Source organism: Salvelinus namaycush, chromosome 5 (genome assembly GCF_016432855.1).
Source record: "Salvelinus namaycush isolate Seneca chromosome 5, SaNama_1.0, whole genome shotgun sequence".
Taxonomy (NCBI): Eukaryota; Metazoa; Chordata; class Actinopteri; order Salmoniformes; family Salmonidae; genus Salvelinus; species Salvelinus namaycush.
The window spans coordinates 46613320-46685408 of NC_052311.1; the positions used below are offsets into that span (position 1 = coordinate 46613320).

Consider the following 72089-nt stretch of genomic DNA (forward strand, 5'->3'; position numbering starts at 1 on the left):
ATCCACTGCCTGATTACAACAAAATAACATCACAGGCGGTAATTCACCCCAAATACACTTACAAAATACCTGAAGTACACATCGGGGCACGTATTCACAAAACATAGATGAGTAGGAGTGCTGATCTAGGATCAGTTTTGCCTTTTAAACCATAATGAATAAGACTCCTACTCTGAGACGCTTTGTGAATATGGGCCCTGTGGAATTGCTACTGGGTTAGAACTGTTATATAGAAATGTAGGAGAGTGACATACAAGATGTCTATTCAGAAATGATTTACCAGCCATGCTTTGTATCTGATATCTTTTCCAGGCTCTGGCTGAGCGGTCAATCCCTCTCCCCACGTTTGTCGCTCCTCCCCCTGTGAGAACTGCCACAATTGTGTAAACGGAATAAAACTGTTATTTTCACTGTGATGTGCAATATTTTATGTCATAAATGTTTTCATATTTTATATTCTTAATATTATTTTATCACTAATGTGAAAAGCTCTTATGTATGTGAGGTTGATTTAATATGGGGATATGTTGCTCTCTGTAACTGCAGAACTGACTATGGTGGTTCTTAATCAAAATTGTGTTTCTGCTTCAACCAAATTGAATATACATGTCTATCCGAACGCCAATCTCTGTGATCAGCAAACTTTGTACTGATATTTATTTTCAATAAATCTTATAAAAATGACAGTGTCTATTGTATAGATACACTGAGTGTACAAAACATAATGAACACCTGCTCTTTCCATGACATAGACTGACCAGGTCAATCCAGGTGAAAGCTATGATCCTTTATTGATAACACTTGTTTAATCCACTTAAATCAGTGTAGATGAAGGAGAGGAGACTGGTTTAAAGAAGGATTTTTAAGCCTTGAGACAAGGGTTGTGTCTGTGTGCCTTTCAAAGGGTGAATGGCAAAACAAAAGCTTTAAGTGCCTTTGAACGGTGTATGGTAGTAGGAGACAGGCACACTGGTTTGTATCAAGAACTGCAACGCTGCTAGGGTTTTAACTCAACAGTGCCCCATGTGTTTCAAGAATGGTCCACCACCTAAAGGACATCCAGCCGACTTGACACAACTGTGGGAAGCATTGGAGTCAACATGAGCCAGCATGAGTAGAGTTACTTTATTAATCTCAATTTGGGAAATTGTTATATCACAGCATGCATGCATCATCAATGACAGAACCTGCAACCATGACCAACACATGATCAAAAATAGAAACACATTAAGACAAAGGCACATGAACCAACGATAGTATCCCTAAAAGAATAGTCTGATTCAAATTCTGTTTTCTATCCTACTCTGGGAAAACCAGCAACAACATTTCCGATAGAAAGACTGCATAAGAAAGTTATTCCATTACACTCATTAAAAAGCCTCTTAACCTCTGGAACATCTGGGCAGGATGAACCTGCTACTGAAGCTGCTCCTGTGTAGCAATAGAGTGCTGTGGAGTGGGTGTTTGTCATTGTCCATGAACATGTGTTTTTACTTGCAGCCTTTTTAAGAACATGTCTTGCATTGATTCCAGGCTGCAGCCAATTGTAGCACTGGCTTTGTTACTTATTTTGTCAAGATTGTTTAAGTCTTCCTTAGCTAAATTCCCTTTTCAGCAAACAATGGGATGGGTCACTACACTCGCCACAACACTGCTATAGAACATATGAAGCATTTTGTCACATACATTAAAAGATATAAGCTTCCTTAGGGCTTTTTAGTAGACACTGAGGATTCTCCTTCCAGTTCAGTTTGTTGTCCACTATTACACCCAAGTACTTATAAGAGTCAACAGGGCCAATCTCTTCACAATTAATAGAAATGGGATTAAAAACATCTTTCTTTTTCCTAAAATCTACCATTGGCTCCTTGGTCTTCAGTGCATTCAAGTCCAAGTAATTGGCCTCACACCATTTCACAAAGGACTCCGTTATATCCCTATGATGAGCATCGCCTCCCCCACATGACACAGTTTACTATAGCAAAGTCATCAGAGAATTTCTGTAAGTGGCTCAGTTCGTTGTGTGTGAAGTCATTTGTCTAAAGAGTAAACATGAGTTGAGGCGGCAGCCCATCTAGAACCTTTGCAATTTGACCACCGCCCAAAAACTGGTGTTGAAGATGCTCTGCTCGGTCTCCTCCACAGAGTATATGAGCACCTGGAGAAGCCCGGCTGTGTGGTGAGAACAATGTTCTTCGACTTCTCCAGTGCTTTCAATACCATACAACCCCACCTGCTGGCCCAAAAGCTAAAGGACATTCACATAAATCCACATACAATCAAATGGATTCTGAACTACCTGACCAATTGACGACAGTTTGTAAGACCGAACCAGGCAGTATCAGATCGGATATGTATATGTACGGGAGCAGTCACCTTTTTTAAGGATATTAAAAACAGCTCAGAGGTTTTCATGACTTGTGATGTCAAAGCCACTGGTCTAAATTATTTCATTGCAGTACCTCCTGATTTCTTTGAGATGGGCACCATGCAGGTTGTTCTCCATTTAGTAGGAATATCTGATAGTATTAGGGACAGGTTGAAAATATACTGCAGTTTGAACGCCAGTTGATTAGCACATACGTTGAGTACTCTGGCTTTAATAACCCCATCAGACCCTGCTGACTTACGGGGATTGATCCTCTTCAACTGCTTCACCTCTTGTTCCTCCGAGATGATCATGGGCTCAGTGCTTCCCAGATCAGAATCCAGCACCCCCCCTATCTGCTGTTGCTCTACTGAAAAATCATTCTCATCAAATCTGGTTAAAAACTGGTTAAACTCTGTGGCTCTGTCTCTTCCCTCATCACTCTGTAGTTGTCCCCTGGTGCTGTACTCTGTTATCTTCTTCACACCATCCCAGACATCCTTCATGTTATTCGCTTGCAGCTTGCGTTCTAGCTTCAGTTTGTATTCTTGTTTGCCTTTCCCGATCAGACCTTTAATTTCCTTCTGTACTACTTTCAACTCATCCCTATTTCCAGTTTCATCCCTGTGGAACGCATTCGACACCTCGGAGAGTCCATGCCCCGACGAATTGAGGCTGTTCTGAGGGAAAAAGGGGTGCACCTCAATATTAGGAAGGTGTTATTAATGTTTTGTACGTTCAGTCCGATGTGATTGCAATGCCGTTCAGTCAGTTACACAATATCCATTTTTTTTTCAACACTTTTTAAGCAACTCATGACAATTGATATTTTAAGAAATTCCTTTTTGCAACCATTTTACAAGTTACATAACTTGGGGGATTATTACAGTTCATATAACCACTCTGTTCTGGTTTTAAAGATGCGCCTATTTTAGTGTCTTCAAGGGTTACTTATGGTTGTGCCCCTGGTACATATAAACATGGTCATCTCTGACAACCACTTTCAAATCCATTTCTATCTTCTGCTCTTTGAAAAGAGCTTCCTAAGTTCAACAATGAACATGGTGAAATGTTTGGACGCCTGTCAAGCTGTTGTAACTTAGTAAAAAGTCAAATTATACCTTGTAATAGAGTTACAAGATAAGATAAATGTACATTGGATCTTTATATTCTCAATATCATCACAAATTGCTGATACATTTGAGCCCACAAATTAAATGTTTTCTGGAAGTTGTTTTATTATTTTGCCACATATGACAGCATTCAGCTATCGAGCAATACTCATTAAATGTCTGTCTTTCTCTCATTTCTTTTTACCCTCTCTCTTTCTGTCCAGTGTTGTGGTGTGTGTTGGTAGTGGCTGAGGAGTGGACCGTGACCATTCCTAATCAGATATCTGGCCTGACGGGGTCTTGTATCCTCATCCCCTGTTCCTTCACACACCCCAACTCTTACATCCCCACTAATGTCACCTGGTACCAGTATTCCAAGCTGCCTGGTAAATATCCAGTCATCTTCAGCCACACCAAACCAGTGGATATCATAGAGCTCTACAGTGGTAGAACTGAACTGGTGGGAAGGGCCTCTGATGGAGACTGCTGCCTGATGATCAATGGAATGATATTAGAACATAACGGAGAGGACATTTACCCCTGGGTTGATGAGGTCAACAAGTCTGTCTTTGCCTTCTTTCAGTGGAGGTTCCAGGTAATGAATTATGCAAAACCTGACAAAGGGCTCTTGAAAATGGATTGAGATTTTTTTAATTAACCAAATATTATAAAAACACGAATCCAAAAGAAAATGTGTCTTAATGTAGTTTTTGTTGGTTACATTATGTAGATGTTAGCAGACTGCTGCGAGGAATGACCGATAACACAATGAGTGAACCCATTGTTAGTGTCTTAGACTTAGTGTCTCTTGTTATATCCAGATACAGCACCAAGGCCACAGCTGTCACTCAGTGAAGAGCAGAAGGAGGGGGGCAACATCACTGTTTCCTGTACTGTCCTCCACACCTGCCCCTCCTCCCCTCCCTCTCTTTCGGGGACCAGAGGGAGGTGGTCCAGGGGTACCACACCGAGGAGAAACAGGGTCGATTGCGCGTCCTTTCCACCATCTCGTTTGTGGCCCGAGCAGAGGATCATGAGAAAGTGGTGGTGTGTAACGTGACACATCCAGGAGGCCAGACAGCTGCAGGGGAGGTGGTGCTCGAACGTGAGCTGTGAGTTTCAGCTAGAGTCGATCTACTCTACTCTTACTGTTCAATTTGTTTCTATTCACTGTGTATCTTATCATTTAAATTGTAGCATTACATCAACTAACAGAGGTCTTTGAGTGAGGTTCTAGATCTGCACAGCAGATGTTGCGGTATCACAGTAGGAGCTTTGCTTTTTAGGCTGGGAACATTCTGTGATACAACTTGGGACATAGGAACATCAGATTTGAAAATTAGGAGCAATTCCCCCATCAATAACGAACGATGAACTCCATTTAAAGGCTCACTGTGATATTTCCAGCATCTCTCCTTTGTACCTCTTCTCTCTCAGATGCCCCCAGGTCTGTGAGTGTCTCAGGGGGAAACACTGTGGTCCAGGTTGGCACTAACCTGTCCCTGTTCTGTGTGAGTGATGCCAACCCCCCTGCCAGCTCCTACCTGTGGTACTTTCTGAGAGATGGCCTGGTCATGCCAATGAACCACAGCACAGAGACCGCTGCGGTCACAGACCTGCACCCAGACGAGAATGCGTTCCACTGCACAGCTATCAACCCTCTGGGGAGGGCCAAGCCCTCCTCTAGTTTTGTGGTCACTGCAGAGTGTGAGTTTCAGGTTGATCTGAGGTTTACTGAATGGATATGTGGATTTAGTGTCTTGAAATCAAATCTATTCCAATGGAAAAAATGGATTAAAAAGAGAAAATGTGTTTGTCCAGAATTATTCCACCACTACAAATTGCAGACCATGGAGGGGAGCGCATTGACTACTACTGCCAAAATATGGACTGAGATTTTGTTTAATATGAAGTAGGCCTAAATGTGAACTTTTATTCATAGTTAATGGAATTAAGACTGAACATATTTTCATTCTCCAGACAAGCCATCTATATTGGCAAACTCCAGCTGCTCCTACCACACTGGCCAAGTCATCTGCAGGTTTCAGGCCCGAGTTTGACCAAGGGCCACAGTGCTGTGGATGGTGGATGGATGACCCCTGTTTCCTGGCTCTGACTCAACCACCTCCCCCCAGAACCACATGGTGATGGATATCTGGGCTGCAGAGGGCACCTATGAAAATGTGTCTGTCACCTGTCTGGTCAACAACACACATGGCCATGATAAGCTTCTCCTGAGTGTATTTGTGAAAGGTATTATGGAAATATCCTCAGTGGTAGATGAGGGTCTCCTTTTGTAATGATCATTATTAATTGAATATGTAGTATGAATTATGTTCAATTAAAGAAATCAGAGATTGTACACTCATTTGTGACATTTATGCTTTCCACAACACTTTTTCTATTCAACATAAATGTACTTGAAGATTATGTCACTGTGAGAGCTATTGGATACATTTTTAACATGCCTGTATTTTCCTCAATGTTTTGTCTTCACCAGCACCACACACTAATGTGTCCATCAGCCTGCTCCCAGCCCGGCCTCTGGTGGGAGAAAGGTCACTCTGTCCTGTCTGGGTCACGGTCACCTCCCAGTCAGCTCTTACAGGTGGTACCGTGTGTTCGGGGAGCAGTCAGTCCTGCTTAGAGAGGATTCTGGGAGTTTGAGTCTCTCTGTGACCAGAGACGTGGGGCAGTTCCGCTGTTCTGCTCTGAACGAGATGGGAGAGTGGAGTTCAGACACCACGGCTCTGAACGTTGAGTGTATGTATCATTATGCCATATACATTTTTGTAACCATTTTATAAACCATGTTATATATGGACGTTTTCCATAGTCATTTTGTCATTTTCTCTTTCCATTTATCTTCCTCTCTTTTAGATGCACCGGCTATATACCTCCCATCTCCTTCTGTTCTGTGAATGATGGGTAGGTGAGGTGTGAGTGTGTGGTGGACTCTCACCCTGTGGCGAAGATCATTTGGACACCATGGAGCATCCAGGACAATCAGACTCACAACATCACTGACCTGCTCAACTGGAGGATCCTGAGGTCCATTCTCATTGGGCCCAAGGGTGATGACATGGGTGACGTCCTCTGCAATTCAACCAATGAGCATTCGTGGTAAGTTTGGCCTTATCTGAGTGAAGGACATAGGGTAATTGGCAAACTGTTAAAGAAATCAATATCTAAAGGACAGTATTTATAGTGAAATGTGCCATCTTTATCCAGCAGAAGTTATACCACATTCACTACAACGTAGTGAAGAGAGTCAGATAAATTCCAAGAGTGAAAATGAAGCTGGAGTGTTATCGTATCGTATTGCTACTGTAGCGTCTGGCTTGCCCTAATGTACCTTCGGAGCTTGAATGAATCCAGACGATATTTCATGTGAATGTAGAACGTTGGAAAGCTCCAAGTAGTAAGACTGATGGTCCCTTTGTGGATTTTTCAATAGCAGGTGAAATGTCTGCCCAGCAGTCCCTGTTCTATGTAGGAGTTGGGGAAGCCCTGTTGCTGGTGCTCTCCTTTGCCGCCTTTTTATTTTGGAGATTTTACTCCACCAAGAGGTGAGCACGATGATAAAACACCATAAGTTACTGATCTTATAAACACTTCCGGCTTCATAACCAATATTGCACACCACACTGAGTATACCAAACATTAGGAACACCTTCGTAATATTCCCTTTTGCCCTCAAGAACAGCCTCAATTGGTCGGGGCATGGACTCTACAAGGTGTCGAAAGCGTTCTACAGGGATGCTGGCGCATATTGACTCCAATGCTTCCCTTAGTTGAGTCAAGTTGGCTGGATGTCCTTTGGGTGGTGGACCATTTTGGATGCACACGGGAAACTGTTGAGCGTGAAAAACCCAGCAGCGTTGCAGTTCTTGACACAATATACTACCATATCCCGTTCAAAGGCACTGTGATAAGGTGCGTCTAGGTGATAGGTGTAGGAGTCAGGCGCAGGAGAGCAGGGATGTCTGAGAAGCGTGTTTTAATAAGACAGTCCACCAACACTGGAATGGCACAATCGAAAAGGACAACGCCCTCGTAACAGAGAACCCGTGCAAACGCACGGAGGAACAAACACAGTTCCGACACTACACTTACGTAACCGTGAAAACAAATAACGGTAAATCCAACCGAGCACATCACAAAGAAAGACTAATCCCGCACAAACTAGGCAGGCAACAGGTTACAATTATACACACAGAAATTAACGCAAATGAAACCAGGTGTGAAAAAGAACCAAAGACAAAACAAACAGAAAAGGAAAAAGGGATCGGTGATGGCTAGTAGACCGACGACGCCGACCGCCGAGCGCCGCCCGAACAGGGAGAGGAGCCACCTTCGGTAGAAGTCGTGACAGGCACTTAAATATTTTGTCTTGCCCATTCACCCTCTGAATGGTACACATACACAATCCATGTCTCAATTGTCTCAAGGCTTAAAAACCCTTCTTTACTTGTCTCCTCCCCTTCGTCTACACTGATTGTGGATTTAACAAGTGACATCAGTAAGGGATCCTAGATTTCACCTGGTTAGTCCATGTCATGTGTTTCCCTGAAATACTTTATTTCGGGTATTTTGACATTTTATTGACAGTTGCATATCAGAATATGAGATGGTAATGTTTATTGGGGGATACAGGCGAGAGAGTTATTGGCGTAACGGGCGATCAAACCGTTGTGGTCCAAGGACAGCAGCACTACCGGTCTTTTCAAACAGCTTATACACTATACACGTATACACAGCTTATACACTTATACACATTTATCAGGTATCAAGGTAAGACCCAGGTGCAGACTGTGTCGAAGTAACAATGTTTATTACAGCAACAGAGGAAAAGGTACAGGACGGCAAGCAGGCTCAGGGTCAGGTCAGGCAGAGATCGGTAATCCAGAGGTGGGGCAAAGGTATAGGACGGCAGGCAGGGTCAGCAGAGAGGTCAGGCGGGTGGGTACAGGGTCAGGACAGGCAAGGGTCAAACAAGATGAACTGGCAACAGACAAAACAGGTATAAATACACGGGATAATGGGCGACACCTGGAGGGGGGTGGAGACAATCACAAAGACAGGTGAAACAGATCAGCGTGTGATAACATTTACATTTTAGTCATTTCACAGATTCTCTTATCCATAGCGTTTTAAAGTAGTGAGTGCATACATTTTCGTACTGGTCCCCCGTGAGCATCGAACCCACAACCCTGGCGTTGCAAGCTCCATACTCTACCAACTGAGCCACTCAGGACACTAAAAGGACATTATCATAATTTTCACACTATTATTCCAATCGCATAGTGTGGAAATATATATATATTAAACATAGGAAAATCACGTTTTGGACTCCACTACACATTAAACTATAATGTCAGCGATGTCATCTAATAACTGTGGTCTTACCTTCACAGAAGAGATTGCCGCGTTGCATTGGAGGAGGTTGAACTGAAGGGGGCACTGGAGGTGATACACCATGAGCCTACTGACTGCCCAGGTAATACACTCACTCTGATGGTGTCAGAAGAGGACCCTATAATGTGTGTGACACCGGGTACAGTGTTCAAAATGTTCAAAACGGCTGTCTCTGGGAGGATAATATGGGAGGAGGATAATATTTGGAGATGGGAGATATTAAAAGACACACTAGCACACAGACCAATAGATATGGAAAGATGTTTATTAGAACAAGAGGTCAGTGGGAATTGGACTCGAGAACATCTTTGAATGCTCATCGTCGAATCATTTCCTGTGTTTGTTTAGGCAGCCCAGAGGCCCCTTGTTCACTGGATTTGAGGTCTATGAGGCCTGGAGCTAAATAACTGGGAGACAGACACACAATCAGTTCTGTTTCACCCTCTGCGTTGGTACAGTTCACTGGTGTATATATTTACCATACATTTTTATCTCCTTGAATTCTGGTCATGAATGTTAATACTTAATTAAGCTCCTTGTTGACTGATCAAATCAGTTTGTCTGACTGCAAGTTATCTAATATGCATGCATGGAAATTGTGTGTAAATAATAATATTGTAATCACTTGGCAACAGATCATTTTGAATAAATGAAAAGTGATCATCAGTGCCTGTGATGTCATGATGACACTGCGTATGCATGTTGACATTGTGTGTGTCTGTGAGCAGGTGCATGTGAGTGCGTGTCAATGCGTGCGTGAGAGAGCAAGATGGAGAGAGGGAGTTCATTTAAGCCACGCGTGTGGGCACGTGTGGGCTCTCTCTAAGCGTGTATCTGCTCTCATGACCCTAACCCAGCCCACAGACAACAGTCGCCTCCTCCAACTGAAATAAAGTGTGAGCTTCAGCATGTTGCATTGACCACCCCCAGTACTGCAAGCCTCTGCACATCCACAGTTCTAGAACACCAGAGACAACGACAGAAAGGAGACCACGGCACACCGGTGGCGGCCTCACCCCCCCCCCCCCCCATCCACCACTATCAACCCAATTCCCCCTCCAACAGTCCCCATGGTCGCTCAATGGGAAAGAGCCACGTGCCTCTGCGCCCACCAGCTCAAGTGCATTTGTTCTCGCTGATGGTTGTTGTAAAGGATTTTGCCTCCATAGACAGAAAAGCGGAGCGGATAACTTTTTGGAATTCGGCCTAGGGGGTCCTCTTTGACTTTTTGCTCACTCCAGGCTTGCACTCTCTCTCTTTCTCTCTCAGTCTTTCCCTGCGGAAAGGTTGACACTTAAGAGGGTTTATTTATCCTGAAGAACTCAGGTAAGATGCATCCTGGTACTTTACTCCCGGTGCTGTTATGTTGTGTTGCCAGATTGGGCTGTTTGGACTGATTGGACTAATAAGCAAGCGTATACAGTAAATCTGTGTGGAGTAAAGCATTGTAGCCATATGGGGCACAGGTGGGCAAAGAGGGACACTTCTGTCCATGGAGAAAAATAGCAGAGCTACTGAATGTAAGCATATTTTTCTAAGACTAAGGAAGACTTGGTCTGAAGTGCAATTAAATGGTTAAGGGCTAATTACATTGAAATCCTTCAGTACTAATCAGAATGAGATAATGCTTGAGTCTCTAAAGCGAAATAAGTAAATCATTTTTCTTCAATCATTGTCATGTCATTTTATGTCAAAGTATGCATTAAAATAAATGCAATCACAACCAATTGAGCATTCCACAGATATTGACTTCAACGCTTGACCTCAAGTAACGTTCAATGCAAGCATGTTGAATGTAGCACATGTAATACATGGAATGGATGGCCAAGATGGATGCAAAAAGTACGAGGCATCCATTGGTCTCTGCAGTACATAGGGCCTTGGTGATTGGTCTGACTGTGTTGCAAATAGTACTCACTTTGCGTTGAACCACTGAACTGAATGTTTATTTTCTAGTTCCGCCTCGGGTGCAAGAACAATGAGTAAGACAGTTAGCTCTGTGTTTCCTCAACCCTAAAGGAATCTCTATGGACGTTTTATCATCTGGAAACAGGGAGGTGTTCCAGAGGTGTTATGACTGTTGGCTGGATGGTCATGAATCACTGTCTCAGGAAATTTTATATCCAGCTTTTATATCCATCATTTGTTGTTGGTTAGTTCTACATAAGCATTTTTTGGAGCCGCCTATCCTCCACTCTCACTTTGACATGTAACACTTCGATATTTCAGTATAACCACGCTTGTGGAGTGTTTGTGTATTTTTCTATGTGTTTGAGGTAACTGAGCTGACATCTCTACAATGCATGCGGGTAATGGATAGCGTAAGTGGATTGCACAGTGTTGACAGTGATACAGAAATTGAACATGTACAGTTCAAAATAGGGTCCATACGGTCTCTGTGCAACTACAGAGACACTTTGCCATCCCGTGCTATTGAATATGACACATGTTCACGTGTGTCTCTGCAAATAAGGAAGTGATACAGTGTTGTTTGTGCTGAGTGTGTGTCACGTCTCTGCACTGTTGCTGAGTGAAGCATTGCCTGCATTGTCTGGTTCTATGCACCATTGATGCGTCTGTCTAGGTCTGTGTGTTGTGTGTAGTGTGTGGGCACAATGTGTGGCATTGTGGGCTGCAGTACTGGGATCAGTTCTATTTCAGTTCAGTCAATCCAGGAAGTTAATTTTTTTTAAATAATGATAACGATAAGCAGCTATTTGTACTTCTGGACATGCAATTCACTTCCTGAATTCACTGAATTAAAATGGAATTGACCCCAACCCTGGCTGCCTGCAACTTTGTGTAGTAGGACCTTGAAGGCATCCGCAAAATATTGCATCGTCCAATAGCTGACTCTATTGCCTGTGCCCCATAGTTGACTGTGTTGCATGTGCCCCATGATTGACTGTGTTGCCTGTCCCGCATGGTTGACTGTGTTGCCTGTGCCGCATGGTTGACTGTGTTGCCTGTGCCACATGGTTGACTGTAATGCCTGTGCCGCATGGTTGACTGTGTTGCCTGTGCCACATGGTTGACTGTGTTGCCTGTGCCGCATGGTTGACTGTGTTGCCTGTGCCGCATGGTTGACTGTGTTGCCTGTGCCGCATGGTTGACTGTGTTGCCTGTGCCGCACGGGTGACTGTGTTCCCTGTGACGCATGGTTGACTGTGTTGCCTGTGCCGCATGGTTGACTGTGTTGCCTGTGCCGCACGGGTGACTGTGTTCCCTGTGCCGCACGGTTGACTGTGTTGCCTGTGCCGCATGGTTGACTGTGTTGCCTGTGCCGCATGGTTGACTGTGTTGCCTGTGCCGCATGGTTGACTGTGTTGCCTGTGCCGCATGGTTGACTGTGTTGCCTGTGCCGCATGGTTGACTGTGTTGCCTGTGCCGCATGGTTGACTGTGTTGCCTGTGCCGCATGGTTGACTGTGTTGCCTGTGCCGCACGGGTGACTGTGTTGCCTGTGCCGCATGGTTGACTGTGTTGCCTGTGCCGCATGGTTGACTGTGTTGCCTGTGCCACATGGTTGACTGTGTTGCCTGTGCCACATGGTTGACTGTGTTGCCTGTGCCGCATGGTTGACTGTGTTGCCTGTGCCGCATGGTTGACTGTGTTGCCTGTGCCGCATGGTTGACTGTGTTGCCTGTGCCGCACGGGTGACTGTGTTCCCTGTGACGCATGGTTGACTGTGTTGCCTGTGCCGCATGGTTGACTGTGTTGCCTGTGCCGCACGGGTGACTGTGTTCCCTGTGCCGCACGGTTGACTGTGTTGCCTGTGCCGCATGGTTGACTGTGTTGCCTGTGCCGCATGGTTGACTGTGTTGCCTGTGCCGCATGGTTGACTGTGTTGCCTGTGCCGCATGGTTGACTGTGTTGCCTGTGCCGCATGGTTGACTGTGTTGCCTGTGCCGCATGGTTGACTGTGTTGCCTGTGCCGCATGGTTGACTGTGTTGCCTGTGCCGCACGGGTGACTGTGTTCCCTGTGACGCATGGTTGACTGTGTTGCCTGGTTGACTGTGGTTGACTGTGTTGCCTGTGCCTAATGTTTCCCTGTATTGACTGTGCCATTGACCCTGTCCCTATGCCTTGCTGTGCGCTGCAGTGCGTAGAGCCTCGCCACCGTCCCAGTGTCACTCAGGATGCACAGCTTTATGGGAGGGGGCCTGTTCTGCGCCATAGTGGGGAACATCCTGCTGGTGGTCTCAACTGCGACAGACTACTGGATGCAGTACCGCCTGTCGGGCAGCTTCGCCCACCAGGGCCTGTGGAGGTATTGCATGTCGGGCAAGTGCTACATGCAGACAGACAGCATCGGTGAGTGTGGTACACTGGGGACCCATAGCACCACTGGGACTGCCTGTACGGCATCCATATTAGGAAGTCCCTCAGTTGTCAGACGAAACTCCCTTAGTTGAATCACTTCCTAATATGAATGCTGTATGCCTGTCTTACCCATGTTCAGGACTACCAAGGAGGACTGTAATGAAGGAGATGACTGAATGACTGAAATAGCAACATGTGTCATTAGACTCAGACTCAATAGAATCAATACGTTTTTTAGACTCAATATGTTTTACAGTTAACTATGGAGGCAAATCATGCACCTGTTGGCCCTAATTGGCTGGTACTAGTTTAGGTGAAAAATAATATTTGGAGCATTAGACTGAATGAATGGGTCAAGACACCGTTTTCACAGGCGTGTGGGCTTGCGACTTTCTCTAATCTTTGAAATTGTATCTGTCCTCTCTTTTTCTTGTTTTATTCCTCTCTCTCTCTATATATATATCCTTAGCCTACTGGAATGCCACCCGTGCCTTCATGATCCTGTCGGCCATGTCGTGCTTCGCCGGCATCATCGCAGGCATTCTCTCCTTTGCCCATTTCTCCGCCTTCGAGAGGTTCAACCGCTCCTTCGCTGCAGGGATCATGTTCTTCGTCTCCAGTGAGTCCCACTGGACATTGTGAAGCTAACAGAGCTAGACACAATACACAAATAGTCACAGCATCAATACACAAATGTAAATGAATCCAGGACAAATCATTTTGTCTCTGTTTACAGACCCGACCGCCATTTTACCTACAATTCTGTCTACTGTAAATTGGGAGTCCGAATTTGAATTTGTCCTGTATTAACTCTCCGCCAGCTCTATTTGTTCTGCTTGCAATGGCCATCTACACTGGAGTGACGGTGAACTTCCTGGGGAAGCGATTCGGTGACTGGCGCTTCTCTTGGTCCTACATACTGGGCTGGGTGGCACTGCTCATGACCTTCTTTGCAGGTAAAAAAAAAAAGACATAAATATGGATAGAGGTCACACTCGCCAGAAAGTCTGTTTTAGCATGGGCAGCACCATTAAAAGGAAGGATCATAGAATTCCATCCAGATCAGCAGGAGGGATCAGCCAAAGAATTATACTCCTGAGCAAATATTCCAACACTGCAGGTGGCAGTAAATCACCAACTTTGGCTGTATGGCTGTTTTGACAAAAAACACAATCCCGCACAGTAGGTGGCTGTATGCACCTTTTCCTTTTGTTTACAGACTGCGGATAAATGTATAGAAGAAGATAATATGCCAACTACTTTATTCTCTGTCCCCAACGCACTAGACGACCAGTTTTGCTAGCCTTTAGCCGTACCCTCATCCTACTCCTCCTCTGTTCCTCGGGTAATGTAGAGGTTAACCCAGGCCCAGCATGTCCCCAGGCACTCTCATTTGTTGACTTCTGTAATCGAAAAAGCCTTGGTTTCATGCATGTTAACATCAGAAGCCTCCTCCCTAAGTTTGTTTTACTCACTGATTTAGCACACTCCGCCAACCCTGATGTTCTTGCCATGTCTGAATCCAAAAATTCTGAGATTTCCATACCCAACTACAACATTTTCCGTCAAGATAGAACTTTCCAGGTCTATGTCCAAACAATTTCGAGCTTCTAATTTAAAAAATTAATCTCTCCAGAAATAAGTATCTCACTGTTGCCGTCAGTTATAGACCCTCCTCAGCTCCCAGCTGTGCCCTGGACACCATATGTGAATTGATTGCCCCCCATTTATATTCAGAGTTTGTTCTGTTAGGTGACCTAAACTGGGATATGCTTAACACCCCAGCAGTCCTACAATCTAAGCTAGATGCCCTCAATCTCACACAAATTACCAAGGAAACCACCAGGTATAACCCTAAATCCGTAAACATGAGCACCCTCATAGATATTATCCTGACCAACTTGCCCTCCAAATACACCTCTGCTGTTTTCAATCAGGATCTCAGCGATCACTGCCTCATTGCCTGCGTCCGCTATGGGTCTGCGGTCAAACGACCACACCTCATCACTGTCAAACGCTCCCTAAACCACTTCTGTGAGCAGGCCTTTCTAATCGACCTGGCCCGGGTATCCTGGAAGGATATTGACCTTATCCCGTCAGTCGAGGATGCCTGGTTGTTCTTTAAAAGTAATTTCATCACCATCTTAAATAAGCTTGCCCCTTTCAAAAAATGTAGAACTAAGAACAGATATAGCCCTTGGTTCACTTCAGACCTGACTGCCCTTGACCAGCACAAAAACATCCTGCGGCGTACTGCAATAGTATCGAATAGTTCCCGCGATATGCAACTTTTCAGGGAAGTCAGGAACCAATACACGCAGTCAGTCAGGAAAGCAAGGCTAGCTTTTTCAACCAGAAATTTGCATCCTGGGACACTGTAAAGTCCATGGAGAACAAGAGCACCCCCTCCCAGCTGCCCACTGCACTGAGGCTAGGAAACACGGTCACCACCAATAAATCCACGGTAATCGAAAATTTCAATAAGCATTTCTCTACGGCTGGCCATGCTTTCCTCCTTTCTACCCCAACCCTGGCCAACAGCGCCGCACCCGCTGCAGCTACTTGCCTGAGCCTCCCCAGCTTCTCCTTCACCCAAATCCGGATAGCAGATGTTCTGACTGAGCTGCAAAACCTGGACCCGTACAAATCGGCTGGGCTAGACAATCTGGACCCTCTCTTTCTAAAATGATCCGCCGCCATTGTTGCAACCCCTATTACCAGTCTGTTCAACCTCTCTTTCATATCATCCGAGATCCCTAAAGATTGGAAAGCTGCCGCGGTCATCTCCCTCTTTAAAGGGAGTGACACTAGACCCAAACTGTTATAGACCTATATCCATCCTGCCCTGCATTTCTAAAGTCTTCGAAAGCCAAGTTAACTTATTTCGGATCATTGGGACGCTAGCGTCCCACCTCGACAACATCCGGTGAAATTGCAGAGCGCGAAATTCAAAATTCAAAAGTAGTAATATTAAACATTCATAAAAATGCAAGTGTCATACACCATTCTATAGCTTAGAATCTTGGTAATTGAACCGCTTTGTCCGATTTACAATAGGCTTTGAAAGCATAGTATTTGATCGTTTGAGGACAGCGCCTCACCCACTTCCTGCATTAACATGAATTCATAACCTGCACAGGTGTCACAAAACTCAAAAATAGCGATAAAATATATCACTTACCTTTGAAGATCTTCATCTTTTTGCAATCCAAAGGGTCCCAGTTATACAATGAATGGTCGTTTTGTTCGATAAAGTCCTTCTTTATATCCCAAAAATGTCAGTTTATTTTGCGCGTTTGATTCAGAAATCCACCTGATCCAACTCGCCCAACATGCCTACAAAGGAATCTAAAAAGTTACCTGTAAACCTCGTCCGAACAATTCAAACAACTTTTCTAATCCAACCTCAGGTACCCTAATATGTAAATAATCTATCAAATTTAAGACGGAATATACAGTGTTCAATACCGGAGAAAAAGAATGAGGAGCGTGCACTCATTCACTCGCGCCAAAGACTAGAGTCTTTAGAGCATGAAACTATTTCTAAAGACTGTTGACATCTAGTGGAAGTCATAGGAACTGCAATCCTAATTATCAGACTTTCCCATAGAAAAGCATTGAAAAGTCCAATGACCTAAAAAAAAAATATCCTGGATGGATTGTCCTGGCCAAATCAGTTCTTTTATACCCACAGACAATATTTTAACAGTTTTAGAAACTTCAGAGTGTTGTCTATCCAATGCTACATATGCATATCCTAGCTTCTGGGCCTGAGTAACAGGCAGTTTACTTTGGGCACGTTTGTCATCCAAACTTCAAAATACTGGCCCCTAGCCCAAAGAAGTTAATAAACAGATCACTGACTATTTCGAATCCCACCGTACTTTCTCCGCTGTGCAATCCGGTTTCCGAGCTGGTTATGGGTGCACCTCAGGCACGCTCAAGGTACTAAACGATATCATATCCGCCATCGATAAAAGACAGTACTGTGCAGCCGTCTTCATCGACCTGGCCAAGGCTTTCGACTCTGTCAATCACCGTATTCTTATCGGCAGACTCAATAGCCTTGGCTTCTCAAATGACTGCCTCGCCTGGTTCACCAACTACTTCGCAGACAGACTTCAGTGTGCCAAATCGGAGGGCCTGTTGTCCGGACCTTTGGCAGTCTCTATGGGGTGTGGCACAGGGTTCAATTCTCGGGCCGACTCTTTTCTCTGTATATATCAACAATGTCGCTCTTGCTGCGGGTGATTCCCTGATCCACCTCTATGCAGACGACACCATTCTGTATACATCTGGCCCTTCTTCGGACACTGTGTTAACTTCTCTGGGATATGTGGGACGCTAACGTCCCACTTGGCCAAAAGCCAGTAAAAATGCAGAGCGCCAAATTCAAATAAATTACTATAAAAATCAAACTTTCATGAAATCACACATGAAAGATACCAAATTAAAGCTACACTTGTTGTGAATCCAGCCAACATGTCAGAATTCAAGATAAAATTCAGATAAAATGAATCACTAACCTTTGATGATCTTCATCAGATGACACTCATAGGACTTCATGTTACACAATACATGTATGTTTTGTTCGGTAAAGTTCATATTTCTATCCAAAAATCTGAGTTTAGGTGGGACGCTACTGTCTCACTTGGCCAAAAGCCAGAGAAAATGCAGAGCGCCAAATTCAAATAAATTACTATAAAAATCTAACTTTCATTAAATCACACATGAAAGATACCAAATTAAAGCTACACTGGTTGTGAATCCAACCAACATGTCAGAATTCAAATAGGCTTTTCGGCGAAAGCAAACGATGCTATTTTCTGAGGATAGCAACAGAGTAAACAAAGAGAGAAGCATATTTCAACCCATGCCTTACATTTGACGAGCTTTTGTTGTTGGCACTCCAATATTTCCCATAAACATCACAAATGGTCCTTTTGTTCGATTAATTTCGTCGATATATATATCCAAAATGTCCATTTATTTATCTCAAAAGTTACCTGTAAACTTTGTCAAAACATTTCAAACTACTTTTGTAATACAACTTTAGGTATTTTTTTACGTAAATAATCGATAAAATTGAAGACGGGATGATCTGTGTTCAATACAGGATTAAAACAAACTGTAGCTAGCTTTCTGGTCACACGCCTCTAACTAACAGTACACTTCCAGTGACCCTCGTTCAAGATGGCCGTACTTCTTCATTACACAAAGGAAAAAACCTCAACCAATTCCTAAAGACTGTTGACATCCAGTGGAAGCGGTAGGAACTGCAAGAAGGTCAATTAGAAATCTGTATTCCCAATGAAAACCCATTGAAAAGAGAGTGACCTCAAAAAAAAAAAAATCTGAATGGTTTGTCCTCGGGGTTTCGCCTGCTAAATAAGCTATGTTATACTCACAGACATGATTCAAACAGTTTTAGAAACTTCAGAGTGTTTTCTATCCAAATCTACTAAAAAATACATATCTTATCTTCTGGGGATGAGTAGCTGGCAGTTGAATTTGGGTATGCTTTTCATCCAAACGTGAAAATGCTGCCCCCTATCCTAGAGAAGTTAACTAACATCCAAACAAGCTTCAATGCCATACAACACTACTTCTGTGGCCTCCAACTGCTCTGAAACGTGAGTAAAACCAAATGCATGCTTTTCAACCGTTCGCTGCCCGCACCCGCCCGCCCATCTAGCATCACTACTCTGGACGGTTCTGACCTAGAATACGTGGACAACTACAAATACCTAGGTGTCTGGCTAGACTGTAAACTCTCCTTCAGACTCATATCAAACATCTCCAATCCAAAATCAAATCTGCTTTCTATTTCCAAACAAAGCCTCCTTCACTCACATCGCCAAACTTACCCTTGTAAAACTGACTGTCCTACCAATCCTCGACTTCGGCGATGTCATCTACAAAATAGCTTCCAATAGTCTACTCAGCAAACTGGATGCAGTCTATCACAGTGCCATCCGTTTTGTTACCAAAGCCCCTTATACCACCCACCACTGCGACCTGTATGCTCTAGTTGGCTGGCCCTCGCTACATATTCGTCGCCAGACCCACTGGCTCCAGGTCATCTATAAGTTTATGCTAGGTAAAGCTCCACCTTATCTCAGCTCACTGGTCACGATAACAACACCCACCCGTAGCACGTGCTCCAGCAGGTATATCTCACTGATCATCCCCAAAGCCAACACCTCCTTTGGCCGCCTTTCCTTCCAGTTCTCTGCTGCCAGTGACTGGAACGAATTGCAAAAATCGCTGAAGCTGGAGACTTACATTTCCCTCACTAACTTTAAACATCAGCTATCTGAGCAGCTAACCGATCGCTGCAGCTGTACATAGTCCATCTGTAAATAGACCACCCAATCTACCTACCTCATCCCCATATTGTTTTTATTTACTTTTCTGCTCTTTTGCACACCAGTTTCACTACTTGCACATCATCATCTGCTCTTCATCATCTGCTCATCTATCACTCCAGTGTTAATCTGCTAAATTGTAATTACTTTACTGCTATGGCCTATTTATTGTCTTACCTCCTCACGCCATTTGCATACACTGTATATAGACTTTCTTTTTTTCTATTGTGCTATTGACTGTACTCTTGTTTATTCCATGTGTAATTCTTTGCTGTTGTTTGTGTCACACTGCTTTGCTTTATCTTGGCCAGGTCGCAGTTGTAAATGAGAACTTGTTCTCAACTGGCTTACCTGGTTAAATAAAGGTTTAAAAAAAAATACTAAAATGGAGGAGCTGCCAATGCTGTCACAGAAGCGATCAATGGCAAATATAGGAGTGTGCCCTCTGTTCTCTGTGGATAAGCCAAACTAGAATCAAATGGCACATGTTCTTCTCATCTCCTAAGTCATTATTTGAAATCCAAAAATGCTAGTCGAATCGTCAAACCAAACTCTGCAGAATATCATCAATTGTTGTAGTTTTATTGATGAAACATGCAGACAATGCTGGTATTCATTGATAACAGGTAAGACCCTATTCTTTATCTATCTATATGGGAACTACCTCAAGTAGCATGGATGCTGGACAGTTGTTGATTTACAATTTTTTCTTTTGCAGGAATATTTTACATGTGTGCCTACAGAATGCATGAATGCAGGAGAGTGGTGGGCCCACGCTAAAAGAGAGAGGAAAGCCAGTGAAAAAAAATCGGGACATTTTGGCCCCGCAAATCCAACACGATGAAAGAATCAAGCTTACACCAATAGACATATCCCTGAAATATAGAAACTGTACTGGAAAATTGAGAACCAAAGATTAATACAAATGTTTGATTCTGCCTGAGCAGTTTACGTGTCATTTTAATAAAGCTATAACTCTCTTTAGCAGTAAAACATTTATACTCTTTGTTACATTCAGCCTTGAAACTCTTGAATACAGAAAGGTCTTTGCAACACAAATATGTTAGCAGATTCATGCCAATACAAATGGAGGTAGAAAATATTTAGCATTATGTGTCAATTAAAATGGGTAACACAGCACATACTCTAACCAAACAAGTTTATCTTTTTAAAGGATAACAACCAAGCTTTCACATAGTGTGCAATTCAAAAGGGTAACAGAAGCTACTGTGATGAAACACATGAATCATGTATGAAGTGCTCACTTTTGTAAATGGAATGTAAACATTTAAACATTTAAATATGAATGACTTTGGCAAAAAAGGTACAGTTCACAGAAATGTGTAAAACACAAACGACATATTATCTTGAAATATACTGCATATACGTAGCTAGGTCTCTCCACGAATAGAGTGCCTTTTGTAATTTCAATGGAATCTCATACATCTATGCTTTAACTAAGCCAAGCCTTTACATTTTTTTTTTTACACATTCTAATAGCAGTGTGTTTTCATTCAAGTAAGGTATTTGTTTTTCTCTGAAAATCCCCATTTGGCATGTCCAATATCCTCTTTGTTCACCTTCTACGAAATATATCTACTTAATTACAAGTCCTAGTTATTTTGTTACTTTAGGAAAGTAATGGCTGAAGATTTTTACTTATTTAATGATTCATTTACATTTGTCCCTCAGGTTTATGTTAACCCTGTAACATGAACTGAACTCACTTTTTAATATGGTAAAACTATTCGTTTTTAAATGATTGAATCAAAAGAAAAACGTACCATCTAGTAATATAGCCATATCATAGTGTAAAAGCAGGTGAGCTGGTTCTACTTTTTTAGGCCATTTGTTTTGTGCTGGAAAACTGAGCACGTCAAGCATAACCCATCAACCCTGTGTTACCCATAGATAGATAGGCTAGAAATGTTTTTAACAAGTTACTAGAAATGTTTTTGTTGAACTTGCATGCAATTGCCTCCCGCTGTTGCACACAACCTGCTTCCATTCCCCCTGTCACAAAGGGAGTTATGGCGGATTTAAGATAACATTGTTAACCCTATTACAGTCAATCCTGTCACTTTAATTTGAATTTGTATAGTTATTCTTCTTAATTGAACCTATTGAGATGGGAAAACATGTTTTTTTATGAAGTTGAACATTTGCTCTTTATGACAGAATTAAAACATTTGGGGAAATGAATAGTTCTTTTTGACAAAATTACACAAAAAGCACTTACTGGATGGAGTAAGGTGACAACATTTTCTACTCTTGGCCCATATCGGCTATTGTGCTTTCCTTTTGGACTGCAGCCTGACCCTGTCGCAGTCCCAGCATCTTGCAGATGGCCGTCTTGGTAGTGATGCGGAAAGCAGAGGAGGAGAAGTAGAAGATGATAGGGTCCAGGCAGGTGTTGAAGGCGCTGGGCAGCAGGGTGTAGTACCTCCACGAGGGGCTGGAGCCTGTGAAGAAACCCAGAACATGGGAGAAGTTGTAGGGAAAGACACACACAAGGAAGACGGCCAGAGTACCCAGCGCCATCCCGATGGCCTTCTGCTTCTGGCCAGGGCTGATCCTGGGGAGCATGTACAGGATCCAGATACAGCGGAGGTAGCAGAAGATGCAAACCATGAGAGGAACCAAGCAGAGCATGACGAAGAACTCCAGACGCACCGGGAGGAGGATGGCCAGCTGTTGTTCGGTGAAGTTCTCGTAGCAGACGGAGGTGTTGCTTGGGGAGAGGTCCGGGTGGTGCTGGATGATGAACACGATGCTGCAGTGGGCGGTGGAGAGAAGCCAGATGATTGTGCTGGCCACCACAGAATAGAAAGGTTTGTGAAGTTGGTGGTAGGTGACGGGATAGGCCACCGCCAGGTAACGGACCACACTGACAGCCATCAACAGGAGAGAACTGGTGTAGATAGTGGAGAAGAAGGTGTAGGAAGCAATGGAGCAGAGGAACTCGGGCAGTTTCCACAGCATGCCGGAGGCCGCCTCGTATATCTTGAGAGGCAGGAAGAGAAGAAAGAGGAGGTCGGACACAATCAGGTTGAGCAGGAGGATGTCTGTGGGAGTGGGCTTGTTGTGGATCTTGACGCTGAAGGCGTAGAGCGCCAGGATGTTGGCAGGCAGGCCCATCAGGAAGGTGATGATGTAGATGGATAGAATGACCTCACTTTTCACCCACACCATGGCTCTGAAGCTATAAGATAAACAAAACCAAAAAGAACACATTCAGGGTGCCCAATAATCATATTTTATAATCATACAGATGTAGCTGTTTTCAATGATCAATGTATTTTTGTTACAATATCTCAGCCAACTTCTTATTACCAATGAAGGAATCACAATATGCGTATAGCTACATCCTCCCCACAGTACACTTGCAGCTCAACAGTGAAAACCTTAAAGGGAGAAGGATAACACATTCTTAATTCCAAATGGTCATAACCTACCTGGCTGTAGATGTGTATTTATTTTTAATCGGGAATTAGAGAGCTCAGCCAAGTGTATTCAAGCTTCCCAAGGAGGTCGTTACTTTGGTCAAAACAGCAGAATGTTCTATTTCAATTTTCAATATAGCAGCCAAGCAGACCTGTTTGAGTGCACAGCAGTCTATTGAACAGTGCAAACATGAGGAGGTGCGAGTGCATGGTAACGATTAACTAAAATGCAAAACATTGCTGTGCTTACATCTGATATGACGTATGTGTAGGAGGGAGTGAAATACCAATGTCTAATTTCAATATCGATTTTGTAAATAGTGTGGAAACATACATTGCCTTCCCAAGAGAACAGTCATGTAAATGATAACAGAATCCTAACATTCATTTTTCCATGTGCCCAAGGTTGATGTAACATCATATGTGTATTAGCATTTTGCTAACACTTGACGAGTACTGTAGCAACAAACCACTAATTGTTACTGTATGTGTCCATGTGGTTGTGGCTCAGGGTTGGAATAATCTATTAGCATTTTGTTGTCACTTCATCAATAACTAACGTAAACTCACCCCATTCCGTACAAATTTGCGCAACCGCGACATTCAAACGAGGCTGCAAAGAAAACTTATGGGACTGTAGCGACTGTGTTGACTTCAAAATCTGGGGTGTGAACTACGTTTCTATTCAAGCGTTGATCTACATGGTAATGGCTCTATAGTATTGGAGAAAAGTTGAAAAAACTGACCCTCCGTTACATCGTGACGTGTCATGCCGTAACGTACAGCACTTATAAAGCAACTATTTCTGTCTTACAATCTCTCTCCACCAGGTGTAGCACTTCTCTCATCGTTTAAATACAAGAAATGGACAGAGGCGGGGGTAAGGGGGGGATACCTAGTCATTCTTTGCATCATCACTGCAAGCATCATGACTCTCAAAGCCGCTGTTTACTTCTGAAGATCACTTTAGCACCGCCCTAAAAACTTGATTCAAATTCGACACAAACCTTCAAATAGGTATGCAATGACACATTATATAAATATATAGATATATAGTGTTTTATTTACACTTTAGAGGCGATAAGGTGATAAGTTGGACAGATCGAGTGAAAAAAGCAGTATTGCCACACATGTCTCTCCTTCTCACTACCACGCATTAGTTTCGCTTCCCCACCCGCCATTTTTAAAAAGACCCGACGGAGCTCGTTGCCTTCTTGAATCATGCAGAAACGGGCAGCGTGGAGTTCATGTAATTGATTCTGTTGGAAAGTGGAGAAATTGTGCTTTACAAAGGTAATGACATTACAGTTGATCTGGAAGTGTTAGGTTTTTTGGGCGCTAAAATAAGGTCAATTGTACGGACCAAGACGATGTACAAAAGTGAGTGAGTTTACGTTACTGTATAATAACAAGTTACAAATAGTAATGTGCTGAAAAGCAATACTCTTTCAAAGAGAAAAGTTATGTAAAGATTGGCAGCTTTACAATGAACCTTTCAGGTTTTTATTTTACCCGTATTTTTCCAAGTATGTTGACTGAGAACACATTCTCATTTACAGCAACAACCTGGGGAATAGTTACAGGGGAGAGGAGGGGAATGAATGTGGATAATTAGGTGGCCATGATGGTATGCGGTCCAGATTGGGAATTTAGCCAGGACACCGGGGTTGGCACCCCTACTCTAATTATAAGTGCCATGGGCTCTTTGTGACCACTGAGAGCCAAGAGACCCGTTTGACATCCCATTCCAGTAGCATCTGGTCTCCATCCAGGGACCAACTAGGACCAACCCTGCTTAGCTTCATAGTTAAGTGAGCAGTGGGATGTAGGTTGGTATTCTATTGGCAGGTATGCTGCTGGCAGGTCTCTCTCTAGTCTACATCATTGTCTGTGAACTGGTGACTGTCTGCCCCGTAATATGGCATCCATATTAGGAAGTCTTCAATTGTCATTAAAAGCTCTGTCACTTGTCAGACAAACCTCCCTCAGTTGTGGGTGGGTTACTGTGTCCCTCTATGTCTCTAGTGTTGTTTTGAGCTGTCATGAAGACACCAGGGGAGCGGTTCCTTCGCTTCCCAGTCAGGATCCTCTTCATGGTGGCCTGGAACATGGAGGAGGAGAAGTAGAACGTCACAGGATCCAGGACGGTGTTGACCGTGGTCAGGAGCAGAGCGTAGAGCCGCCACTCCACGTTGTCTTGGATGATGAACCCCTGTACATGGGTGACGTTATAGGGCAGGAAGCAGACAACAAAAACAAGTAAGGTCCCCATAGCCATTCCGACGGCTCTCTTCCTTTTCTCTGCACAAAGGTTAGGGGTCCTATTGAGGATGAGGATGAAGTTCAGGTAGCAGAACACACAGACCAGCAGTGGCACGATGTATAGAACCACACACAGCTCCAAGCGCATGGGAAGCACCACCTTCAGCTGCTCCTGGGTGAAGTTGTCATAGCAGGCATAGAACTCAGATGAGGTCTGGTTCTCCACGATGTAGATGAAGCAGAGGTGGACCGAGCTGAAGACCCACACCACCAGGCTGCTCACCACTCCATACAAGGGCTTGCGGCGGAGCCTGTACTGGACAGGGAAGGCCACACACAGGTAGCGGTCAACACTGACCACCATCAGCAGGAGGGAGCTGGTGTAAATGGTGGAGAAGAAGACGAAAGAGGTAATGTTGCAGAGAGGCCTGGGGAGAGTCCATACCATGCCGGAGGCTGCCTCGTGCATCTTGAGGGGCAGGCAGAGCAGGAAGATAAGGTCGGACACAGTCAGGTTGAGCAGGAGGATGTCTGTAGGAGTGGGCTTTTTGCGGATCTTGACGCTGAAGGCGTAGAGTGCCAGGATGTTGCCAGGCAGGCCCATCAGGAAGGTGAGGATGTAGACAGACAGAATCAACCCACTCCTCACCACCATGGCTTCCAACTGAGGACGAGCAGAGAATGACAGCAACTATTATCTATATTTGATCATATAGCACACAGTTTTGGCTGAAAAATGGTCAACTCTAAATTAAGATCAACCATTATCTCAAATGATGATGTAATGGATGCAGCTTGCTGAAGAAATGTTGAAATGAAAATGAAACCATCCATGAAATCAGCTCCTATTCCATTTTTTATAGTTCAAACCCAAGCTCCGCCATGTCGAAACAAAAGCATCATGGTATAATGTAGATTGTTTAGATTGTTTTTTGAGATTGATTGTATCAGCTCCCATTATTAGGCTATTTAACTACATACATTGGCAGTGCGCTGTCAGGACCAAGGCTTAAATAACAATAATGAACAGCCATTGAAGTATTACTCACGCTATCAACAGTTCATCAAACAGAGGATATGGTGGATAGTCCAAGGCTGTCTGCTACACAGGCTTCACAGAAAGTTATTTGTGCAGATTAAAGTTACTTCTCTCCTCAGCTCGGTTGGGGAGGACTGTCCACCTCTTTCTAATTACATGCTCCTAATTTTACTTGAAAAAATGTTCTCTCTAGCTCATTTTATCAGAACAAGTAAGCAGCCAATGAATGGGTGGTTTGTATATAATGAGATAAGCAACGGTGTAATAAACCAAGTGTAACAGCCATCACTGGGCCTAAATCATTGAAGTTTTGCATAACTGTCACCATAAGGTGTCCCTTTGACTAGGGGGTTAATTAAGGTGCTACACTCTTAGAAAAAAGGGTTCCAAAAGGGTTCTTCAGCTGTCCCCATAGGGGAACCCTTTTTGGTTCCAGTTAGAACCCTTTTGTGTCACGCGGAGCGGAACAGGTGAACACAAGAGTAGACTCAGACGAGGAGACTGGGATGAGGTAACCAAGGTATTTATTAAAACACACGGGGAAGATTGAGGGCAGGCCAGGGGAAGCTCAGGCGGGTTGCAGTAAAACAGGTGTGGAGGCTGAGGCTGGAGCGAGACGTGTTGGGACAGGGTAAGCAGATCCGGAGGGGAATCCAAGGGAGCCGTAGAGTGGGGGATCCAGGACAGAGTAGCAGGACTAACGAGAAGTAGGACTGGAGACAGGGACCAGAGTCAGAGTGGGCAGAATTGTAGTAGAGAGGAAAACAGCGTCAGCAAGGGAAAACAGGCACAACAGGACAACAGGATCTAAAAAGGAACAAACGGCTAGAAACATAGACTGACTGAGCAGAGATTACGATCTGACAGCGTGGAAGTGGCAGGGCTGAGTATTTGTAGAGGTCTTGATTATGGAACAGGTTGCAGCTGGTGGGGATCTGCTCTGACTCCAGCACACCTGTCTCTGCCCACACAATCACACACACACACACAGAAAGGGAAAGAGCACTGGGGGAGTGGCGGCAGGTCAAGGAGACACCGGATGAGCAGTAGAGGGCGTGGCAGGAGCAGATGTAAAATTTGGGGTTCCAGGTAGAATCCTTTTGGGTTCTATATAGAACCCTCTGTAGAAAGGGTACTACCTGGAACCCAAAAGGGTTCTACCTGGAACCAAAAGGGTACTACCAGGAACCAAAACGGGTTCTTCAAAGGGTTATCATATGTTACTTTTGGGGATTGCTGTACCTTAGGGACTCTGACATGTCAGGTTGCCTTAAAGACAAAAAACATCAATGTCAATGAGCTTGAACATTATTATTTGTTTTATGTAAAATACAGATGCACAAATGACAGTACCTTAGAGGGATATCCAAAGTGGGGAGATTAGAGCTGGCCTTTGGTCTACAGATAATGTAGAAGGGAGACATCGTTCAAAATGACACACCTAATATGGTTTAATATGTGACAACATCATCAAGAACCATACAAACCTCTCTCTGCAACGTATTCTGTGTACAAACATTACAGCTCCCCACAGAAAGACACTTCCAACTGCCAGAGCAGTCAGCATCCATGGCAGAACTGTGTTCAAATAAAGACAGGCAGAGAGCGAGAGTGAGAGCAAGAGAGAGAGAGAGTGGGGACACATGGGGAGGCAGAGGAGGAAGAATGACTGTCACTGTGTGCCGATTATAATGATATCAGAAGATAAACCACCTGAAATTCTGTACTGAATGCTTACTTACACTGTCCAGCTGAGAATTGTGTGTCAAGGGGCAGCTGCTGGATGTCAGTGGCCAGTGAGTTACTGGCTACACAGGAGACATTTGGTCGTCTTTCCACAGGCCCAGTGACATCTGCTGACACCATATTTTCTCTGTATATGGTGATGGAAGTGAACGAGGATGGGAGAGTAGGCCCCGTGTGGCTCAGTTGGTAGAGCATGGCGCTTGCAACGCCAGGGTTGTGGGTTCGATTCCCACGGGGGGCCAGTACAAAAAAAAGTATGGATGTATGTACTTGTAAGTCGCTCTGGATAAGAGCGTCTGCTAAATGACTTAAATGTAAATGTAAATGAGAGTGCTTGATCGTCAGTTGACATCCAGAAACAGCCAGGCTAACTGATTTGATCCAATATTATTTTGGACAATGCAGGAGAATGAGGTGTCTCTGCTAAGTTTGGGATAGGACATTTTGCCCTGAGTTGAATTCATTTGGATGCTTTGGCCTCCCTGTCGTCTGATCCACACATACCTGCCTGGCTGGGGGTTGCTGTCAGCAACACACTCCAGGTTGACACTATGACCTTCACTGACTGGCTATTCATCCACCATCACCTTCACACCAACAGGGGCATCTGTTCATAAAGTAGACAAACATGTATTGCGACTATGTAGTCGTTTGTTCTGTAAAATTGTAGATTTATTTAAGTGATGGCCTGTGAATGGAATAATTACACAACTGAGAACAAACAAGAAAGACCAAAAACATACATGAGATGTTAAGAATGACTGGTTGACTCTCAGTTTGGACTGTAGCGAATTGAGCTGTGCATTTCATCTCTTTTTTATGTAGTTGGCACGTTCCTCTTCCTTGTATTGTCTCAGTAGACACCCACAGCCCTCCATTTTCCTCCATGGAAGTCACTGCTGTAGAATTTACAGGCAAACGGCTCCAGTGAAGGGATGGAGGAGAGGATGGGCAGGAATGCCAGACAGTACATTTGGCCTGGAATAAGGCTCCATCCACCAATGTTTTCGTCATGGATAACACAGGAGCTTTTCTATCTGCAAGTTCGAATAAATTATTATTAGCTGGAACCAAAGGCAAACAAGGCATTACCAGTTCCCGTGACTAATGGTTTAACCCTCTGTCTGCAATTCTCATTCAGTTTTAACATAGTGCTCCAACTACCGACCACTATCACTCCTGAATACAGATGTCAAAGTAATGAAGTGCTGTTCATCTGATCACAAGTTGTTTAACGACAACAAATATTCAATCTAATACACCTCTCCATGAGTGTGCTTACTTTCAATTGTAATCCTTACGATCTGATGATGGACATTTTGTGTAGCTGACTCATCAGGGTTGATCCACACGTAGAGCTGGAGGTTATTATCTGTCCATGTCACACTCTCAACCCTCAGTGTACAGTCACCCTCTGATGCATTGCCTGGCACTGATGTACGCCCTCTAAAACTGGTCTCCACACTGGTCGGTTCCTTGCCATCATAAACCTTGGGATAGAGAACGCTATGATACCGGTACCAGATGACCCTGTGGTGGGGGGCGGTGTGACAGGACACTTCTACACAACTACCATCTACTGCCTTCACAGTATTGGGCACCTTCACCATCCAACAGTGACCAAGTGAGACAAGTGTGCACCCTGAGGAAGAAGACCTAACAAGTCAGTTTACATTGTATCAGTTATCTTTCATTACTTTGCCAGCTGTATCAAGTGGAGTTGAAATAACCTTCCCCAATTTGAGGAACTGAAGAGTTGGTTGATCCACAGAAGTACAGTGCATTTGGAAAGAATTCAGACCCCTTTACTTTTTCCACATTTTGTTACGTTATAGCTGATTTTCTAAAATGGATTCAATCGTTTTTTCCCTCATCAATCTAAGCACAATACCCCACAATAACAAAGTACATTTTGGTTTTTAGTAATCTTTGCACATTTTTATTTATTTATTTTTATATTTTTAAAATATTTTTTTATTTAAATAACGGAAATATGAGATTTCCATAAGTAGTCAGACATTTTACTCAGTACTTTGTTGAAGTGGCGGCAGGTAGCTAAGTGGTTAGAGTGTTGGACTTGTAACCGAAAGGTTGCAAGATCGAATCCCTGAGCTGACAAGGTAAAAATCTGTTGTTCTTCCCCTGAACAAGGCAGTTGACCCACTGTTCTTAGACCATCATTGAAAATAAGAATTTGTTCTTAACTGACTTGCCTTGTTAAATAAAGGTTAAAAAAAGCACCTGTGGCAGTGATTACATCCTTCTTGGGCATGAGGCTACAAGCTTGGCACACCTGTATTTGGGGAGTTTCTCCCATTCTTCTCTGCAGATTCTCTGAAGCGCTGTCAGGTTGGATAGGGAGTGTTGCTGAGCAGCTGTGTTCAAGTCTGTGCTCTGGCTGGGTCACTCTTGGCTGTGTGCTTAGGGTCGTTGTCCTGTTGGAAGGTGAACCTTTGCACCTGTCTGAGGTCCTGAGCAGGTTTTCATCAAGGATCTTTCTGTTCTTTTCTCTGTTCATCTTTCCCTCGATCCTGACTAGTCTCCCAGTCACTGCCGCTGAAAAACATCCCCATAGCATGATGCTGCCACCACCATGCTTCACCGTAGGGATGGTGCCTGGTTTCCTCCAGATGTGAAGCTTTGCATTCAGGCCAAAGAGTTCAATCTTGGTTTAATCAGACCAGAGTATCTTTTTTCTCATGGTCTGAGAGTCCTTTAGGTGCCATTTGGCAAACTCCAAGCGGGCTGTCATGTGCTTTTACTGAGGAGTGGCATCCATCTGGCCACTCTACCATAAAGGCCTGATTGTTGGAGTGCTGCAGAGATGGTTGTCCTTCTGGAAGGTTCTCCCATCTACACAGAGGAACTCTGTAACTCTGTCAGAGTGACCATCGTCACCTCCCTGACCAAGGCCCTTCTCCACAGATTGCTGAGTTTGGCCAGTCGGCCAGCTCTAGGAAGCGTCTTGGTGGTTTCAAACTTTTTCCATTTAAGAATGATGGAGGCCACTGTGTTCTAGGGGACCTTCAACGCTGCAGACGTTTTTGGTACCCTTTCCCAGATCTGTGCCTCGACACAATCCTGTCTCGGAGCTCTACGGACAATTCCTTTAACCTCATGACTTGGTTTTTGCTCTGACATGCACTGTCAACTGTGGGACCTCATACAGACAGGTGTGCCTTTCCAAATCATGTCCAATCAATTGAATTTACCACAGGTGGACGCCAATCTAGTTGTAGAAACATCTCAAGGATGATCAATGGAAACAGGATGCACCTGAGCTCAATTTCAAGTCCCATAGGAAAGGGTCTGAATACTTATGTAAATAAAGTATTTCTGTTTTTTATTTTTAATACATTTGCAAAAATGTCTAAAAACCTGTTTTCGCTTTGTCATTATGGGGTATTGTGTGTTGATTGATGAGAAAAGAAAGATTATTTTAGAATAAGGCTGTAACGTAACAAAAAGGGGAAGGGCTCTGATACTTTCTGAATGCACTGTCTTTCCCAGTGCAACAGGAAGTGTTTCATTGCAGGCCAAATGTAACTACTGAAATGAAACTGCATCTAAACCAAATTAGCTGTATGTAGCCAGTCAGCACATCTCAAACATTCTGTGCCCAGAGGTTATACTGCATGTGGTTCTGTCCTTGTCTTTCTTTATACATGAAGCACTTTCACAATAATCAGAGTGACGGGATAACAAATAATTGGGTTCCATTATAAAAGCTTCATAAGTTTCTGTAACACCAGCTGGTCCAAAGCAAAATAAGTAGCATTTACTGTACACATACAGTATTTAACATATAGTGACATTTAACTTAAAGCTAGAAAACTGAAGTCAGATAATGCACATGTTGATGCAAAAATAAAATGTTACCATGCAAACAAAAGTAATTTAATAAGATGTGTATAATGTACCTGTGAGGAATCTGAGGATGTCCATTACAGTCTGTGGTGTCTATAGTCTATTAAGGTCCCGATGTCATGTGATGGATAGGATGCTGAAGTTTATAGCTATAAAACAAACAATCAATCACCCAATCAGTTAATTAAAGGAAAACTATATTTTAGTATTTGTTTCATTAGCCCATTGTTGACATACTTGACATAATGTTTTGCTTGTCAGCAATCAAGTTTTCAAGATATGCAACTTTCAAAATACAGAAATACAGATTGCTGACAAGCAAAATATTTTGGGAATTTTCCTTTAAATCAATTAAGTACTTTTATTTAATTTAAGTTTGAATATGGATTGAGTCGCAAAAGAAATACATTCAGAATATTTAATGTTTTTGTATATTTTCTCATGAAAACATCTCACTATACTGCAGCTCTAACACTTGACTACATAGAGCAGGGCTCTTCAACCTTTACTTGCCCAGGGACCCCCTCCCAGGCAAACCAGTGACACATACATTAGGGGGGGGGGGGGGGGGGGGATGCACGTTTTGTCAAATCACCAGGCGAATGATAATGGCAAGGAGAAGCAATCAACATTTAAAATGAATAGATTTAGTTTTTTCCATTATTTTTACCGCCCCAAGTTAGAATTGGAAGAGGAAGTGTAAACTCTGACATAGTCTATTAGCTAGAAAGGTAACTCCAAACACATTTTCACAAAGAGCAGCTGTACACTTGTAGTGGTAGCCTTTTTGCGGGTGCTTTTTCAAAGCCTTTGTCAGATACTCCAGTGAGTGTAATTGACTCCAATTAGTGCAATTTGCTCAGTATTAGGAGTTTATAAATAAAGTTGACATTATTAGGAACAAGATATTCTCCTCTTTTCTACTGTATGTATGTAATTAAAATTTAGTTTATTCTGTTATTGTTTGCGATATTCATAAAAACATTAAAATAAACTAAATAAAAAATGTACAGTATTTTCGTGGACCCCCTGCAGTACCTCTGCTGACCCCTGGTTGAATACCCCTGAGATAGAGCCATGAATGCAGGGAATTTTCTTCCAATTCAAATAACTCAAGCGAACAGTAAAATCTGTTTTCAAAAAACGAATAAAACAACGACTCACGCCACAACGCGGACAGTGAAGAGACACTATGCGCACACACTCACGCATACTGACACTGATACTCCAACACATACACACACACACACAATCACTCACACACACACACAACACATACACAAAGGCATACATTCACCACACACCACAGGGCGTTGGTGGCACCTTAATTGGGGAGGACGGGCTCATGGTAATGGCTGGAACGAAATAAGTGGAATGGTATCAAATACATCAAACGTGGTTTCCATGTGTTTGATGCCATTCCATTAGCTCCGTTCCAGACATTATTATGAGCCTTCCTCCCCTCAGCAGCCTCCACTGACACACACACACTTAAACACTTACACACTCATCTCATCTGGTGCTGCTACTGTCTACATTCTATCCTGTTGCCTAGTCAATTTACCCCTACCTATATGTACATATCTACCTCAATGACCTCATACCCATGCACATCGACTCGGTAGTGTTACCCCATCTATATAGCCAAGCTATCGTTGCTCATTGTGTATTTATTCTTAGTGTTACAATTTTTTATTCTATTATTATTATCATTATTGTATTCTGCATTGTTGGGAAGGGCCTGTAAGTAAGCATTTCATTGTTAGTCTACACCTGTAGTTTACGAAGCATATTTATTTTATTTCACACACACACACACACACACACACACACACACGCACGCACGCACGCACGCACACGCACTCGCACTCGCACACACACACGCACACACACACACACACACTCTAACACACACACATTTTAATACTTAATACCAGGTTCCATGTGGCTCAGTTGGTAGAGTGTGACACTTGTAACGTCAAGGTTGTAGGTTCAATTCCCACAGGGGACCAATATGAGGAAATAATACAAATGTATGCACTCACTGCTTGAAGTTGCTATGGACATCACCCCCAGTGGATAAAAATTACATAACAAATAGGAAACTATATGTTGGGGTAGGTCCTGTGAGAAAAGGTTACTGGAAATGCATCACAGTGTACCTGGAGGCTAAAATATGATGTTATAAACCATAATCAGACAGCAGAACCATGTATGATGACCTTTGTCAACTATTGATAACACTGTTTAGAGTGTACAGATATTTACAATTCCCAAAATGGTTTGTGCAACCTCTCATTGAAATGTTGTCACAAATCCCTATAAAACTAAAGATTAACATCATGCCTTACCTTCAGAGGAGGGGGTGAGCGTCTGTCTTGGCCCTCTGTTTCTCTCACAAAGCGAAACCCACTACATCATCCTCCCCTTTGTTCTTTTCAAACAGGAAACTCACTGAGTCTGTCTGAGCCTACTTTCCAATTGGCCAAGAGTTTGTTCTATTGTTAGCTTTCAAACACACCTTTGTAATTAATTTTTTTTGTTTGTTAAATACTATTGGTGCATTCAATGATATTAGAGTAAGTTTATGAGTTTTAAATACCTTGAAAACATTAAAGGTTATACATAACGTAGGTCATCATAATGCTGTGAACAATTACATTAGGCTACAATAAAGAACAATAAGGTGGACATTTCATGTTTTTATTTGTTTTGTGGTGAAAAAAAACAGTGTTATACTTTCATTAAGAGCAAAATATCTTTGTGAAAGTACAATAGACCTACATTATATTCATGAAAAACTAGAGAAACTGCAGGTGATCCATCTCCAGTACCTTACTTATTCTGTGTCTGCCTACATTTCCCAGCACACACCTTTCTTCCTCCAGGTAGGAACCGCTAGACGCCTCCCTTCCCCCGTCCACGGACCCCTCATTCTTCTTCTTCATCCACTTCTTCTTCTTCCAAATCACACTGGAATAAAACACATCATCCCCCTCCTTCTTCGCAGTGCCTTCTCCTGGATCTATAGCAGTGTCAGCGATAGGACTGGGCAGGCTGGTTCGGTCTGTCTCAGAGATGGCTTTGGAGGAAGGCAGGGGTTTAGGACCCGGATTGGGGGCCTCTAGGTTTTGTTTGCGTCCCTGTCTCCTGGCCTGACTCGGTATCATGCTGTTGGCATATATATCTTCTTCTGGCGCAGGAGGATCCTGCAATAACATATATTTATAGACATTTAACAGACTTCATCAAAACATATAGCCCAACGTTTGTATCACAACGAAAGTTACATGAATAAATGAAGCATATAGGAGTAGTTGTTTCCTTGTTAGCCGCTCAGCACAGAATGGCCACAGGTGCGCACTCCCTCAAATCGTTTGGAGAAAATATCCTTTCTATTTCTTTCAGCTTTGTACAATTGTATTCTTCATACTATAAAATACTTTAAAATAATGCCATAGAATTCTAAGCAAATCTTGTCTGCTAAATGAACTAGTGTAGCCCACAGCCATATGGCACAGCCAGATCAGGACCTAACATAAGGACAACTCAGAGTATGCTATTCTGTTCTTCTGAAATAGACTACATTTTCTTCATATCATGTGTCTTTAGACTTGGATGGATTTATTAGACTTTTTTAAAATGTAGATGTTCCAAAGGTCTGCATCAGTGGCTTGTAGGCTATGTGTGGAAGCCAGGAGATGCTAAGTGTGTTTATGTTCATTACCGTGAGACCGGCAGTTATTTGCTTGACAATCACCCGTCTGACGAAATTTTGTGACCACCACAGCCCTAGTCAGGCCAAGAGGTTTCTGTCAAGAACTGCAACGCTGCTGGGTTTTTCATGCTCAACAGTTTAACATTTTCCTGTGCGTATCAACAATGGTCCACCACCCAAAGGACATCCAGCCAATTTGACACAACTGTGGGAAGCATTGGAGTCAACATGGGCCATTATCCCTGTGGAATGCTTTTTACACCTTTTAGAGTCCATGTCACGACAAATTGAGGCTGTTCTGAGGGCAAAGGGGTGCATCTCAATATTAGAAAAGTTTTCCTAATGTTTGCTATACTCAGTGTATAGACAGCTCTGTAAAAAAAAAAAAGTTTACATGTTTGTATTTTATTTCAGTTATAATTATGTTCACATAACACATTTTTACAAGCAATTTGACACACAAATACAGTTGATACAAAAGTTATAATACAAAACATAGGTTACATTCATCACTTAAACGCACAAAAAACTCAATCCACACAGCCCAGACAGGTGCACAAACTTTAGACTTTCAACATGACTCAATCGTCAACATATAGCAATTGGATAAGATTATTATTATGTACTCTGAAGCAAACGTTGTGTTCACTGGTAGTTCAATAGTTTTGATAGATATCATCCATGTTTGAACACATAGCCTGTGGGGAAAAAAATAAGAACGTGTTAACCTATCTTTTTACATGCTTGAGAAACCAACAGACGAGCACTACATTTAGGCCACCAAAACAGCTTCAAAAATACACTTGGTCTGAGGGCTTCAGGGGTGTGAAAGTACGTAATTGAGGTTTAGTGGTAATCACTCTCCTGTCATAACAGTGTCTGAAATATAAAAGTGTGGGTAAAAAGTATGTGGTATTTACATTTTTATCAAAAGCTGCACCAGACAAATTCTGCTTGCAGTGAGGTTACATAAAGGTTACCTTTGTGTTATCTTGTAACTTGATCTTTGAATAATTCTCGTAGTTCTTTGCAGGGTTTTGACGAGGCTTATTTGGAACAAAGTCATTTTCGTAGACTAGTGATTGGCTCTCCGGCCTTGCTTTCTCCTTGGGTATGGCCATGGGCATGGCCTTAGGCTTGGTCCTCTTAGTATTTTGCTGTGGCCTGAGGAGGAGAGGAGAATGTGGAAACGGATTATATTTCAGTACCATTTTTACTGACAAAAAAACCTCCAACCACCTTCAACAGAAACAAATGAATTTCAATGCAATATCATATGGATTTGATGATTGGTCAAAAGGTAAGATAATTAAACTCTTTTATGATTTTTTTTATTACTTTTGGGGATTGCTGTACCTTAGGGACTCTGACATGTCAGGTTGCCTTAAAGACAAAAACATCTCAATGTCAATGAGCTTGAACATTATTATTTGTTTTATGTAAAATGCAGATGCACAAATGACAGTACCTTAGAGGGATATCCAAAGTGGGGAGATTAGAGCTGGCCTTTGGTCTACAGATAATGTAGAAGGGAGACATCGTTCAAAATGACACACCTAATATGGTTTAATATGTGACAACATCATCAAGAACCATACAAACCTCTCTCTGCAACGTATTCTGTGTACAAACATTACAGCTCCCCACAGAAAGACACTTCCAACTGCCAGAGCAGTCAGCATCCATGGCAGAACTGTGTTCAAAGAAAGACAGGCAGAGAGCGAGAGTGAGAGCAAGAGAGAGAGAGAGTGGGGACACATGGGGAGGCAGAGGAGGAAGAATGACTGTCACTGTGTGCCGATTATAATGATATCAGAAGATAAACCACCTGAAATTCTGTACTGAATGCTGACTTACACTGTCCAGCTGAGAATTTTGTGTCAAGGGGCAGCTGCTGGATGTCAGTGGCCAGTGAGTTACTGGCTATGCAGGAGACATTTGGTCGTCTTTCCACAGGCCCAGTGACTTCTGCTGACACCATATTTTCTCTGTATATGGTGATGGAAGTGAAGGAGGATGGGAGAGTGCTGCTTCCGTTGATCATCCAGTGCAGAGTGGCATTAGGTCGGGCTTCTGCTCTACACACACAGCGCAGAATCCCACCCTTCAAGGAGCAAGTGGAGTCAGAGAGGATTGCTGGGGGGACTGGAGTGACAGAATGACACAAAGGTAGAAAAAAAATAATGTTTTGACACTATACATTTGTCTTCCTTCCTGTTGTGAGTGAAAAACAATGACAATAGAACTATGCTAGGGTGGGAAGGAGTCCTTTCTTCTATTTTACACCCATAATGTGTCGCTAGAATTAGCATCTCAGTGTACAAATATAATGTTAGTTCCATTGGAAACCGTGCAACCACTCATAGACACATACAATGAGATACTTACAGTTGACATCCAGAAACAGCCAGGCTGACTGATTTGATCCAATATTATTTTGGACAATGCAGGAGAATGAGGTGTCTCTGCTAATGTTGGGATAGGACATTTTGCCCTGAGTTGAATTCATTTGGATGCTTTGGCCTCCCTGTCGTCTGATCCACACATACCTGCCTGGCTGGGGGTTGCTGTCAGCAACACACTCCAGGTTGACACTATGACCTTCACTGACTGGCTGTTCATCCACCATCACCTTCACACCAACAGGGGCATCTGTTAATAAAGTAGACAAACATGTATTGCGACTATGTAGTCGTTTGTTCTGTAAAATTGTAGATTTATTTAAGTGATGGCCTGTGAATGGAATAATTACACAACTGAGAACAAACAAGAAAGACCAAAAACATACATGAGATGTTAAGAATGACTGGTTGACTCTCAGTTTGGACTGTAGCGAATTGAGCTGTGCATTTCATCTCTTTTTTATGTAGTTGGCACGTTCCTCTTCCTTGTATTGTCTCAGTAGACACCCACAGCCCTCCATTTTCCTCCATGGAAGTCACTGCTGTAGAATTTACAGGCAAACGGCTCCAGTGAAGGGATGGAGGAGAGGATGGGCAGGAATGCCAGACAGTACATTTGGCCTGGAATAAGGCTCCATCCACCAATGTTTTCGTCATGGATAACACAGGAGCTTTTCTATCTGCAAGTTCGAATAAATTATTATTAGCTGGAACCAAAGGCAAACAAGGCATTACCAGTTCCCGTGACTAATGGTTTAACCCTCTGTCTGCAATTCTCATTCAGTTTTAACATAGTGCTCCAACTACCGACCACTATCACTCCTGAATACAGATGTCAAAGTAATGAAGTGCTGTTCATCTGATCACAAGTTGTTTAACGACAACAAATATTCAATCTAATACACCTCTCCATGAGTGTGCTTACTTTCAATTGTAATCCTTACGATCTGATGATGGACATTTTGTGTAGCTGACTCATCAGGGTTGATCCACACGTAGAGCTGGAGGTTATTGTCTGTCCATGTCACACTCTCAACCCTCAGTGTACAGTCACCCTCTGATGCATTGCCTGGCACTGATGTACGCCCTCTAAAACTGGTCTCCACACTGGTCGGTTCCTTGCCATCATAAACCTTGGGATAGAGAACGCTATGATACCGGTACCAGATGACCCTGTGGTGGGGGGCGGTGTGACAGGACACTTCTACACAACTACCATCTACTGCCTTCACAGTATTGGGCACCTTCACCATCCAACAGTGACCAAGTGAGACAAGTGTGCACCCTGAGGAAGAAGACCTAACAAGTCAGTTTACATTGTATCAGTTATCTTTCATTACTTTGCCAGCTGTATCAAGTGGAGTTGAAATAACCTTCCCCAATTTGAGGAACTGAAGAGTTGGTTGATCCACAGAAGTACAGTGCATTTGGAAAGAATTCAGACCCCTTTACTTTTTCCACATTTTGTTACGTTATAGCTGATTTTCTAAAATGGATTCAATCGTTTTTTCCCTCATCAATCTAAGCACAATACCCCACAATAACAAAGTACATTTTGGTTTTTAGTAATCTTTGCACATTTTTATTTATTTATTTTTATATTTTTAAAATATTTTTTTATTTAAATAACGGAAATATGAGATTTCCATAAGTAGTCAGACATTTTACTCAGTACTTTGTTGAAGTGGCGGCAGGTAGCTAAGTGGTTAGAGTGTTGGACTTGTAACCGAAAGGTTGCAAGATCGAATCCCTGAGCTGACAAGGTAAAAATCTGTTGTTCTTCCCCTGAACAAGGCAGTTGACCCACTGTTCTTAGACCATCATTGAAAATAAGAATTTGTTCTTAACTGACTTGCCTTGTTAAATAAAGGTTAAAAAAAGCACCTGTGGCAGTGATTACATCCTTCTTGGGCATGAGGCTACAAGCTTGGCACACCTGTATTTGGGGAGTTTCTCCCATTCTTCTCTGCAGATTTTCTGAAGCGCTGTCAAGTTGGATAGGGAGTGTTGCTGAGCAGCTGTGTTCAAGTCTGTGCTCTGGCTGTGCCACTCTTGGCTGTGTGCTTAGGGTCGTTGTCCTGTTGGAAGGGGAACCTTTGCACCTGTCTGAGGTCCTGAGCAGGTTTTCATCAAGGATCTCTCTGTTCATCTTTCCCTCGATCCTGACTAGTCTCCCAGTCACTGCCGCTGAAAAACATCCCCATAGCATGATGCTGCCACCACCATGCTTCACCGTAGGGATGGTGCCTGGTTTCCTCCAGATGTGAAGCTTTGCATTCAGGCCAAAGAGTTCAATCTTGGTTTAATCAGACCAGAGTATCTTGTTTCTCATGGTCTGAGAGTTCTTTAGGTGCCATTTGGCAAACTCCAAGCGGGCTGTCATGTGCTTTTACTGAGGAGTGGCATCCATCTGGCCACTCTACCATAAAGGCCTGATTGTTGGAGTGCTGCAGAGATGGTTGTCCTTCTGGAAGGTTCTCCCATCTACACAGAGGAACTCTGTAACTCTATCAGAGTGACCATCGTCACCTCCCTGACCAAGGCCCTTCTCCACAGATTGCTGAGTTTGGCCAGTCGGCCAGCTCTAGGAAGCGTCTTGGTGGTTTCAAACTTTTTCCATTTAAGAATGATGGAGGCCACTGTGTTCTAGGGGACCTTCAACGCTGCAGACATTTTTGGTACCCTTTCCCAGATCTGTGCCTCGACACAATCCTGTCTCGGAGCTCTACGGACAATTCCTTTAACCTCATGACTTGATTTTTGCTCTGACATGCACTGTCAACTGTGGGACCTCATACAGACAGGTGTGCCTTTCCAAATCATGTCCAATCAATTGAATTTACCACAGGTGGACGCCAATCTAGTTGTAGAAACATCTCAAGGATGATCAATGGAAACAGGATGCACCTGAGCTCAATTTCAAGTCCCATAGGAAAGGGTCTGAATACTTATGTAAATAAAGTATTTCTGTTTTTTATTTTTAATACATTTGCAAAAATGTCTAAAAACCTGTTTTCGCTTTGTCATTATGGGGTATTGTGTGTTGATTGATGAGAAAAGAAACATTATTTTAGAATAAGGCTGTAACGTAACAAAAAGGGGAAGGGCTCTGATACTTTCTGAATGCACTGTCTTTCCCAGTGCAACAGAAAGTGTTTCATTGCAGGCCAAATGTAACTACTGAAATGAAACTGCATCTAAACCAAATTAGCTGTATGTAGTCAGTCAGCACATCTCAAACATTCTGTGCCCAGAGGTTATACTGCATGTGGTTCTGTCCTTGTCTTTCTTTATACATGAAGCACTTTCACAATAATCAGAGTGACGGGATAACAAATAATTGGGTTCCATTATAAAAGCTTCATAAGTTTCTGTAGCACCAGCTGGTCCAAAGCAAAATAAGTAGCATTTACTGTACACATACAGTATTTAACATATAGTGACATTTAACTTAAAGCTAGAAAACTGAAGTCAGATAATGCACATGTTGATGCAAAAATAAAATGTTACCATGCAAACAAAAGTCATTTAATAAGATGTGTATAATGTACCTGTGAGGAATCTGAGGATGTCCATTACAGTCTGTGGTGTCTATAGTCTATTAAGGTCCCGATGTCATGTGATGGATAGGATGCTGAGGTTTATAGCTATAAAACAAACAATCAATCACCCAATCAGTTAATTAAAGGAAAACTCTATTTTAGTATTTGTTTCATTAGCCCATTGTTGACATACTTGACATAATGTTTTGCTTGTCAGCAATCAAGTTTTCAAGATATGCAACTTTCAAAATACAGAAATACAGATTGCTGACAAGCAAAATATTTTGGGAATTTTCCTTTAAATCAATTAAGTACTTTTATTTAATTTAAGTTTGAATATGGATTGAGTCGCAAAAGAAATACATTCAGAATATTTAATGTTTTTGTATATTTTCTCATGAAAACATCTCACTATACTGCAGCTCTAACACTTGACTACATAGAGCAGGGCTCTTCAACCTTTACTTGCCCAGGGACCCCCTCCCAGGCAAACCAGTGACACATACATTAGGGGGGGGGGGGGGGGGGGGATGCACGTTTTGTCAAATCACCAGGCGAATGATAATGGCAAGGAGAAGCAATCAACATTTAAAATGAATAGATTTAGTTTTTTCCATTATTTTTACCGCCCCAAGTTAGAATTGGAAGAGGAAGTGTAAACTCTGACATAGTCTATTAGCTAGAAAGGTAACTCCAAACACATTTTCACAAAGAGCAGCTGTACACTTGTAGTGGTAGCCTTTTTGCGGGTGCTTTTTCAAAGCCTTTGTCAGATACTCCAGTGAGTGTAATTGACTCCAATTAGTGCAATTTGCTCAGTATTAGGAGTTTATAAATAAAGTTGACATTATTAGGAACAAGATATTCTCCTCTTTTCTACTGTATGTATGTAATTAAAATTTAGTTTATTCTGTTATTGTTTGCGATATTCATAAAAACATTAAAATAAACTAAATAAAAAATGTACAGTATTTTCGTGGACCCCCTGCAGTACCTCTGCTGACCCCTGGTTGAATACCCCTGAGATAGAGCCATGAATGCAGGGAATTTTCTTCCAATTCAAATAACTCAAGCGAACAGTAAAATCTGTTTTCAAAAAACAAATAAAACAACGACTCACGCCACAACGCGGACAGTGAAGAGACACTATGCGCACACACTCACGCATACTGACACTGATACTCCAACACATACACACACACAATCACTCACACACACACAACACGTACACACAGGCATACATTCACCACACACCACAGGGCGTTGGTGGCACCTTAATTGGGGAGGACGGGCTCATGGTAATGGCTGGAACGAAATAAGTGGAATGGTATCAAATACATCAAACGTGGTTTCCATGTGTTTGATGCCATTCCATTAGCTCCGTTCCAGACATTATTATGAGCCTTCCTCCCCTCAGCAGCCTCCACTGACACACACACACTTAAACACTTACACACTCATCTCATCCGGTGCTGCTACTGTCTACATTCTATCCTGTTGCCTAGTCAATTTACCCCTACCTATATGTACATATCTACCTCAATGACCTCATACCCATGCACATCGACTCGGTAGTGTTACCCCATCTATATAGCCAAGCTATCGTTGCTCATTGTGTATTTATTCTTAGTGTTACAATTTTTTATTCTATTATTATTATCATTATTGTATTCTGCATTGTTGGGAAGGGCCTGTAAGTAAGCATTTCATTGTTAGTCTACACCTGTAGTTTACGAAGCATATTTATTTTATTTCACACACACACACACACACACACACACACACACACACACACACACACACACACACACACACACACACACACACACACACACACACACACACGTTTTAATATTGTAATATTGTATTATTGTAGTATTGTACATTTATATTGTATATTTGTAATAATAGAGTAATAATGTAATGTCTTGTATGATGTATTGTTTTATTTATGATGTAGGCTGTTGTTTTGTTGAGATGTAATTATTTTGTTCCTGTTTGTACCTCAGGAAGAGTAGCTGCTGCCTTATGGGGATCCTAATAAATAGTTAATACCAGGTGCCATGTGGCTCAGTTGGTAGAGTGTGATGCTTACAAAATCAGGGTTGTGGGTTTGATTCCCACGGGGGACCAATATGAGAAAATTATACAAATGTATGCATTCACTGCTGTACGTTGCTCTGGACATCGCCCCCGGTGAATAATAACTAGAAAACTATATATTATGTGTTAGGTCCTGTGGGAAGAGGTTACTGGAAATCATCACAGTGTACCTGGAGGCTACAAAACAACATTATAAACATTATAAACTAGAGATTAACATCATGCCTTACCTTCAGAGGAGGGGGTGAGCGTCTGTCTTGGCCCTCTGTTTCTCTCACAAAGCGAAACCCACTACATCATCCTCCCCTTTGTTCTTTTCAAACAGGAAACTCACTGAGTCTGTCTGAGCCTACTTTCCAATTGGCCAAGAGTTTGTTCTATTGTTAGCTTTCAAACACACCTTTGTTTTTTTTGTTTGTTTGTTAAATACTATTGGTACATTCAATGATATTAGAGTAAGTTTAAGAGTTTTTAAATACCTTCAAAACATTAAAGGTTATACAGAACGTAGGTCATCATAATGCTGTGAACAATTACATTAGGCTACAATAAAGAACAATAAGGTGGACATTTCATGTTTTTATTTGTTTTGTGGTGAAAAGAACAGCGTTATATTTTCATTAAGAGCAAAATATCTTTGTGAAAGTACAATAGACCTACATTATATTCATGAAAAACTAGAGAAACTGCAGGTGATCCATCTCCAGTACCTTACTTATTCTGTGTCTGCCTACATTTCCCAGCACACACCTTTCTTCCTCCAGGTAGGAACCGCTAGACGCCTCCCTTGCCCCGTCCACGGACCCCTCATTCTTCTTCTTCATCCACTTCTTCTTCTTCCAAATCACACTGGAATAAAACACATCATCCTCCTCCTTCTTTGCAGTGCCTTCTGCTGGATCTATAGCAGTGTCAGCGATAGGACTGGGCAGGCTGGTTCGGTCTGTCTCAGAGATGGCTTTGGAGGAAGGCAGGGGTTTGGGACCCGGATTGGGGGCCTCTAGGTTTTGTTTGCGTCCCTGTCTCCTTGCCTGACTCGGTATCATGCTGTTGGCATATATATCTTCTTCTGGCGCAGGAGGATCCTGCAATAACATATATTTATAGACATTTAACAGATTTTTTTTTGTAATTTCATTATCAACATATTTCCAGGATGAATCTGATGATGCTTACCTGTGTCCTCTCACCACTGGTCGGAACTAGGTTCATCCTCACATCACTGTCGTAATATTTGTAATGACCTCTGAGTACCTTAAAACAAGGATCCCGAACCCTGTGAAATCATCATACAAGAAACTGGTCAAATCCGATAGCTATTAATAAGTGTACACTTCAGAATCAGGAACTAAGTTAATGTAAAGCACAAAAAGTATAAAGACACAAATATGTGCAGTATTTCCAGAACATTAAAAGAGTGATGACCTTACCTTCGGAGATACAGTAAAGCACATATCAGTGCTGTCATTAATGCCGAAACAAATATTGCAGTGATGAAGATTGGCAAGGAAACTTGACCTAGGGGAGAACAGAAAAAGCTTTAATCGATAGACTTACAAAAGTTTTTATCAAGGTTATCAAGATCATTATTGCAGTCAATTATGGTGTCCAACCCCCTTATGAATGATGATGACTGGTTTGTGTATTTCAAAGTACCTATACTGTACAATTATGTTTTGACCAGATCCAAATCGCTTTTACTGCAGAAAAACACCAAATGCTGCACAAAGTATGTGTATGGCATTTGATAACATAAAGCACTTACCCTCAAGAACTTCAGTGCTTTTGCCCAGCCCCTGGTGATACCCCAGGCATTGAGTACAGAACTGGAGGCTGGAAGATCCTACAGAGTTGGTGCTGAGGCAGACCAGAGTGGGCGTGTCCTCCTCCTGTGATTGGTGGGTGGTGAGGGAGCTTCTCAGGCCTGTGCTGCCCATTGGCTCTCTGATGACAGTGTTAGTAAAGTGATTGACAGGGTGTCCAACCAATCGCCACTCCACTTCGGGAGAGGGGTTCCCATGACTCTCACAGGTACAGTTGATCTGATCAGCAGTTCTGATGCAGCGAGAGGAGGGCAGGATCTTTGGAGCAACTACAGACAACAGAGGAGGAAGACAGTTAAAAATATATATATTTATTACTAACCCGAGGTAGTTCATCTGTATCGTTTTCAATGGGAGAAAATTAAGCATAGTGGGAAGAAAGAGCAAGGAGGTGGGCAGAGCCAAGCAAGAGCTAGCGAGATCCTATTGACGGGTTCTAGCATGTATTTTCATATTTCCGTTAGGGAATGCTTTCGCTGTGAAGTGTGCGTGTGCAATAACTCAATTTGCCATTGCCGTCCTTGTAAACAACACAACTTTTAGAAACTTTGACCAAGGGTCACATCTACAAAACTTACTGCACTCTGTTCATAACAGATTCTAGTTTTGGGAACAGAAAACTATATTGAGATCAGGCTCGGTGTGAGCTGAATCAGATGGAAACAGTACTCGCTAAGCAAGCAGTGTGACGTCCATTACAGTAGTTTCTAGTGACTCAGATCTACAGTTGAGCTCAGCTCAAAGCTGGGGTTGCTGTTGAGTAATTTTGAGGTGTGAATTTAGCACATCGGTATGTGTGAAACTTATTCCTCAGCTGGAAGAGTCCCCACTTGAACCAGCTGGCTCAAGTGGACACCTGCTCCTCGAACATCTCATTCCAAAATCATGGGCATCAATATAGAGTTGGTCCCCCCTTGCAGCTTTAACAGTCTTCACTCTCTCTGCGAAGGCGTTCCACTAGATGTTGGAACATTGCTGCGGGGACTTCCTTCTATTCAGCCACAAGAGCATTAGTGAGGTGGGGCACTGCTGTTGGGCAATTAGGCCTGGCTCGCAGTCGGCATTCCAATTGATCCCAAAGGTGTTCGATGGGGTTGAGGTATGAAAGCTATGTGCAGGCCAGTCAAGTTCTTCCACACCTATCACGACAAACCATTTCTGTATAGACCTCGCTTTGTGCACAGGGCATTGTCATGATGAAACAGGAAAGGGCCTTCCCCAAACTGTTTCCACAAAGTTGGAAGCACAGAATCGTCTAGAATGTCATTTTATGCTGTAGTGTTAAGATTTCCATTCACTGGAACTAAGGGGTGTAGCCCGAACCATGAAAAACTGCCCCAGAGCATTATTTATCCTCCACCAAACTTTACAGTTAGCACTATGCATTCGGGCAGGTAGCGTTCTCCTGAGTGAAAAATTTTGGGAACCCCTGGTCAAGACTTAAAAGTAGGAGGATACACATGCAAATAAAAGATGACTAGTCATTGGTGAGAATAATCAAATCAGATTGTGATGTCATGCTGTGGGCCAAAAACTCCATCCCACCTGAACATGCTGAAATGCAAAACATATACACTACCGTTCAAAAGTTTGGGGTCACTTAGAAATGTCCTTGTTTTCAGCTGTGCTAACATGATTGCAAAAGGGTTTTCTAATGATCAATTAGCCTTTTAAAATGATAAACTTGGATTAGCTAACACAATGTGCCATTGGAACACAGGAGTGATGGTTGCTGATAATGAACCTCTGTACGCCTATGTACGTTCTTTTTTACAGAACATGTTTTTGACTGCACTGCCCCTTTAAAGTATGTTCACAGGACTTGGAAGTGTAACAACTTACATGTCACATCTATGTTAGTAGTTGTTGAGTTGTCCACCCCATGCTTATTCTCTGCTTCGCAATAGTACCGCCCACTATCATTGATAGCAATCTTATTGAAGGTGAAGCTCTGTCCAGATCCTACAATGACTCCCTCATTCCCATTGACTCTGTACCAGGTGTAGGTCTTCACTGCTGGGTTGGCATTGCTGCTGCAGGTCAGAGTCACAGAGCTGCCCTCTACCACTGAACCAGAGGGACTGACAGACAAGGAGGTGTTCTTGGGAGGATCTGAAGAAGTGAAGAAGCATATTGTATGGAAACAGGTAGTTTAGAGTGTGTTATGACACTAGCCATAGTGCTAAAATATTGGGTACATTTGTTTTTATTTTGCACTTACACATCCCATCTAGTTGAGTGACAGATGAGTTCTGGTATCCAAGACGATTTCTGGTCTCACAATAGAACTGGCTGTTGTCTGCTGGTACCTTGATAGTTAGCATTCTGCTAGATCCCACTTCTATGACCTGTTCTCGATTTACTCTGTACCAGGTGTAGCTCCCCACTGGGGGGTTGGCATTGCTGCTGCAGGTCAGAGTCACAGAGCTGCCCTCTATTACTGAACTAGAGGGACTGACTGATACTGAGCTGTTTTTTGGAGGATCTGAAAAACAAAACAAATTATGCAGTGAAATGTTATATTGTCACGCCCTGACCGTAGAGATCCTTTTATTTATTTATTCTATGTTTGTTTTGTCCCACCACAACGGACCAAGCGGCGTGGCCGGGAGGAGCAGACAGAGTGGACATGGGAAGACATTCTGGAAGGAAAGGGATCCTGGACGTGGGAGGAGATCCTGGCCGGAAAGGATCGCCTGCCGTGGAAGCAGGTGGAAGCAGCGAGGAAGGCGGAAGCAGCTAGTAAAGGAGCCCAGCGTTACACAGGGTCACGGCTGGCAAGGAAGACTGGGAGGCCACAGACTGGGAGGCACACAGGGATGTTGGCGGAGCTAGCTCACGGTAGGGAGCGTGGTACTGGTCAGGCACTGTGTTATGCGGTGAAGCGCACGGTGTCTCCAGTGCGCGTTCACAGCCCGGTGCGCTCTGAGCCAGCTCTCTGCATGTGTCGTGCTAGAGTGGGCATCCAGCCAGGACGGATTGTGCCAGCACAGCGCTCCTGGTCTCCGGTGCGCCTCTTCGGCCCAGGGCATCCTGCGCCGGCTCTGCGCACTGTGTCCCCGGTGCGCTGTCACAGCCCAGTGTGTCCTATGCCTGCGCTCTGCACGTGCCGGGCCAAAGTGGGCATTCAGCCAGGACGAGTGGTGCCAGCTTTAAGCACCAGATCTCCAGTGCTCCCCCACAGCCCGGTTCGACCTGTGCCTGCTCCAAGAACCAGGCCTCCAGTGTGTCTCCCTAGCCTGGTGAGTCCTGTGCCTGCTCCAAGAACCAGGCCTCCAATATGTCCCCCTAGCCTGGTGAGTCCTGTGCCTGCTCCAAGAACCAAGAGCCAGAGGTGGAACGGGGTCTGCGTCCCGCACCGGAGCCGCCACCAAGATAGATGCCCACCCGGACCCTCGCCTATAGTGTCAGGTTTGCGGCCGGAGTCCGCACCTTTGGGGGGGTACTGTCACGCCCTGACCGTAGAGATCCTTTTATTCTCTATGTTTGTTTGGTCAGGGTGTGACTCGGGGGGGAAAGTCTATGCTTTCTGGTTCTTTGTTTTTGGCCGGGTATGAATCTCAATCAGGGACAGCTGTCTATCGTTGTCTCTGATTGGGAATCAGACTTAGGCAGCCTTTTTTCCTTTTCTCATTTGTGGGTTGTTGTCTTTGTTAGTGGCATGTATAGCCTTACAGAGCTTCATGTTCGTTTTGTTGTTTATTGTTTTTGTTGGCGACATTCAAAAATAAAAGAATGTACGCTTACCACGCTGCACCTTGGTCCGGTCATTTCCTTGACGACGATCGTGACATATATCTGTTGTTCGATTAAGTGATAATGCCAGAGAAGCCGGTGTTTGGAGGATATATTGGCACGGTGTTGTTAGGGCCGAGACGAGGTTGAAGGCAGGCAAACTGTAGCAATATATCCTCCAAACACCAGCATTCGAGGGCATTATCACTTTTATACAATGGGACACCAACATATTCAAATAATGATTTACATATTTTAATTAAAAACATTATTTTGATGAATTTATTAATACTATTTCTTCCTTCCACAAGACATAGTCCCAACACAAACCTAGGGTTGCTATCCAAGCTGGCTGGTTGTTCGTTCTATCGGTTCGGTTGCCAGAGACGCAACCCAGTCGTTCAGTCTTTTTGTTCTGTATCTATGAATGCGACCCAGTCGTTGGTTCTAAATGTTCCATTGCCATAATTGGCTGGCAATGTTCTTATCCCTTGCTTGCTAGCTAGCCAAATACGGCTCAATGACAGTCACGTCAAACAGTGTAACCAGCATAACAGCAAAGTAGCCGCATTTGCATTTGTTTAAGCTGTTTTCTAGTGACATCATTTGGACACATCCATAACAATGAGCTAATGAGGCGCGACTTCGCCTGGCAATGAAAATGTGGTCTCTCGTCAGGACACTTGTTCAGAGGAGCTAGCCAGCAACACAGCTAACACAATCCTATTAAACGGAATCTGGAAAGACAGCAACCTAATTACACATTGTTTTGTTTTACATGTTTTCTATTGATAGTTCTTTGTATATATCCATAAAAATGATGTTATTCATGATTTTGACTGGCTGAGAAAAGCTGCCTGCCTGTCTGTCTCATCCCGACACGTTCATTACTATGGGACATCTGGAGATCTAATTTTAATATTGAAACAATGTTGCAAATGTCAGAGAGACGGACAGCAAGGTTTATACAAATGTCCTCTGTTGAAAACTAAATGTTAGTCTAAAAGAAATGTGAGAGAATGTCAATATGCTTTTTATAGTGAAGATCAAGTTTATAAAGTGCCTGGCTGAGCTGATGAGACAGTGGATTGTGCAGTCAGATGGAACAGAGTAAATAGGCATTTTAACTTCTACTTCCTCCCAATCCCGGATCCGGGAGCACCCCCATCAGTAAAAAAGCTGACTAGCATAGCCTAGTATAGCGTCACAAGTAAATACTAGCATCTAAATATCATTAAATCACAAGTCCAAGACACCAGATGAAAGATACACATCTTGTGAATCCAGCCATCATTTCTGATTTTTAAAATGTTTTACAGGGAAGACACAATATGTAAATCTATTAGCTAACCACATTAGCAAAAGACACAACTTTTTTTACTCCACCATTTTTTTCCTGCATAGGTAGCTATCACAATTTCGACCAAATAAAGATATAAATAGCCACTAACCAAGAAACAACTTCATCAGATGACAGTCTGATAACATATTTATTGTATAGCATATGTTTTGTTAGAAAAATGTGCATATTTCAGGTATAAATCATAGTTTACCATTGCAGCCACCATCACAACTCTCACCAAAGCGACTAGAATAACTACAGAGAGCAACGTGAATTACCTAAATACTCATCATAAAACATTTCTGAAAAATACACAGTGTACAGCAAATGAAAGACAAAGATCTTGTGAATCCAGCCAATATTTCAGATTTTTTAAGTGTTTTACAGCGAAAACACAATATAGCATTATATTAGCTTACTACAATAGCCAACCACACAACAGCATTGATTCAAGCCAAAAATAGCGATAACGTATAAACCAGCAAAAGATATTAATTTTTTCACTAACCTTCTCAAACTTCTTCACATGACAGTCCTATAACATCATATTACACAATACATATAGAGTTTGTTCGAAAATGTGCATATTTAGCGGCACACATCGTGGTTATACAATATAAATAGTAGCCAAAATGCAAACAAAATGTCGGGAGAAATCTTGGGAGAGGCACCTATTCTAATCGATAACTAATCATAAACTTGACTAAAAAATACAGGTTGGACAGCAAATGAAAGATACATTAGTTCTTAATGCAATCGCTGTGTTAGATTTTTAAAATTAACGTTACTACAACATACAGCGTGCGTTAAAGCGAGACCGCACCTAGATTATTGGCAGAATATGTGTTCTACATTTTTCAACAGAACAACGATTTAACATCATATATAGTTCTTACTTTTTGATGAACTCCCATCAGAATCTTGGGCAAGGTGTCCTTAGTCCAAAAGAATCGTTGCTTGGTTGTAGATTGTCCTCTTCAACGTTCGAATTAGCAGTAAACATTAGCCATGTGGCAAAGACGTGTCCGACTCACTAAAACGCAGGACAAATAAATATCCGAAAATCGCAATATACCAATATAAACTGATATAACTCGGTTTAATATAACAACATTATGATGTCTTTAACACCTATATCAAATAAAAACAGAGCCGGATATATCTAAGGCCTATAACCGGAGCGTTCTAGAACCACAGCCAGAGCTTCTTTCTGCGTCAGGGCGAAGAGGAGAAAGGGGGAACCCCACGTTGCCAGCCCATTTATAACCTCTCAGTTCTGCCTAGCAACTCCATTTCAATTCTCACTATTCGCTGACACCCAGGGGAAGACGTATGCAGTGCATCTCAACCAATAGAAGACAGGCAGATTTATAAACAGATCTCAGAACAGCAAGCAGATTTCAGCATTCTCACATCCTCATAGGAAAATTGCTCTAAGTCCAGTTCTGTTTTACTCACAGATATAATTCAAACGGTTTTAGAAACTAGAGAGTGTTTTCTATCCAATAGTAATAATAATATGCATATTGTACGAGCAAGAATTGAGTACGAGGCAGTTTAATTTGGGAACGAAATTATTACAAAGTGCAAACAGCACCCCCTATTGAGAAGAAGTTTTAAGGTAATAGATTTAGCTGGTGGTAACTTATGGAATAGACACCGGCTGGAATGTGGTTTTAACCAATCAGCATTCAGGATTAGACCCACCCATTGTATAATGTTTAATAAGTCATGGAACGCGTTTAAAGGAACTCAGTCCGGCTTTCAACTTACACTTGGAAGTTGTAATAATAGAATGCACAAGGTGCATTTTCGTAATTTGGTAGTGAACCATCAGTTTTCTTCTTGTCATGTCAGTCATTTCATACCTTGGAGAGCTATTTGTAACTTGTCAGAAATGTCCAAATCAAGTAGCCCATGTCAGCTTCTTTTCTTTTTAGCTAGGTTTTTTAGCTCACAGATTTTGTTGTAATGTTTGTGACGCTCAAATATCACATGAATACACATTAGACATGGCAAAATGTATAGACTTGCAAGAAACGTTGCTTTAAAACTGCAAAATGTTCTCTGCACTCAATGACAGAATGTGTAGAATTGCAGGAAATAGGCTTTAAACCTGCTAAATTCTCTCTCCATCAACAAGAGGGGTGTGAACAGTTTGTGTCATGAACAGTGCTTGTGCCCATAGAAATAGACGTTTTGTGTGCGCGCGGGGGAAGAGATATTTCCCAATGCTGGAAGGGGGCCTGAGTGAAAAAGTTTGGGAACCACTGGTCCAGACTCTCTAGATCCTACCCCATTACCACTTTAAAGTAGGAGGATACATACTGTATACAAATAAAAGATGACTGGTCATTGGTCAGAATAATTAAATCAGATTATGATGACATGCTGTCGGCCAAAAACTCCATCCCACCTGAATTGGCTGAAATTCCAGGCATTTTTTTTTTAAGCACTTACACAAAAAGTGCATCGTTTCCACAATTTCTGAGTGTTAGTATGACCTCATTGCTTGAAAAAATAAAAAAAATAATCACGTTTTTGACTGCACTGCCCCTTTAAAGTATGTTCACAGGACTTGGAAGTGTAACAACTTACATGTCACATCTATGTTAGTAGTTGTTGAGTTGTCCACCCCATGCTTATTCTCTGCTTCGCAATAGTACCGCCCACTATCATTGATAGCAATCTTATTGAAGGTGAAGCTCTGTCCAGATCCTACAATGACTCCCTCATTCCCATTGACTCTGTACCAGGTGTAGGTCTTCACTGCTGGGTTGGCATTGCTGCTGCAGGTCAGAGTCACAGAGCTGCCCTCTACCACTGAACCAGAGGGACTGACAGACAAGGAGGTGTTCTTGGGAGGATCTGAAGAAGTGAAGAAGCATATTGTATGGAAACAGGTAGTTTAGAGTGTGTTATGACACTAGCAATAGTGCTAAAATATTGGGTACATTTGTTTTTATTTTGCACTTACACATCCCATCTAGTTGAGTGACAGATGAGTTCTGGTATCCAAGACGATTTCTGGTCTCACAATAGAACTGGCTGTTGTCTGCTGGTACCTTGATAGTTAGCATTCTGCTAGATCCCAATTCTGTGACCTGTTCTCGATTGACTCTGTACCAGGTGTAGCTTCCCACTGGGGGGTTGGCATTGCTGCTGCAGGTCAGAGTCACAGAGCTGCCCTCTATTGCTGAACTAGAGGGACTGACTGACACTGAGGTGTTCTTTGGTGGGTCTGAAAAACAACAAAAAATATGCAATTAAAATGTTCTATCTGTTTTTTTTTGTTTAATAAGTTATTACTTGAGGTTCCAGTATGTTTTAATGTTGTACTTACATATCACATTCAGTAGAATGATTGATGAGTTCTTTGTCCCATGGTCATTTCTGGCCTCACAGTAGAACTGGTGGTTGTCTATAGATGCTTCAGTTTTTAACTCTTTTTCATTTGCAATTTGTGTCCCTGGGCCTCCATTGACTCTGTACCAGGTGTAGTTTTTCACTGCTGGGTTGGCATTGCTGCTGCAGGTCAGAGTCACAAAGCTGCCCTCTACCACTGAACCAGAGGGACTGACTGACACTGAGGTGTTCTTGGGAGGATCTGAAGAGACAGGTGTAAAAACAGTAAAAAGGCTGGGGGGAAAAAGAGTTGTAAAACTTGGTGCTATCCTCACAACTAAAATTGAGTACAAACAATAGTTCCAGAATTATACTTACACAATACATCCAGTTCAATGACTGATGAGTTCTTAGAGCCATGGTCATTTGTGGCACCACAGTAAAACTGTCTGTGATCTGTGTACACCTGGGTCTGATGGTTGTCTCCATGTCCTATTGATGTCACCTGAACTCCATTGACTCTGTACCAGGTGTAGCTCACTGCTGGGTTGGCGTCACTGTTGCAGGTCAGACTCACAGAGCTGCCCTCTAACACTGAATCAGAGGGACTGACTGACACTGAGGTGTTCTTGGGAGGGTCTGTGGGAAAGAAACAACAGCTACTGAAAGAAAAAAGTAAACATAGTGTGTGTTATGATACTGGCGACACACTTAGAAAATAGGGTTCCTCCAGGGTTATTTTGGAAGGGTGATGGCCCAAAGAAGCCTTTGAGCTCCTCATTGATTCTTTGCAAATCCGAAAAGAGTTATTTCCTCTCTTAGTGATAATTTAAATGTAAGGGGCGGTGCCTCATTCAAATATTTTGGGATGTGGTTTGCTCACAGCTCTTCTTGTGCAACCACGAGTGAGAGTGTCATTCCAGTTTATCTTATCTTTTTGTGTTATGCTATTTCATCATCATTATGACTATGGTCAGTCACAGTGTCTTGTGAAATACTCCTGTATGGCCTTCACTCGACTGAGAACAATTCTCACCTCAGATGTCTCCAGCTGTTCTAGAGCTGGCACACCTGATTCAACTTGTCATTTAACACAGTTATAACACCTAAAGAACTTGAAAAGCCCAGTGCTGTCAAAAATAGGTATTCCTGTGTTTCATATAAACTGATTTATATCAAACATTAGGAACACCTTCTTAATATTGAGTTGCACCCCCCGTCCCTGTCTCCTTTTGCCATCAGAACAGCCTCAATTCGTCGGGCCATGGACTCTACAAGGTGTCAAAAGCGTCCCATAGTTCTGACAAGATGGCTGGATGTCCTTTGGTTGGTGGACAATTCTTGATACACATGGGAAACTGTTGAGCGTGAAAAACACAGCCGGGTTACAGATCTTGACACAAACCAGTGCGCCTGGCACCTACCGTTCATCCCGTTCAAAGGCACTAAAATATTTTGTCTTGCCCAATCACCCTTTGAATGGAGCACATACACAATCCATGTGTCAATTGTCTCAAGGCTTAAAAATCCTTCTTTAAACTGTCTCCTCCCCTTCATCTACACTGATTGAAGTGGATTTAACAAGTGACATCAATACGGGACCATAGCTTTCACTTGGAATCACCTGGTCAGTCTATGTCATGGAAAGAGCAGGTGTTCTTAATGTTTTGTACACTCAGTGTATATTTCCACACCATGAGGTTGGAATAATACTGTGAAATTGTAAAAACTTATGATAACGCCCTTTTAACGTAACAGCTGTTTGAAAAGATGGTCTGAAATTTCCTCCTGTTTTGGTGGGATGGAATTTTGGCCTGCATGGTGACAGAAATTGTTCTGCTAAGAAGATATTTTTGTTTCTTTTTGACAAATTAGAATTTAAAACAATCCCAGTTAGGTACTTAATTGCTACTCAGAAATTGTATGATATTGAGGTAAAAATGGCTGCATTGGACCTTTAACAATGTAATATGGTTAAACAAAATAATGAACCCTGTATGGTTCTTCAAAAAGATCTACAAAGAACCTTTGAGACCGAGGAAGTATCTTTATAAAACTATTGTCCATAAAGATTCTATATTAAAAAAAACATGAATAAAGGGTACTATATAGCCCCCAAAAGGGTTGTTACCAATAGCGGAACCCTGTTTTGGTGCTCTTCAGAACCTTTTATTTAAGATTCTTTATAGAACCTTAGGAAATGATTATTTGTATCACCACAGAGGTTCCATTTAGAACCTTATGAGCATGGTTATTTATAGAAGCTTATTTTTGTGTGTATATATATATCACCAAAAAAGGATCCGCTATGGTTACAAGCCAAATAACTCTTATTTGGCACTATATAGAACAATTATTTTTGTGTGTATAGCGCAAAAATATTATACACATTTATTTTATTGTGTACTTACACATCATATCTAGTTGAAAGGCAGATGATTTCTGGATTCCATGGTCATTTTTGGCCTCACAGTAGAACATGCTGTTATCTGTCAACACCTGGACAGTTAGCTCTGGCATATTCTTCACTGGTGTCCCCCGACCTCCCCTGATTGTGTACCAGGTGTAGGTCTTCACTGCTGGATTGGCATTGCTGCTGCAGGTCAGAGTCACAGAGCTGCCCTCTACCACTGAACCAGAGGGACTGACTGACACTGAGGTGTTCCTTGGGGAGTCTAAAGAAAAAAAATACTAATATATATATATATATATATATATATATATATATATATATATATACAGTTGGAGTCATTAAAACTCGTTTTTCAACCACTCTACAAATTTATTGTCCAACAATTGTTTACAAACAGATTATTTAACTTATAATTCACTGTATCACAATTCCAGTGGGTCAGAAGTTTACATACACTAAGTTGACTGTGCCTTTAATAAACAGCTTGGAAAATTCCATAAAATGATGTCATGGCTTTAGAATATTCTGATAGGCTAATTGAGTCAATTGAGTCAATGATTCATTTGAGTCATTTGGAGGTGTACCTGTGGGTGTATTTCAAGGCCTACCTTCAAACTCAGTGCCTCTTTGCTTGACATCATGGGAAAATCAAAAGAAATCAGCCAAGACCTCAGAAAACAAATTGTAGACCTCCACAAGTCTGGTTGATCCTTGGGAGCAATTTCCAAATGCCTGAAGGTACCACGTTCATCTGTCCAAACAATAGTATGCAAGGATAAACACCATGGGACCACGCAGCCATCATACCGCTCAGGAAGGAGACGCGTTCTGTCTCCTAGAGATGAAGGTACTTTGGTGATCCAAATCCCAAAACAACAGCAAAGGACCATGTGAAGATGCTGGAGGAAACAGGTACAAAAGTATCTATATCCACAGTAAAACGAGTCCTATATCGACATAACCTGAAAGGTTATGCTCCAAAACCGCCATAAAAAAAGCCAGACTACGGTTTGCAACTGCACATGGGGACAAAGATCATCATTTTTGGAGAAATGTCCTCTGGTCTGAAGAACCAAAAATATAACTTTTTGGACATAATGACCATCGTTATGTTTGGAGGAAAAAGGGGGAGGCGTGCAAGCCGAAGTACACCATCCCAACCGTGAAGCACAGGGTGGCAGCATCATGTTGTGGGGGTGCTTTGCTGCAGGAGGGACTGGTGCACTTCACAAAATAGATGGCATCATGAGGCAGGAACATTATGTGGATATATTGAAGCAACATCTCAAGACATCCGTCAGGAAGTTAAAGCTTGGTCGCAAATGGGTCTTCCAAATGGACAATGACCCCAAGCATACTTGGCTTAAAATGGCTTAAAGACAACAAAGTCAAGGTATTGGAGTGGCCATCACAAAGCCCTGACCTGAATCCTATAGAAAATTTGTGGGCAGAACTGAAAAAGCGTGTGCAAGCAAGGAGGCCTACAAACCCGACTCAGTTACACCAGTTCTGTCAGGAGGAATGGGCCAAAATGTCACGTTCCTGACCTGTTTTCTGTTGTTTGGTATGTGTTTAATTGGTCAGGGCGTGAGTTTTGGGTGGGTAGTCTATGTTATGTGTTTTCTATGTTGGGTTAATGGGTTGCCTGGTATGGCTCTCAATTAGAGGCAGGTGTTTGGCGTTTCCTCTGATTGAGAGTCATATTAAGGTAGGTTGTTTCACATTGTTTGTTGTGGGTGGTTGTCTTCTGTGTCAGTACATGTTACCACACGGGACTGTTTCGGTTTGTCTGTTCCTGTTCGTGTGTTCTTCGTTTCATGTAAGTTCGTAAGTTAAGGTCTGTTTAGTTCGTTTTGTTATTTTGTATTTCTAAAGTGTTATTTCGTGTTTCGTCGTTTTTGTTTAATAAATCATTATGAATTCACACCCCGCTGCACGTTGGTCCAATCCTTGCTACTCCTCTTCGGATGAAGAGAAGGAGGAAGCCCGTTACAGAACCACCCACCAAACCCGGATCAAGCAGCGGGTTAACGGACAGCGCACGAAGCAGGATTTCTGGTCTTGGGAGGAAATCATGGAAGGAAAAGGACCATGGGCTAAGGTTGGAGTGAATCGCCGCCCATGGGAACAGCTGGAGGCAGCTCGGAGAGCGGAGGAAACCGGAGAGAGGAACCGGCGTTATGAGGGGACGCGTCTAGCACGGAAGCCTGAAAAGCCCGCAAGTACAACCCAAACATTTCTTGGGGGGGGGCTAAGAGGTAGTGGGTCTAGGGCAGGTAGGAGACCTGCGCCCACTTCCCAGGCTAACCGTGGAGAGCGGGAGTACGGGCAGACACCGTGTTACGCAGTAGAGCGCACGGTGTCTCCTGTACGTGTGCATAGCCCGGTGCGGGTTATTCCACCTCCCCGCACTGGTAGGGCTAGATTGAGCATTGAGCCAAGTGCCATGAAGCCGGCTCTACATATCTGGCCACCAGTACGTCTCCTTGGGCCGGCTTACATGGCACCAGCCTTACGCATGGTGTCCCCGGTTCGCCTACATAGCCCGGTGCGGGTTATTCCACCTCCCCGCACTGGTCAGGCGACGGGGAGCATACAACCAGGTAAGGTTGGGCAGGTTCAGTGCTCAAGGGAGCCAGTACGCCTACACGGTCCGGTATATCCGGCGCCACCTTCCCGCCCCAGCTCAGTACCACCAGTGCCTGCACCACGCACCAAGCCTCATGTACGTCCTCAGAGCCCTGTACGCACTGTTCCTCCTCCACGCACTCTCCCTGTGGTGCGTGTCTCAAGCTCAGTGCCTCCAGTTTCGGCACCACGCATCAAGCCTCCTGTGCGTCTCCAGAGCCCTGTACGCACTGTTCCTTCTCCCCGCACTCGCCCTGAGGTGCGTGCCCTCAGCCCGGTACCTCCAGTTCCGGTACCACGCACCAGTCCTATAGTGCGCTTCGAGAGTCCAGTGTGCCCTGTTCCTGCTCCCCACACTAGCCTTGAGGTGCGTGTCTCCAGTCCGGTACCACCAGTTCCGGCACCACGCACCAGGCCTACTGTGCGCCTCAGCAGGTCAGAGTCGGCTGTCTGCCCAACGCCGCCTGCACTGCTCGTCTGCCCAGCACCGTCTGAGCCATCTGTCTGCCCAGCACCGTCTGAGCCATCTGTCTGCCCAGCACCGTCTGAGCCATCTGTCTGCCCAGCGCCGTCTGAGCCATCTGTCTGCCCAGCGCCGTCTGAGCCATCCGTCTGCCCAGCGCCTTCTGAGCCATCCGTCTGCCACGAGCCATTAGAGCCGCCCGTCTGTCCCGAGCCATTAGAGCCGTCCGTCAGTCAGGAGCCGCTAGAGCCGTCCGTCAGTCAGGAGCTGCCAGAGCCGCCAGCCAGTCAGGAGCTGCCAGAGCCGCCATCCAGTCAGGAGCTGCCAGAGCCGCCAGCCAGTCAGGAGCTGCCAGAGCCGCCAGCCAGTCAGGAGCTGCCAGAGCCGCCAGCCAGTCAGGAGCTGCCAGAACCGCCAGCCAGTCAGGAGCTGCCAGAGCTGCCCTACAGTCATGAGCTGCCCTACAGTCATGAGCTGCCCTACAGTCATGAGCTGCCCTACAGTTATGAGCTGCCCTACAGTTATGAGCTGCCCTACAGTTATGAGCTGCCCTACAGTCATGAGCTGCCCTCCAGTCATGAGCTGCCCTCCAGTCATGAGCTGCCCTCCAGTCATGAGCTGCCCTACAGTCATGAGCTGCCCTCCAGTCATGAGCTGCCCTCCAGTCATGAGCTGCCCTCCAGTCATGAGCTGCCCTCCAGTCATGAGCTGCCACTCAGTCCGGAGCTGCCACTCAGTCCGGAGCTGCCACTCAGTCCGGAGCTGCCACCCAGTCCGGAGCTGCCACCCAGTCCGGAGCTGCCACCCAGTCCGGAGCTGCCACTCAGTCCGGAGCTGCCATTAGTACAGAGTTGTCCCTCTGTCCTAAGCTACCTCTCTGTCCTGAGCTACCTCTCTGTCCTGAGCTACCTCTCTGTCCTGAGCTACCTCTCTGTCCTGAGCTACCTCTCTGTCCTGAGCTGTCTCCTCTATGTAGGAGGGGCCTTAGTGAAGGTTCCTGGACCATGGTCGGGGGCGAGGGTCGCCACTCAAAGGACGCGAAAGAGAGGGACAAAGACAGTGGTGGAGTGGTGTCCTCGTCCACCGCCGGAGCCGCCACCGCGGACAGATGCCCACCCAGACCCTCCCCTTGAGTTGTAGGGGTGCGCCCGGAGTTCGCACCTTGAGGGGGGGGTTCTGTCACGTTCCTGACCTGTTTTCTGTTGTTTGGTATGTGTTTAATTGGTCAGGGCGTGAGTTTTGGGTGGGTAGTCTATGTTATGTGTTTTCTATGTTGGGTTAATGGGTTGCCTGGTATGGCTCTCAATTAGAGGCAGGTGTTTGGCGTTTCCTCTGATTGAGAGTCATATTAAGGTAGGTTGTTTCACATTGTTTGTTGTGGGTGGTTGTCTTCCGTGTCAGTACATGTTACCACACGGGACTGTTTCGGTTTGTCTGTTCCTGTTCGTGTGTTCTTCGTTTCATGTAAGTTCGTAAGTTAAGGTCTGTTTAGTTCGTTTTGTTATTTTGTATTTCTAAAGTGTTATTTCGTGTTTCGTCGTTTTTGTTTAATAAATCATTATGAATTCACACCCCGCTGCACGTTGGTCCAATCCTTGCTACTCCTCTTCGGATGAAGAGAAGGAGGAAGCCCGTTACACAAAATTCACCCAACTTATTGTGGGAAGGTTGTGGAAGGCTGCCCGAAACGTTTGACCCAAGTTAAACAATTTAAAGGCGATGTATCCAAATGCTAAATGAGTGTATGTAAACTTCTGACCCACTGGGAATGTGATGAAAGAATTAAAGGCTGAAATAAATCATTCTCTCTTCTATTATTCTGACATTTCACGTTCTTAAAATAAAGTGGTGATCCTAACTGACCTAAGACTGGGAATTTCTACTAGGATTAAATGTCAGGAAATGTGAAATACTGAGTTTAAATCTATTTGGCTGAGGTGTATGTAAACTTCCGACTTCAACTGTACAAAGTGATTGCAAAGAAATCTTCAATAGTTGTATTTAATATGGATGGGCATTTGAAAAAATATCAGTACTCTCAGTACTATATATATCAGTACTCAGTAGTCTCATAAAAATAAATGTGAGTTGTACTGGTTGTGCTGGTTATTCTTTACACAACTGAAAAACAAACGGAACATATTTTCACTGCATTTGACATACTGTATTCTCTAAACATCAAACACATCTTAGAGTTGAAATGTCAGTGCTTATCAATTTAACCAGCTAAATAGTTGCATTTGTACACTTTGGGTACTTGCATTTGATTATAGTTAACAAATACAAACCTTGAATCGAGTACCCGAGTACTCAAATACTCGTGCCCATCCATAGTTTCATTGTATACTTACACATTACATCCAGTTCAAAGACTGATGAGTTCTGTCTTCCATGGACATTTCTGGCCTCACAGTAGAACTTTCTTTGATCTGTGTACACCTGGGTCTGATGTTTCTCTCCATCTCCTACTGATGTCACCTGAACTCCATTGACTCTGTACCAGGTGTAGGTCTTCACTGCTGGGTTGGCATTGCTGCTGCAGGTCAGAGTCACAGAGCTGCCCTCTACCACTGGACCAGAGGGACTGACTAACACTGAGGTATACATGGGAGGATCTGAAAAACAGGGACAATGTTTGAAACAAGTGAATTTAGTGGTGCCACCATTGCACCCATTGCTACTGAGATATTGCAAGGACTTACATGGTAAATCTAGTTGAATGACAGAGGAGTTCTGGGTTCCATGGTCATTTCTGGCTTCACAGTAGAACTGACTGTTGTCTGCAGACACCTGGATAGTTAGCATTCTGCTAGACCCCACTGTTGTCACCTGAACTCCATTGACTCTGTACCAGGTGTACCTCACTGCTGGGTTGGCATTGCTGCTGCAGGTCAGAGTCATGGAGCTGCCCTCTACCACTGGACCAGAGGGACTGACTGACACTGAGGTGTTCTTGGGAGAAACTTAGAGAAAGTGCACACAATGTTATTCATGTTTGACCGAAATAAAACCAACCAACTGGTGCTCATATGAGGTGGAAATAAAATCCAAATGATCTTACATAGAACCGTAACGGTCAGAGTAGTTTCAGGTGACTTGACATTCTTCCCATCTTGTTGTTTGTAGAGAGCAGTGCAGGAGATATTCTGTTCATGACGGAGGTATGAAGCAGTGAAGGTCAGAGAAGAGGTCTTGACTTGAGTTTTATCCTGATTCTCCTGTAGTCCCTCCTCACTTCGACCCAGACTGGGGCTCCATGTCAGAGTTGGAGGGAGTGAGGGACATGGGGCTGCAGCAGAGCAGATCAAACGCACTGAGGTCCCCTCCCTCACTTCCACTGTAGCTGGGGTTAGAGTGGGTGTGGGGGGAGTGTCTAGAATAGAAAGACACGTTACTAGCTCAATGAAACAAAAAGGAACAAACACACCCACTATCAATGATAATCAATCAATTGTTCAATAAGATGTGAAAACAAAGTCTATAAATACAAATACGTTAAATACAATTTCATGTAGTTTTGTCGAGGTAAAGTGTATAGAATCATGTGTGGTCAATAATTCAGTTTGATTGGATAGCTACCTGCGATATTGATTTGAACAGGTGTGCCAAAATTAAACTTGACACAATTGCCACATTCTAGTCTGAAGTAATACGTGTCACCAGTAGGCTTGTTGTCCAGGATTGTAGTACAGTCTTTCTGGTTCAAGTTCCCAGATGGACTGGAGCCTACTGTGTTTGTCTGATCTGTTCCACCTCTCATCCAAATGGCATTACATGAGTGAGTTTTTAGGCAGGGATTATAGTCCACTGACTTCAAGGGACCAAGTGTAAATGAGCAAGGAATGCGCACACATGATCCCTTCAGAGCCTTTATACTCTGAGGCATCAAGGCTGTCCAATCTGCACAGAGAACACCTAAAACACACACACAACAGCACAAGTCTTTATAGAGTTCGATGTGACTCATTCAATTCAACAAAGACAGCATTTTAGATGTACTGTATTTCAGCACCAGCTTTCTCTGTAAATCCATTTTTCCAGCTGGGTGACACTTTACTTGAATTTTTATATTTACGATCAGCATAGGACATTTGTTAGGGTGTGAGTGTGTATCAAGAACTAATTAATTATTATTACCACACATTGCTGCTGCACATATCATCTTAGCCAGGGGGGAAAGAAGGTTTAATTTCTTCCCGGTATAGGACCTCTTATGCGTGCATTAACATGGGCCTAATCATAGAATTTGTTCTAGAATCCATGTTAATTCAATAGGATCTCTGTGGGCCAAGTCGTAAAGATTTGTCATTTAACTTTTAAAATGTATTACCTTTATTTATTTTTTATTTTTTAAAATAAATTTAATCCCCTTTTCTCCCCAATTTTTGTGGTATCCAATCGCTAGTAATTACTATCTTGTCTCATCGCTACAACTCCCGTACGGGCTCGGGAGAGACGAAGGTCGAAAGCCATGCGTCCTCCGAAGCACAACCCAACCAAGCCGCACTGCTTCTTAACACAGCGCGCCTCCAACCCGGAAGCCAGCCGCACCAATGTGTCAGAGGAAACACCGTGCACCTGGCCCCCTTGGTTAGCGTGCACTGCGCCCGGCCCGCCACAGGAGACACTGGAGCGCGATGAGACAAGGATATCCCTACCGGCCAAACCCTCCCTAACCCGGACGACGCTAGGCCAATTGTGCGTCGCCCCACGGACCCCCCGGTCGCGGCCGGCTGCGACAGAGCCTGGGCGCGAACCCAGAGACTCTGGTGGCGCAGCTAGCACTGCGATGCAGTGCCCTAGACCACTGCGCCACCCGGGAGGCTTGTATTACCTTTATTTATGTCACAAACACAACCAGTCATGATGTTTTCATCTGATTTCATCATCTGAAACAATTCAAATGACTCCTTTACTAGGCTATACCCGAGCACCTTCATCCACTCGAACCACACCACATTTTGGAGCGTAGGCTGTACCACACGTTTTCAAGTAAATTCACAAATGTTTCATGCCTCTGACATGCGATAATGATAAATAATAGTGTAATAGCCTACTTTTTATGATATTTTTTATTTATTATTGTGATAGGCTCATGTTCTACCGGTACGGCGTACCTCCACTATTTATTTTGCCTGGACGCCATACTGGACCGTACCGCATTACTTTCACCCCTGATCTTGGCCAGTGATCCCAACTCCCACAGCCACCCACCTTGCAGCAGACAGCCACTGAGGAGGAATCTTAAAGCGCCAGCCATGTCTCTGTCAGGGAGGAGCAGAGGGAATAACACAGTTATTAGCTTGTATTACCTCTGCATGTGAAATTATGGATTTCTTTTTTTACAGTCAACATCCACTGTGTGGCATTTATTCATGGTATAGAGGTAGACCTGTTACGGATTCCCCCTGCCTGTGAGACTTGCTCCACCCATCCCCTGACGCTGCCAGAGAGACTAGGGGGTCATAAACTGTCTGCCCAAACTTCCAGTGACCTCTGTGACCAGGCCACAGCTAGGTTGCCAGAATCAGGTGGTTGCTATGGGGTCGGACACCTGACACTCTTCTTGCCTGCTCTCTTCAAGTAACCTGTCTAAGTCACTATCGCCTTGTAGCATTCATTTCTGTAGCCATGAAATGCTTTGAAAGGCTGGTCATGGCTCACATCAACAACATCATCCCAGACACCCTGAACCATCTCCAATTCGCATACAGATCCACAGATGACGCAATCTCTATTGCACTCCACACTGCCCTCTCCAACCTGGACAAGAAGAACACCTATGCGAGAATACGCTTCATTAACTACAGCTCAGCGTTCAACACCATAGTGCCCTCCAAGCTCATCACTAAGCTCAGTGCCCTGGAACTGAACACCTCCCTCTGTAACTGGATCCTGGACTTCCTGACGGGCCACCCCTAGGTGGTGAGGGTAGGCGACAACACATCCACCATGCTGACCCTCAACACATGGGCACCTCAGGGGTGCATGCTTAGTCCCCACGACTCGTGACTGCGCACAACTCCAACACCATCATTAAGTTTACTGACGACACAACAGGGGGGGGGGCTGATCACCAACGACAACAAGAAAGCATATTAGGTAGGGGATCAGAGACCTGGCAGTGTGGTGCCAGGACAACAACCTCTCCCTCAATAAAGGAGCTGATCGTGTACTACAGGAAATGGAACTTGATTTGACAGATGTCAATGTAAAAAACGAACAGGGGTTAGAACTCCAAAACTTCCAGGCATCACAGTGGAACTGTAGTAACCTCCATACGACACATTGGCCCAAATCATATAGCCTCGTACAAACCATTGTGATCTCGTGAGCTCACATTCGGGTCCGTGTAGCGAAACAGAATGTGAGCTCGCGAGATCAGGATGATTTGTACAAGGCTAATGAATGCAAAGTGCTTGAGTGGGTGGTAGCATCACAAATCCAACAACACAGGGCCTCTCATGAACTTTCGAACCCCTCCAGTTGGCCTTCTGGCCTATGCATAGCACTGAAACTGCCTTGGTAAAGGTAGTGAACGACCTCCTCTGTGCTGCTGAGTTCCCTGCAAGTTACCAGGACGTCATTGAGGACCATGTTAGGACGTTTGTAAAATGTTCTCAAGACATTAGCTTTACCAGTCATCAGGGGCCAGTTTATCAAATTGATGAATCTGGATTATAATGGGATCAAGGTAGTCCTGATTTTCGGCCTCAAAACTATCCTAATCACCACCTTTGAGTTTTGAAAAATGCAAAAACAACATTTAATCCTGATTAAAGGTCAGATTGGATTACCAAATCCGGATCCCTATCTGGAGGATCAGAATAAAACATTTCAATTTTGAAAAACCCAATTGTAACATTTAAATCTATTCAATTCACAGAAAAAAACAGCTCAAAAACAGCCAGTCAATCTGATCCTGGATTGCAAAAAAGCGGATTACAGAATCCGGATCATTCTGATCCAGATAAAAAAAATGTGAAACTGGACCATGAGATTTGAACTCATAACCTCTGGATTTGCAGTTGCTGATCTTTCTGCTGCACAAAGTCTGTAGAATGCTCAGAATGCTCAGAGGTCCCCTACATATTCATTACCTATAATAAATCTCTGCTCCCGAGTGGCGCAGCGGTCTAAGGCACTCAGTGCTAGAGGCGTCACTACAGACCCTGGTTTTATTCCAGGCGGTATCACAACCGGCCGTGATTGGGAGTCCCATAGGGCAGCGCACAATTTGCCCAGCATCATCTGGGTTAGGGTTTGGCCGGGGTAGGCCGTCATTGTAAATAACAATTTGTTCTTAACTGACTTGTCTAGTTAAATAAAGGTTAGATAAATAAACTTAGCAAAATAGTTAATCTGACTATTCTGTCATCATTGATTTAATGTACTTATTTCAGCAATTTGGGGGTTTTCTAATGTTGGTATTATTATGTTTTAATTTTGCTCCTGAATCACTATGATGAATATAATAGTTTTCCTTCAGTGTATTTTTAACAGAGCTGAGATTTACTTTGAAGTACTAAGTGTAGGAATACAGGTGAAATCAGTCATTGAGTCAGACATGGTGGCGTTGCCGAAAGATCGGAATGCCATGAACCAAGAGGGCGTGAGTTCAGATCAGGAAAGGTTGAATAATAATTACTGTAAATAAACACACAATGTATTCATGTATGTCAAAGTGTGTAATGTATGTAAATTGAAAACACTGTATGCTGCAAGCACTGAGGAGACAATGACAGAATTTTCTAAAAACATCCTATAATCCTTGGGGATATCTCCGGAACAAACCGGGAACTAGACAAAACCTCCAGGGGACCATGACACAACGTCCTGGCAACTTTGGGTGAACATCTGTGACGTTCCGGGATTCCAAAAGGGTTGTTTGCGGAGGGATAGGGTTCTACCAAGAACCATTTTGATCAGTAGAACCGTTTTTCGGAAGACAAGGGTTCTTTGTAAGGCAAAGGGTTCTACCTTGAACATATAAAATTGTAGGAACCGTTTTTGAAAGTAAGGGTTTGTTTGATGATTAATTGGAAGGCAAGAACGATTCTTTGGAAGGCAAGAAGGGTTCTACATAGAACCATATATACAATTTCCCAGCATGTTCTATTTGCAGGGAGATTTTCAGAATTGTTTGTTTAACTGTAATTTCTGTGTTTTTGCATGTACATTGATTGGTTGATAGATTTTATGCCACACAAAGGTAAGTAACATAGTGTTTTCTAAACTCTACTGGATTTATTGCACCCGTTACTGAGATGGTTGTTCCAGTTTAGATGATTGAGGTAGTCTCAGTATTCCCTACCCTGTTAGTCATTCTGAATGCAGGTTGCGGGTGATTAGAAATTCCACTTGATGGATAGCCTTACTTTGGCTGGATTCCAATAGGAATTACACATCCCTTTGCAAGCCAGCATATTATGACTTGCAGGCCTAATGTGGCTTGTAAACCAGGAGATTCCTAACACCACTGTGTTTGGGTATAGCTAGGCCCTCAAAGAAAGGCCTTATGATATATGCAATAAATTGTCATAAATAATAACATTTTACAGGCTAATAAGACTGGTGAACCATTCATAGAGGGATAGAATGGTTCTCGGTAGAAGATAACAGGGTTCTCAGCAGGACCCTTCTTAGAGGGTTCCAGGTAGAACCATATACAGTGGTTTCTTTGAAGAACCCTATATAGAGGGTTTTAGATCCGTCTGCAAAGGGTTCTAGCCAGCACCAAAAAGGGTTCCCCTACGGGGACAAACCAAAGAACCCTGTATGGTTCTACTTAACACCTTTTTTTCTAAGAGCGTACCTGTTGGCAGATTGATCAATAGGACTGTAAAGTTCCCAAAAGTAAGACTCCTGTGGTATTTATATATTTGCAGAAAACCATTCAGGTTTCTTTTGTGACTACTGCTGTGTGCTACTGCTTTCAAAACAACGATCTAACCAAAGTCGTGCTGTGCTGCTGCCTGTAAACACACAGTCCAGTGCAGTGCAATATCAAAGTGAATGGCACACGCCCGTATAGCTCTGATTGGTTATGGCGCAGCGGTCTGTGTCCAGTGTTTTTATTTAATGAAGTGTCTATTAATTGCCCAAACGCACGCCCACTTTCCCACTCGTATAAATATAGCATTTTTACAAATACCTGACTCTACGCCATTTCCAAACATTCTATGAATAGATGAAAACATGAACATCTTTACGCTTGCTTGCCACAAAATGTAAACAAATGCATCATATTCTTCCCGAGGGTGTATATGCACAGATTGTAATAAGATTCGATGGTGCTAACACACTGTAAATTCCTCTTTAACGGTTACATTTTACATTCCAGTGTCTTTATTGCTGTGTAATTGTTCCGGTAGTGTAACAAGTATTGTAGTTACTCGTTGTTACACTGGATTTACCCTGTACTTAGGGTTAGGGTAAGGGTTAGGGTTACTGCTGTAAGTACAGGGCAAGCACAGTGTAACAATGAGTGATTACTATACTTATTACACTGTGTACTTACAGGAATAACCACACAGTAAAATGTTCCAATCAATTACCAAAATATATATATATTTGAGTAATAAGGGCACCATAATGTAAAGTGTTACCGAGTATAATCAATAATACTGTAGCTATTTTGATCAGTAAATAAGTGTTCACTCCTATACATTTATTATGACATTATTAAATAACTTACCTTTTTTGCCAACAGATAGAGTAGTAGGGAGGATCAAATAAGAAGTGTGTTGTGTATGTATGTCCTATTCAACTGCAACTGTGTCTGACTGACTGTGTCTTTGGAAAATGAGGAACTTTCAAAGCTGTATGTATTATAAATCTTTAACCCTGCGAGACCCAAGCATAGATCCAAATTAGGGGGAAAAAAATGATTACCCTTCAGAAATACTTGTAATAGGCCTCTGATTATGAAAAATATATATATATATATATTTCCTTTGTAGAAAGAATGTCTGGAATCATCAAAAATGCAACATTAGGCTTTGACAGTAGAAAATGGTGAAATTCTATAAAAATCACATCAAAATGGATCAAAAGCATTGTGTAATGGTATTTACATCGGAAATTAAGTCATATTTTGTCTGAAATAGCAACATTGGTCAACTTGACCAATCCATCTATCATGCTATCAAAAACTAATATTTTTGAAAGCATCAATTATTTTGCGGGTTCCCTATGTATTGAGAACATCTATCGTACTTTTATTAATATTTGTTTGGTTGTCCTTTCTGGCTTAACTTGGAAAGATAACCTCCTATCTTACTGCTGAGAGATTTCGTTCTACCCGCGCTGCTGACAACTATTTTTGTCCGCTCATACAGGAGTAATAAAGGCTTAGTGCACTAATTTCTGATTTATCAGGGGGTGCTGCTCAGCACCCCTACCTCCCACAGCTATGTTTGGTTGTCCATATTTGCACAATTTTGTAAGGGAAACAATCTCTCTAACTCGTCTATCAATATATGAATGTGACCCTACGTCTCATTTTGGAATTTCTGTAAGCCCAATGTTGTCTTTTTGTGACACTTATAAAACTGCTGTACCTTTCTGGCTCAGAATGTTTGATTCTCAATATCCTTTATTTTCTACATAGTCACCACATATTAGAGAAGACAGGGAAAATATGTCATGTACTTGTCTAGCATGGACACGACACGTGCTTGTGTAGGGGACTCGTGTTGTCTCAGACGAGTGGATAGATTTCTAATGTTTCAGAGGCTACAGATGCCACAATAATCATGATGACATACAAAAAATACTACTAAGAGATACATCTGGGACTGAGGAGATGTAGTCTAACATTCCTTTTTGGTTTGGGACCTGTGTAGGTTGCAATTTTGCAGCCGTGGGTCTCAGATATACTGTAACACTGTTCCACCCAAATGTGTATATTTTCATATACTAACTTCCATCTCGTTTTCTTGATCACTGCTATTGTGTCAGTGCTGTTCAGCCGATAAATAATTGAACAGGTTGTATTTGATGGAATTAACACTGATTGCCATAATTAAACAGTATCTATTTCCTTTTTACAGATATGTTGAATATCTAAATATGAACAGACAATATTTCTGCATAAACCAGCCCTACAAATCCCAGCTCCATTTTTACAATTTTTTTTATTTTTTATATTACAAAATCCACATATAATCTCCAAGAAATCTCCAAAATCTTTTAAAGGTTAAACACATTTGTTTGCATATTAATTATTGCTTTTCAGTAAATATATCTTTTAATTGAAATCCACACAGAGAAATCAGAAATGGGAATAGGAACAGAAAACAGAAACAGGCCAAATATGTAATTGACACTACATTGACACTGAACAAAATGTGCTGTTTGTAGCAAGTAAGCACATTTCTCACATTATATGACCAAAGGTTAAAAATACTGCATCATTGTCTTTCTTTATACATGTAGCACTTTCAACAAAGTTGAAATGTTCATGAGAAGGGTCTAAGGTGTCTACGTGTCTGATAGGGTCCAGATGCTAGTGATGGATAGGCTGTTGAGGTTTATAGCTATGAAACAATCAACCAATTACATCAATTAGGTACTTTTTTATTACATTTCAACTATACATTGAATCACAACATAAATACATTCAGAATATTATATATATATTTTTTTTTATACTTTCTACTGAAAACATTTCACTGTACTGCAGTAACCAAAGGCTATATTTGACCAAACAAACATATTTCATGCTGATGTGCAAAGGGATGCGAAACTGCAATGAGGTCACTACTTCTGCCAATTTAATTCTGGTTTGATTAAACAGGATGCAGATGGACAGTTCTTACACATCACCCCCGGTGAATAGAAATTAGATAATACATGGAAAATTATATCAAGATGGATAGTCTATAGCAGATTATGTGGTAGGACCTGTGGGTAGAGTTTACTGGAAATGCATCACAGTCTCCCTGAGGTCTACAAGTGCTACATGTGTACACTAAATAAAATCCTGTTGTTTTTACGATATCTGGCAGTAACAGTATGTTACTGTAAATTACAAATAAACCTTGGTTTAACAGTACACTCTGTCTGTCTGTGTTGGTCCTCTGTTTTCTGTCAGAAAGCGCAACCCACAACATCACCCTCCCCTCTGTTCTTTTCAAACAGGAAACTCACTGAGTTTGGACTTCCTGACGGGCTGCCCTCAGGTGGTAAGGGTAGGTAACAACACATCCGTCACGCTGATCCTCAACACTGGGGCCCCTCAGGGGTGCGTGCTCAGAGCTTCAAGTTACTTGGTGTCCGCATCCTGACAGGTTGCATCAACGCCTGGTATAGCAATTGCTCGTCCTCCAACTGCAAGGCACTATATATGGTAGTGCGTACGGCCCAGTACATCACTGGGGCCAAGCTTCCTGCCATCCAGGACCTCTATACCAGGCAGTGTCAGAGGAAGGCCCTAAAAATGGTCAAAGACTCCAGCCACCCTAGTCATAGTCTGTTCTCTCTGCTACCGCACGGAAAGCGGTACCGGAGCGCCATGTCTAGGTCCAAGAGGTTTCTAAACAGCTTCAACCCCCAAGCCATAAGACTCCCCCCACCACCCTTCTGCGCTGCTGCTACTCTCTGTTATTATCTATGCATAGTCACTT

General features: G+C 43.0%; 3 protein-coding genes across 3 annotated transcripts; 1 reads left to right on the forward strand and 2 right to left on the reverse strand.

Moving 5' to 3' along the window:
• The first annotated feature begins 13037 nt into the window (after nt 1–13037).
• On the forward strand, nt 13038–20369 carry LOC120047567 (lens fiber membrane intrinsic protein-like). Its single transcript, XM_038993099.1, has 4 exons — nt 13038–13212; nt 13691–13840; nt 14043–14177; nt 20308–20369. Exons 1-4 carry the CDS (start codon nt 13038–13040, stop codon nt 20367–20369), a joined length of 522 nt encoding a protein of 173 aa, XP_038849027.1.
• Nucleotides 20370–21854: 1485 nt separating this feature from the next.
• On the reverse strand, nt 21855–22781 carry LOC120047136 (free fatty acid receptor 2-like). The gene has a single exon (XM_038992671.1). It carries the CDS (start codon nt 22779–22781, stop codon nt 21855–21857), a length of 927 nt encoding a protein of 308 aa, XP_038848599.1.
• Nucleotides 22782–24995: 2214 nt separating this feature from the next.
• On the reverse strand, nt 24996–35116 carry LOC120047137 (free fatty acid receptor 2-like). The gene is made up of 3 exons (XM_038992673.1): nt 34821–35116; nt 29381–29609; nt 24996–25958 (listed from the first exon to the last, which is right to left on the reverse strand). The coding sequence occupies exons 1-3, from the start codon at nt 35114–35116 to the stop codon at nt 24996–24998; spliced, it is 1488 nt and encodes a 495-aa protein (XP_038848601.1).
• Between the last annotated feature and the right edge of the window lie 36973 nt (nt 35117–72089).

Coding starts and splice junctions, on each gene's coding strand:
- LOC120047567 (XM_038993099.1), top strand. CDS start 13,038: ATGCACAGCTTTATGGGAGGGGGCCTGTTCTGCGCCATAGTGGGGAAC. Junction 13,213..13,690: donor CATGCAGACAGACAGCATCG/GTGAGTGTGGTA, acceptor ATATATCCTTAG/CCTACTGGAATGCCACCCGT. Junction 13,841..14,042: donor GATCATGTTCTTCGTCTCCA/GTGAGTCCCACT, acceptor ACTCTCCGCCAG/CTCTATTTGTTCTGCTTGCA.
- LOC120047136 (XM_038992671.1), bottom strand. CDS start 22,781: ATGGTGTGGGTGAAAAGTGAGGTCATTCTATCCATCTACATCATCACC.
- LOC120047137 (XM_038992673.1), bottom strand. CDS start 35,116: ATGATACCGAGTCAGGCCAGGAGACAGGGACGCAAACAAAACCTAGAG. Junction 29,610..34,820: donor TCCTACCTGGAGGAAGAAAG/GTGTGTGCTGGG, acceptor CCCCCACCACAG/GGTCATCTGGTACCGGTATC. Junction 25,959..29,380: donor AAAATGTCCATCATCAGATC/GTAAGGATTACA, acceptor GCTCGTCCTCAG/TTGGAAGCCATGGTGGTGAG.